This window comes from Cajanus cajan, chromosome 3 (assembly GCF_000230855.2).
Source record: "Cajanus cajan strain Asha chromosome 3, NIPB_CcT2T_4, whole genome shotgun sequence".
Taxonomy (NCBI): domain Eukaryota; kingdom Viridiplantae; phylum Streptophyta; class Magnoliopsida; order Fabales; family Fabaceae; genus Cajanus; species Cajanus cajan.
In genome coordinates this window covers 27,578,301-27,650,389 of record NC_138519.1, presented here as the reverse complement: position 1 = coordinate 27,650,389, position 72,089 = coordinate 27,578,301, and the positions used below count along the sequence as shown (strand labels likewise).

The 72,089-nt window shown below is 31.4% G+C and overlaps 7 protein-coding genes across 13 annotated transcripts; 3 read left to right on the top strand and 4 right to left on the bottom strand.

Annotated features, from left to right (window-relative positions):
* Nucleotides 1-7,081: 7,081 nt before the first annotated feature.
* LOC109789307 (uncharacterized) lies at nt 7,082-8,519 on the top strand. Its single transcript, XM_083072128.1, has one exon. It carries the CDS (start codon nt 7,649-7,651, stop codon nt 8,408-8,410), a length of 762 nt encoding a protein of 253 aa, XP_082928254.1. The 5' UTR covers nt 7,082-7,648; the 3' UTR covers nt 8,411-8,519.
* Nucleotides 8,520-16,271: 7,752 nt separating this feature from the next.
* Nucleotides 16,272-17,522, top strand: LOC145956191 (aspartic proteinase CDR1-like). Its single transcript, XM_083071757.1, has 2 exons — nt 16,272-16,662; nt 16,744-17,522. Exons 1-2 carry the CDS (start codon nt 16,272-16,274, stop codon nt 17,520-17,522), a joined length of 1,170 nt encoding a protein of 389 aa, XP_082927883.1.
* A 4,549-nt stretch (nt 17,523-22,071) lies between these two features.
* Nucleotides 22,072-23,921, bottom strand: LOC109810071 (chlorophyll a-b binding protein CP29.2, chloroplastic). Its single transcript, XM_020373448.3, has 2 exons — nt 23,381-23,921; nt 22,072-22,586 (listed from the first exon to the last, which is right to left on the bottom strand). Exons 1-2 carry the CDS (start codon nt 23,870-23,872, stop codon nt 22,221-22,223), a joined length of 858 nt encoding a protein of 285 aa, XP_020229037.1. The 5' UTR covers nt 23,873-23,921; the 3' UTR covers nt 22,072-22,220.
* An 8,885-nt stretch (nt 23,922-32,806) lies between these two features.
* Nucleotides 32,807-36,641, top strand: LOC109810153 (high mobility group B protein 1). Of its 4 annotated transcripts, none has more exons than XM_029273723.2 (8): nt 32,807-32,939; nt 33,949-34,028; nt 34,318-34,443; nt 34,524-34,581; nt 34,674-34,718; nt 34,970-35,050; nt 35,143-35,220; nt 36,335-36,641. In XM_029273723.2, exons 2-8 carry the CDS (start codon nt 33,961-33,963, stop codon nt 36,395-36,397), a joined length of 519 nt encoding a protein of 172 aa, XP_029129556.1. In that variant the 5' UTR covers nt 32,807-32,939; nt 33,949-33,960; the 3' UTR covers nt 36,398-36,641. The 4 variants fall into 4 exon arrangements, with proteins under 4 accessions (XP_029129556.1, XP_029129557.1, XP_029129555.1 ...); XM_029273724.2 differs by having other exon boundaries at nt 32,843-32,939; nt 33,934-34,028; XM_029273722.2 differs by having other exon boundaries at nt 32,873-32,989.
* A 4,148-nt stretch (nt 36,642-40,789) lies between these two features.
* Nucleotides 40,790-46,497, bottom strand: PDX2 (pyridoxine biosynthesis 2). Its single transcript, XM_020373529.3, has 7 exons — nt 46,258-46,497; nt 46,046-46,173; nt 44,113-44,200; nt 43,911-43,984; nt 43,185-43,376; nt 41,241-41,338; nt 40,790-41,162 (listed from the first exon to the last, which is right to left on the bottom strand). Exons 1-7 carry the CDS (start codon nt 46,310-46,312, stop codon nt 41,036-41,038), a joined length of 762 nt encoding a protein of 253 aa, XP_020229118.1. The 5' UTR covers nt 46,313-46,497; the 3' UTR covers nt 40,790-41,035.
* Nucleotides 46,498-54,955: 8,458 nt separating this feature from the next.
* On the bottom strand, nt 54,956-56,878 carry LOC145956190 (uncharacterized). Its single transcript, XM_083071756.1, has one exon. The coding sequence runs from the start codon at nt 56,876-56,878 to the stop codon at nt 54,956-54,958; it is 1,923 nt and encodes a 640-aa protein (XP_082927882.1).
* A 7,823-nt stretch (nt 56,879-64,701) lies between these two features.
* Nucleotides 64,702-68,361, bottom strand: LOC109810079 (E3 ubiquitin-protein ligase AIRP2). Of its 4 annotated transcripts, none has more exons than XM_020373458.3 (5): nt 68,055-68,361; nt 66,649-66,799; nt 66,421-66,487; nt 65,876-66,110; nt 64,702-65,394 (listed from the first exon to the last, which is right to left on the bottom strand). In XM_020373458.3, the coding sequence occupies exons 1-5, from the start codon at nt 68,117-68,119 to the stop codon at nt 65,187-65,189; spliced, it is 726 nt and encodes a 241-aa protein (XP_020229047.1). In that variant the 5' UTR covers nt 68,120-68,361; the 3' UTR covers nt 64,702-65,186. The 4 variants fall into 4 exon arrangements, with proteins under 4 accessions (XP_020229047.1, XP_029129565.1, XP_029129564.1 ...); XM_029273732.2 differs by lacking the exon at nt 68,055-68,361 and adding an exon at nt 67,111-67,651; XM_029273731.2 differs by lacking the exon at nt 68,055-68,361 and adding an exon at nt 66,936-67,088.
* Nucleotides 68,362-72,089: the final 3,728 nt, after the last annotated feature.

Genomic DNA, 72,089 nt, shown 5'->3' with positions numbered 1-72,089 from the left:
ATTTGCAAACTTCATCTATACATTAAAAACTTTAATTTCAATAGTTAGATCGTTGAAAATTGATATAAAATATGAATTATTGAACAGAATAAGTCTAGTTAGACTTAATAGATTCTTCCTCATATATATATATATATATATATATATATATATATATATATATATATATATATATATATATACAATCATTAAATTGTATATTATTATATTGGCAGATATCTCATCCATGCAGAAGCACAGGTACTGTATTAGTTGGAGACTAAAGTGATATTGAGTTATAATTTTAGGGACTAAAATGACATTGTATTACAATTTCAAGAATTAAAATGATATTATATTACGGTCATATGCCACATGATACACTCACCTTACATGTTTCACTCTACATATATATCATGTATATCACAAGAAAAATGCTAATTTTTGACAAATTTTTTTTATGAAAACAAGTAAATTTCGGACGAATTTTTTTTCTAACGGATTTAAATCCGTCATAAAAAGTGGTGTCGAAAAAAAAATCCATCGAAAATAATTTAATCTGTCAAAAAATTCCGTCGGAAATTTTTGAAGGAAAATATAATATTTTTTAAACTTTAATAAATTTATTAATGTAACAACCCTCATATTTGGTCTCTCAACGATTCTATTTCATGACATTTCACTTTTTAACGTGTTTTATCCTTACTTGTACAATTTCTGGGAAACTTTCCAGAAGGTTACCCATCCCTGTACTACTTCAGGTCAACCATGCTTAACTGTGAAGTTCTGATGAGTAAGCTACCGAAATGTATATGTGTGTTGTCAGTATAACTTGTACAAATTAATTCATTTAAGTCATCATCGAATATACAATCTCATACTTATACTATAATAATAATATATAATAATTTTATATTAATAATAATAATAATATATTTAATTATTCTTTATTTATATGTACTTACTTTTATAATTAACATCTACTTATTTCATTTTAAAACTATAATTTAAATTATTTAATTTTATAATTTATAATGATAATATAATTTATAAAATTATAAATATTTCATTATTACATATATACTTATAAATTAAATTTTAACATTTTAAATAAATTATTAATTAATTTAATATATTTATTTATCCTAAATCAAACATATAAAATTCAAAAAATATATTTATCCTTATTTTATTTTCTAATTATCAATCATTAATAAAGTACTAACTTAAAATTTTATCTAATTATATCATAATGTTTTCATATCAAATTTAAAACTAGATATTAATTATACAAAAATATTAAGATCATATAGTAAATTGTCAATAAGATTTTAGGTAAATAATTTAAAATAATTAATGCTTCAATTATATTATTAATTAGCAAATAATTTATTCCAAAGCTAATTAATTTTTTTATATTAATTATTAGCAAAATTTAATAACTTTTAATTTAACAATGAATTAGATTGATGAAATTCAACACACACCATGAGTTATTCAGTGAAATAACTTTACCAAGAGTTATTTTGTAAGTTATCTTAAATCAAACATATAAAATTTAAAAAATGTATTTATCCTTTTTTTATTTTCTAATTATCAACCATTAATAAAATACTAACTTAAAATCTTATCTAATTATATCATAATATTTTCATATCAAATTTAAAACCAGTTCTTACATTTTCAAAAAATATAAATTTGTCGGAAATATTCCATCAATAATATAGCTTTTCCTATGAAATTTTTTTTATCGAAAATATAAATTTTTCGACAGATTTAATTTTGTTTTATAAGAAATCATCTTCAATTAATAAAACATTTTGTATATATGATTTAAGAGTAAAGGATTTTCAATTTAACGGTTAGATTTGCAAAATTCACATTTAATATAAAGTTATTGAGCTGTGTAATACTTAGTAAAATTTACACCGGTGTAATTATAACCCCACTTACATATATATATATATATATATATATATATATATATATATATATATATATATATATATATATATATATAGAGAGAGAGAGAGAGAGAGAGAGAGAGAGAGAGGAAGGTTCAAACGACACCGATGTAACTTTTACTAAGTGTTACACCACTCAATAACTTTATATTAAATGTGAATTTTGAGAATTCAACCGTTAGATTGAAAGTTCATATATCTTAGATCATATATATCTAATTTTATATTAATCTAAGATGATTTGATACTTCATTCTCATAAAACAAAATTAAAGTAATATATACATTTCAAAATATACTAAAATATGAACACTTTGATTACCTTCAAGTTGTTGTTCAATTTTAACAAAATTTGACATATATGATCTAAGAGATATGAACTTTCAATCTAACGATTGGATTTTCAAAATTCACATGTAATATAAAGTTATTGAGCGGTGTAACACTTAGTAAAAGTTACACCAGTGTCGTTTGAACCCTCCTCATATATATATATATATATATATATATTAAATGTGACTTTTACTAAGTATTACATCGCTCAATAACTTTATATTAAATTTAAATTTTATAAATCCAACTATTAGATTGAAAGTTCATATCTCTTAGATTATATATACAAAATTTTATATTAATCCAAGGTGATTTGATACTTCATTTTTATAAAACAAAATTGATGTAATATATTTATTTCAAAATACACTAAAATATTAACACTTTGATTACCTTCTAGTTGTTGTTCAATTTTAACAAAATTTGATATACATGTATAAAGTGATATGAACTTTCAATTTAACGGTTGGATTTACAAAATTCACATTTAATATAAAGTTATTGAGCGGTGTAATACTTAGTAAAAGTTACACCGGTATAATTATAACCCCCTATATTTTATATATATATATATATATATATATATATATATATATATATATATGTAATTTTAAGCTTATTACTTCTAGAAAATAAAAAATTTGTTTTTTCTTCTAAAATATAAAACTACTATTTATGTTAAATAAACTAATATATGCACTAATTATTTAATAGAAAACTCATGAAACACACAAATATGAAAATACTCACACTTGAACTTGTTTACTATAATTTTAAAGACAATATACTAACATCTCTAAGTATTTTATAAATATTTAAAAATAAATATTATTTAGTTAAAATAATTGTTAAGATCGAAAATATTAATTTTAGAAGGTTTAAATATATTTTAGTCCCTATAAGATGGGTGATTTTGATTTTGATCTTTGTAAATTTTTTTCTTTATTTTTCATCTTTGTAAGATTTATAAAGATTGTTTGTACTTGTAAAATGAGTAAAATATTTTTCTTTGATTTTCATCCCTCTAAAATATAAATTCACTAGTTTGATTATTTTAATGTAGATAAATAATATTTATTTTAAAAAACTAAAAAAAAAATTAGAGGTGTTAAATATCAATATAATAATAGTACGTAATTATTGTAGGTGACACCTAAGATAATTATTTATCTTTTTTTTAAAAGAATAAAAAGTAGTTAAAAATGATTATATAAAAATAAGAATTAAAAATAAAAATTCCAATTTTAGATAATAAAAATAAGAATTAAAAATAAAATTTTCGACGGATAATCCGTTAGAAGATTCCGTCGAAAATTTTCGACAGATTTATATTCCCGTCAGAAATTTTCCGACATTTATATCCGTCGAAAATTTTTCATCAAAAATTTACATTTTTTTGTAGTGTATGTCACATAGGTACTTCTATTTAAAAAAAATGGAGATTATTTAACGGAGGGACTCAAATGAGTAAAAGATTACAATTTCGAACACATTTTCTGAATTTCAATAGAATCAAGAATTAAATTGAAAGCCAAATACAACTTGAGGAACTAATTTCACTGATCACCCTTTCAAAATTGGAGTATATGGCAAACCAGCAAAATAATATTAATCAACTCTTTCTTGACATAATTTAACCAAAATACAGTAATAGATATCATATTACTGAAATCATTTATGTTAGAACCGATTTAATAGATGATATAGTAACATTTTTTAAATTATCTCAATATTTTTAAAATTGATTGTATTATAACTAACTATAAAACTACATGTTAATACCAATTTTGTTCGTGAAACTTATTAAATCAGTGATGAATAACTGATTTAGTAAATCACATAAACAAAATCAGTTAATTCAGGAAGTGATTATGCATATAACTTACAAAATCGAATAATATTCAAGAGAGTTTAAAGGTCACCACCAAGGCATTTCAAAATCTAGTGTGGAACTTGTTGTTCAACAGCGATCTCCTCTTTTCTGAAGTGCGTTGTTTCACCTTTCACGTCCCACTCTCTAAGAGCATCTCCAGTGGGGGGTGCTTAGGGTGTATCTTAAAAATAAGCAACGTTGCTTATAAAGAATCCCCACTAGAGCTATCCTAGGTGGCAAAACAAGTCCATAAATTTTTAGCACCGTTGCTTGGAGAAGCAACAGTGCTTACACTCTGAAAAGTAAAATGAAAAGGTTTGATTGGCTGTTGTTCATCCTAGGTGGAACATGATAGTGACTGTTTTTGCAAACAAAAAACAGATAAAACTTCCACACCTAGTTCTCCCTCTCAATGGACTCCCTCCGATGGCCATGTTCTAAGCAGCGGCAGCACGTCTGGGGCGGCGTGGTTATGCAAGCCGGCCGTGCGCACGACGGTGGTGGTGTGGTAGTCGAAGTCGGCCATGCGAATGGCGGTGGTGGCGAAAATCGTTAGCAGCACGCGCGTCTCCGGGGTCCTTCGTCGCGCGAAAATTTTCTGACCAGATCTCCTCTGGCACCGGCCGCTCCGTCCAATCAAACCTCCTCTGGTGCGCGCCTCTCCGCCCGACCAGACAGCCTTAGCTCCGTCCACAGCTCCGCCCAACCAGACCTCCGCCCGGGACTCCTCAACCGCCCACACGTCTCACCAGGGTGCAAGGACGGAGCCAAGGGGGGACCTACGGGTGCCACGGCCCCCCCAACAATTTTAATTTTTTTTTATATACATATATATTACTATATGGCACCCCCTATTTTTAATATAAACTCATATGTATAATTAAATGAATAACCCAAATTTATTTTTTTATTCAACTTTTGGACTTCTGGTACGGCCTGCTATGTGGTATCACTTTGGAATTTTTTTTTTTTTAAAAAAATGTAGCGCCTCATTTGATCATTCCAATTCTCGGCCCCCCAGTATTGAAATCCTGGCTCCGTCCATGCCAGGGTGGGTCTTTCATGGTGAAACTTTGAGAGAGAGAGAGAGAGTGAAGGGTGAGAATAAGAGAGAAGAAAAAGAGACGTTAAAGGGAAGGTGAGAAAATGGTGTAGAGTTTCATTGAAGAGAGTAACGAGAATAAACGAAAAAAAAAAATAAAAAAAAAAAGACGTTGGAGAGACGTTGGAGAGACGTTGAAAGCCGTTGGAGAGACGTGAAAGAGCCGTTGGACATTTATGTATAAATTTTTCACATTCAGTAGTTCATTTGCACTCTATTTTTCACATTGTGTAGTTCATTTGCAGTCTATTGTTCGGTTAATTTGCATTTCATTATCCAAGTTTACAATTTATTTCAAAAAATTACTATTCACGTTTACTATTGGCATCCAAAAAAAATTTTTTTTTTTTTGTTCATTTGTAATTTTTTTTATATTCTACCACATGGATCCCAATCAATTTAATTTTCAAAGTTATTTTAATTTTTTACAAAACCAACCACGACCTCCAACCCCTTCCGATGAAAATTCTCAAAATCCTCAATTTTTTACATACCCACCACCACCACCACATTCAACCAATGATAATTCTCCAAATCCCCATTTTTTATGTATCCACCACCATCACCACATTCAACCAATAATAATTTTCCAAATCCCCATTTTTTTATGTATCCACCACCGATACCAACCAATCCCAATATAATTTTTAGGCCTTCAAATTTTTTCGAAACAGATTCACCAATTGGTTCCGTATCCGAGTCTCAAGTAGGGCTAGAGAACATCACACTTGATGTTGGAAGGCAACAAGGAGAAGAAATATCTACTCAAAAAAAATCACGTGTAAGTTTTTCTGTTGAAGAGGATAATTTACTTATTCAATCATGGCTCAACATTTCGAAGGATCCAATTGTTGGAGTTGATCAAACTGGAAATAGTTTCTGGATTAGAATCAAGGAGAATTACAACAACAATCGCAATCAATTTCCAGTAAGAAATCCAGGTTAGTTAAAAAGTCGTTGGTTTCGAATCAATAAAGTTGTTCAATTATTTGTTGGATGTTATAAACAAGCTCGTGATAAAAAAAAAAGTGGCAACTCAGAAAAAGACATCATGGCAAATGCATATAAAATTTACTCGCAAGATGTAGGTGAAAAATTCAATTTTGAGCATGCATGACTATTATTAAGAGATGAGCCAAAATGGAAATCGGAATCAATGGAGAGCTCTTCCAAATGATCAAAGATTTCAAAATCTGGGCAATACTCAACGTCTTCTAACACAGATGCAGCCAATGATTATGAAGAATATGACCCAACAACACCAATGTCTCGTCCAATAGGTCAAAAAGCAGCGAAGAGAAAAAGTAAAGGAAAGGTTGGCGAAACATCTTCCAACAAAGAGGAATTGGAGAACATGACAAAAGCAATGTTAGAAAGAAGTGCTGCAGTAAAGAAATTGGCTGAAGCGAAGGAAGCAGCTAACTTTAGTGCAATGTATGAAATTCTCATGAAGGACACATCTGGAATGACTAATAAGCAGCTCAAAGATCATGAATTGGCTTGTAATTTTATTAGGCGCAAATTAGGAGATTAAATATTATTGTAATTTTAATTTATGCAAATTAGACTAGTTTTTATTGTAATTGAATTTAATTTGTTATAAACTAGCCGTTATAAACTAGCCGTTATAAACTAGTCGTTGTAAACTAGCCGTTATAAACTAGCCGTTGTAAACTAGCCGTTATAAACTAGCCGTTGTAAACTAGCCGTTGTACACTAGCCGTTGTAAACTAGCCGTTATAAACTAGCCGTTGTAAACTAGCCGTTTTTTAACACACTATATAATTGATACACATTTCTTGCATCTCATTCTCAAAGTCTATTTGTTGCTTCCTATTTTCTCTAAAGTTGACACTTTAGTTTTCCACAAAATGGATTCTGAGAGAGAGTTTGATGCTTTGTTTGAGCAAGTTATAGATGAGGAACTTCAAGACAACACTGACGAACGTATAATGAGATTGGTACTTGAAGACAACACTACTCGTCGAAGGAAAAAAAGATTGATGATTGATCGATGTCGTGAAGAAGGGCACAATCGATTGTTCAATGATTACTTCTCTGAGAATTCAGTTTACACAGATGCTCATTTTCGACGACGATTTCGAATGCAAAGGCATGTCTTCCTTAGAATTGTAGAAGCCCTTGGTCATTATGATGATTATTTCAAGATGAGGGTTGATGCAACTCGAAAGAAGGGTCTTTCACCATTACAAAATGCACAGCATCAATTCGTATATTAGCATATGGATCAAGTGCTGATAGTACAGATGATTACGTTCGAATTGGTGAAAGCACCGCTGTGGAATGCTTAGACAGATTTGTATCCGGTGTGTGCAACATATTCGGAGCTGAATACCTTAGGAGGCCTAACAATGAAGATGTTGAACGACTACTTCAAATGGGGAATGCACGTGGCTTTCCAGGTATGTTAGGGTCTATTGATTGTATGCATTGGGAATGGAAAAATTGTCCAGTTGCTTGGAAAGGACAATTTTGTCGAGGTGATCATGGCAAACCCACAATTATGCTTGAAGTTGTAGCTTCACAAGACTTGTGGATTTGGCATGCTTTTTTTGGCACCGCAGGTTCAAATAATGACATTAATGTGTTAAATACTTCGAATGTGTTTAATGACGTTTTGTCGGGACAAGCTCCTACTGTACAATACATAGTAAATAGAACCCAATACAATATGGGTTATTATCTTGCTGATGGTATTTATCCTGAGTGGGCTACATTTGTGAAGACCATCCCTATACCACAAGGAGAAAAGAGAAAATTATTTGCTGAACGACAAGAATCGGCAAGAAAAGATGTAGAGCGAGCATTTGGAGTATTGCAATCTCGATTTGCAATTGTGCGTGGACCGGCACGTGCTTGGAGTGTTGATACATTGAAGAATATCATGTATGCATGCATCATACTACATAACATGATAGTTGAAGATGAAAGATACACATACAATATTAATTTTGATTATGATAATGGTGGTAACGAAGTCTCAACTACCGATATATCTATTGGTCCTCATCCTATTTTTACTGCAACATACTTACAAAGGAGGGCAAATCTTCGTGATAGACAGCAACACCGACAACTACAACACGACTTGGTGGAACATATTTGGGAACGATTTGGACATCATAATAACGAAAATTAGTGCGTATTTAACTTTTATATTTAATTTTGTTGTAATTTTTGGTATTTTTTATTATTATGTAATTTCTTTTTATTATGTAATTTTTTTTTATTATTATAATTTTTGGTATTTCTTTTTATTAATAAATTTATTTTTATTATTATAATTTTTGGTATTTTTTTATTATGTAATTTCTTTTTATTATTAAAATTTTTTATATTTTTTTATAATGTAATTTTTTTATTATTGAAGTTTTTTAATTATGAAATTTGTTTTAATTATTAGTTATTCATATTTATTTATTATTCATAATAATTAATTTTATAAAAATTTATCATAAAATATAATGTGAGGTGTCAAAAAGTGTAATATGAGTTGTAAAAAAGTTGAGGTGCTTATAAGCAATTCCCATTGGAGCAAAAGTTATAAAAATATAGTATGAGTTGCTTATGAGTGATGTGACACAGTGGGACCCATTTAAAGTGGTTGGGAGTTGCTTATAAGCAACTCTTATTATAGATGCTCTAAGAAGTTAAAGGTGGCAGCACCTGATTGGATTTGTTATGGTGGCGCGTGTTCTTGAGACAAGCCACCATATTTGACTTTATTCAACTAAGTAAATTTGTTGTTATTATGAAGGAGTATCCTCGTACAATACGATAACTATAATCTCCTTTTAAGGAACCCAATAGGTGCCCATTTGCTTTGGCCCATTCCATTAAAACATATTCGTTGGTAAAAGTTGGATTTTCAATCTTATGTGTCTCATTTTTTTTTTCATGAATTTTTCTCAAACTAATGAGACTTATATTATATAAATTTTAATAAGCAGAATTCTATTGTGAAGGTAGAGTTTTGCCACAGGATTTAAACAAGCGACCACGTATAGTTTCGCTATTCTTAAATTCAATAATCAATGCCTGGATTCATGTAATTAAATAGTTTAAATGCATTTCTTTTCTTTTTCTTTTTCACAGTGGGAATAGAATGCTTTTAAGTGAACATATCATCAAATTTTTGCCTTTCATTTGATAATCGGAGGACATGACATCTTAGAAGTCATCTGTCAAAAGAAAAATTAAAAGAGATTATAAAGTCACTTAAATTTATTTATTTTTATTCATTATTAAAAAAATATTGTTGCTAAATACGGAAACTAACATCAAATAAATATATATTTTCTTCCTATTTGAATTTTTAAGATGAACTCAGGGAAAGTGGATAAAGTAATTTATAAGAAATCATTGTATATAGTTTAAATTTTGAAACTGCATTGACCCATTCCATTAAAACATATCTATCGGTAAATGGTGGACTTTCAATCTTATATATATGTGTCTCATTTTTTTATTATTTCATGAACTTTTCTCAAACTAACACGACTTAATTATATAAATTTTAATAAATAGAAAAGTGTGATAAAAAATAATGTTAGCAAATTTATTAATAACACTCATCTAGATAAAGATTGACTTGGTATAAAATCCAACGGAATAATATGATAATTGTAAACAACCAGTTGAATGTGTCGAGAGAAAAAAAAAAAATAGAGATGCAATTAGGTAAAACACAAGTTAACATTTGACCCAATCTCTTAACTTAGTTTCGTGGTTAACAATTTAATATGAGTCTATCATTATAGTATTTCTTTTCTTATAAATTACAATGACAATGGATGACGAGTTACAAGATCATAGAAAACTTTGACAATGATGATGTGGAAATGACACTTCCCCATGACCAGATTGTTGCCACCATTTGAAGAAACAATGCACTAGTTGAAGGAGTTTTCTAGTTCTTCATGATGTTAATTATTATTTATTTATTTATTTTTCTATCTCCTACTGGTTGTTGAAATTGTTTTTTCATGTAAAGCGTTGTTGCTTGAAATTCTATTGTTTCTCCATTAATATGAAAGAACAATTTAAAGAAACCGTAGGAAAGAAAAATAATTAACAACTTGAAGAATAATAGAAGAAATTACGTCAACTGATACATTGTTTCTTCACATGATGGTACAAGGTAACATCAACAGGCATATATTACTAATTTTAGATGTTATAAAAAACTATGACGATGACAATGTAGAGATATATGAAACTTCCTCGTAACGATATCTTTAAATAAAGATTATGTTATGCCACTTACCCTTCTTATTTTTGGTCTTTCACTTGCAATGACATACAAAAGACAATTTTGCACTGTGGTTGAATTTAGAAAAGTATCTTTACAGGCTCTCAAGCTTCTCCCATTTGGCCTTTTTTTTCAAATATGTTATTTCTATCGTGTGAACAATTTGATTTATGGAGTGAATATGACTCAGAAAAGAGGGATCAAAATATTTCAATATTGCACAACGTAAGATTGATTGACATCAATTATTTTCTATATTATTATTTTTTTAAAGAAATTATTTCGAAAGGGATTTTGTTCACGTAACATCAATGTGAAGGGCGCCACTGTTTTATAAGATGATGATTTATGTGCATCCACGTTCCTTTCACCTAGAGCTACATTGTTCATGCACATATTTTCTTTCGTATTATTTTAACTTCATATACATTGTTTATTTTCGTGTTTTTCATTTATTTTTTTATGAGCTTAATAGACATACATTATCAACTAATTAAAAATCATCTTTAATGCAATCTTTAGAGCAATTGTTATATATATATATATATATATATATATATATATATATATATATATATATATATATATATATATATATAAAGGTAGTATATGCCTTAAAAATATGTTTTTACACTGTGATCTAATAAAAAATTAGCATGTATGATTAATTTATTTTTAACAATGATCTAATGTGTATCATGATTTTTAAATGATTAACACCACAAACTATTTTACATTACATAGAAAGTGATCATAAAATTAATAAATTTATTATACATTATACTTTAAGTACATGTATTATTTATTTATTTATTAATATTTAAGGATGGCAAAGTTAAGTCTAAACAGCCAAAATAGGCCAGGCGAGATAGGAGGCTATATGTGCTACTGCTTCCTGATTTTGCCCTGTTTCATACTACTAGAAATTCATGAAACACCTGCGGATTTTTTTTTTCGAAAAAATTCCGCAAGAATTTCATGCAGATTTTGTTGACAATTTATGTATTATACATCTTTTTTCTTGCAATTTTTTAATTCACAGAAAAATTTGCAAGAAACATTTGTATTTCTTACGAATTCTCTTACAATTTTATATCTTCAATAAATTTTAAATATTTTTTTAAAATGCAAGAATTTATGCAGATATCTGTTTATAATTCGTTTTCTACAAATTTTCTTACGAAGTATTTATTAATTCTTATTTTTAAAATTTTGCAAAAAATAATCCATAAATATAATTCCCGCCGATTTTTCTACAAATTCCTTTACTTACTTAATATAAAAAGAATTATTTTAACTAGCAAAATTGAGACATTTTATATTTCTATATAAACAAGCAGCAAAATACTTATTGTGACATGATACTTTAGAAGAAATTTATCAGCAGTTGTTAGTAAAGTGAAAAAAAAATATGGACAAGAATGTGTTATTTTAGAGTAGGTAGTTACGAATTGGAGTAAAAAGTTACTTTATATGAGTTGAAGAGTAAGCTCTTGTGCCCTTCTTTAAACCTCTCGCTCCTTCTCAACGGTTTTGCCATTTAGTACCTCGATGCACTTGTTCTTTCTCTTTTTTTTTTTTTCTTCTTTAATTTTCACTGATGTTTTTCTTTTAATTTGAACCAATAGTTACGATGCTAGGCAAAATAGACACTGTGATATGGTCTTCAACTTTTAGGATTTAAGTTTCATTTTTATTTTGCTTTCAAACTTTTGAATTTTGGCTATTTGCATTTGGCAATTCGTGTTTATCGAATTTGTTGTTATGAAATCGGGTTTGAAGTGCATGTTTGGATTTGAATAAGGAATGTGTTTGAATTTAGATGAAATCGTTTAAATTCTATGGAAATTATTGTAATCTTACTCTTTTTATTTTGGTTTCATCCTTTATTTTGTTCTTGCTAGTGTTTTGCTCCATAGATTCTACTCTGATTCCACAGGATCTGGTTCTAGAGATAACGCAACAAGCCAACAAGAGTTTCAAAGAAAAAGCTCTATTTCGATATCCTATCAGTATACAATAATTATCTATCTTGTCCTAAAGTTGATAAGTATCTTGATGCATAGAGGTTTCAGGGTCCATTTTCCATGCTTGTCCTGCGGGGGCGTGGTCACCATTGTATTTGAATTAGTTATTAGGAATGAGTAATGGATTCATAAACCACTACACAATATCATGCGAGAGAAAATGGTACGATTAGATAGTATATGTTAAACATAATTTACTTTTAAAGATTGTATCTCTTCATCTCCTACCTTTTTCAACCACTAATTAAGGATCTAAAGGAAATTTAATATACCTCAAAACTCATTCCAAGAGAAACATTTATTCAAAGAGAATTTTTTAATAGTGACCTACTCGAACACCACTCCAAAATTCCATGTGGGATCTTTAGTTTTCAAAACAATTTCCTCTCCTTAAGTCATAAGTTAGTCAATATGCTTTAATGTCATACCGCATTAACAGAAGCCACACCTCATGCATACATCAACTATATACATCACATCCAGTCAATGCATATAGAGATCAACAACATAATCCATACATAACATATCAATGTTTTCCAACTCATACATCATACAATTATATAGCATACATATGCTCATCATCATCTAACACCATACAATCATCCACATATGTCATATCCAATCAACATATATAAAACAGTCATCATACACCATTCAACATGTAATAGAATAAGATAATTTACTCATGTTCATCATACAAGTTCACCCAAACACCCTTTATTATTCAAACATCATGCACCTGACACAACATACCTCGCACCCAATGCCAATGAGGTAGGGAGCTCTCTATGTCACTCTTGCACAGTGCCATCTAGGTCGCGCTTAACAAGATCGAGGTGGAGATCCCCTAGAACCTCATGCCTAACATGGCAAAATCCACACCCGACCTTATATTAGGTAGAGAGTCTTTGTTTGACCCACACCTGGTGTCACCTCAGCAACGTCTAGCATCACCAAGTTAAAGACTTTCCCCTACTCTCACACCTAGCGTCATTCAAACCGCGCCCCACGCTATCCTAACCTTAGACGAATCTCTCACCTTATGCCCGACGCCACCAATCATACGCCCAACGTGATCAGGATAAAGGCCTTTGGCTGAAACTGTGTCTAACACCATGAAGGCGCGTCCGACATGACTGTGATTTCAACATAATGCAAATCACGAAAATCATCCTAAGCTCCTAGAAATTAGAAAAACCACCAACATGCATTGCAACAAACCATGTATATACATCATATACAACACATTTGCAACAAAAAGCAAAACATGCAACAACAAATTAAGCAAATCACCAAATTTCACCTAACACCCAAGAACACCAAAACCCTTCACCTTTCAATCTAATTCCAACTACAATTTGCCCACATTTGATGAAAACAATAACACAATTCATCAAATCAAACAATTAAATTCGTTCTAACTTCCCTTACCTTAATCTCCAAGCAATCCGAGAATGAGGAGAAAAGAAAAGATTTGAATTTTCAAGCTTCCAAGCTCTACATTGCCTTAACCTTTTGATTTTTAGCTTAAGCTTCAAATCCGACACTCCTAGTTATGAATCTCGCTCTCCAAAGGAACCTATAAAGAAGAAGGGAAGAAGAATTAGATCTTCTCTCTAGATTTCTCCTTCTAAGGTCTCCAAGGAGTTAAGTTTATGAGACTTAACTCTTAGAAGAAACCTTATATACCTTTCCACTCAAGGTCAACTAGACCTTGGCTAGAAGCCTTCACACTTACCCAACTTACTTGAGTATAGTATTACAAAAAAAATCCTATTTAGTTTAGTCTAGGTTCTTGTTATTCAATATCTTTGTGTTTAGACTTATTAAGGAATTGATTTCTATTTTAAAAACTATTATTTATTTTATTCTAATGATATTAAAATTTTGGGATGTTACAATTCTTCACCTAAAATATTTGAATTTTTGTTTGCAACCCTTCATTTATTTATTTTTTTGTGGTTACCATGTTATTGGTACAAGTAATTCACCGACTTTAATTGTTGATGAATTATTTTTGCCAAAAAATATAATGTGTCACCATTAGTAGAGTCTCTTCATCTAACTTTTTTTTTTCATTCACAAGACTTAAATCAAGACCTTTTTTTCTTTAAAAAAATTCAATTCTACTTAGATGAAAAATATATTTGTATCCTTCATTAATATAAATAAAATCATTATTGACATAAATTCAATAATATAAATAAAATTATTATTGACATAAATTCAATCAATATTAATGAGAGATTTATTTTCTTCATTATGGAATTAATTTGTTTTGTCTTTGTCTAACTTAGATTTGTTTGAAGAGTTGACTTCTTTTAAGGAGTATTTTCATTCATATAAATTTGAAAATTTATTTTGTTCTTGTTAAACTTCAATTTATTTAAAGAGTTGACTTTTTTGAATGAGCGTTTTTCATTCACATAAATTTAGAAATTAAACACGAATTTTAAGTTTGGAAAAATGAAAAGGGAGGAAGGGATATTAATGAAAACAAAACTCCTTCATATTTAATTTTTGTTCTCCTCTAATATTGAGATATTAGCTGAAGAAGGGAAAAAAAAGGAGATTTAAGATATTTCAAGTGTAGAGCTGTCAAAACGGGTCAATCTGGCCTATGTGGGCCGGCCCACTTTGACCCACTTTAAAAATGAGCTAACCTAATCCGGCCCACTTTTAATTTTCTAAAAAAAAAATTTGGCCCGGCCCGGCCCACCACGAGTTGGTGGGTTATACGGGCAAGCCCACCAGCCCACCAAAAATTAAAAAAAAAAATTATCAACAAAATTCAAAATTTTAAATTAATTATAAATTAACATAATAGTCATAAAATTAGCATCATTAATAGTCATAAGTCATAATTTGTCATACAAAATTAAATACAAATCATGATAAAAGTCTAAAATAAAAATTTTCAATATGTCATCATACAAAATTAACTACAAATCATATTTAAATTTTTATTGCAAAAAAAAATGGTGGGTTGGTGGGCTACCCGGCCCACCACGGATTTAGCCCGGGTGGGCCGGGTCAAAGTGGGCCAGGTTGATATATACTCACCTACTATAAAATTTTAATTTTTTTTAGCCCAGCCTGACCCGTTTTCAAGGTGGGCCGGGATGACCCATGGGTCCGGCCCACTTTGACGGCTCTATTCAAGTGTAATAACCTAAATACCTTTATTTATATTTTAAAATAAAAAAAATTATAAGAGTATAAAAAAATAATTTTTATAATATTTCTCTTCTCCTTATAAATAAAAAATTATTATTATTTACCTCTCCTTCCCGCCTCTCTTCTCCTCCTCAATTGTATAACTTGTTTAATCAAAATCTTTTTCCTTTATTTACCTTCTATTAAAAAAAAAAAATCATCACATCATGAAACTAGACATTCCCAAGAAACATAAAAATTGTCTGTTTAACCATTACAAAAGTGATTTGTGATTTTTCACATCAAAACTAAAGCTACCTGTTGTAGTTTCTACATCGTGGATGTAAATTGATAGATTGTGTCTTGGTCGTGTGAACACGCACATAATTATCGACCCATTGTAACGTCATATTATATCATCTTGGTATTTGGTCCACTAAAAAACATTAAATGAGTTATTAATGCAATGGTAATTCCCCATCCCAATGTAAAATCATCATCATGCTCAACCTTTTTTCACTTCTCACTAGATACCTTGTCACCTTGTCTCTTCGGCGATAAACATCATGGACCACTACCTCTGCTTTCACTTATGCTTCTTTGTTACGTTGGTGTTGTTATGTCAAACACAAAAATTTGAAGCCACCAACACCACTGTTGGGTTCAGTGTCCAATTAACTCGCCGCAACAACTCACATCACGATACCCTTTTCCGTAAACTTCCTAAACAATTGAGCCAACTCAACCAATTAACGTATGACTCTTACATAAACCAATATCTCATGAAACTCACATTGGGAACCCCACCGGTGGAAGTATATGGTGTATACGACACAGGCAGTGAGCTAGTGTGGACACAATGTGCACCTTGCCCTAGCTGCACTGTGCTAAAATTCCCAATGTTTGATCCCTTCAAGTCACGAACATACAACAAGATTTATTGCAATTCAGTGCAATGTAATGAATATTTTGTCTCATGCTCACCTCAAAGTCTTTGTGCTTATTATTATTTTTATTATGATTCTTCAATTACTTCAGGGGTGATTGCAAGTGACATAGCTAGTTTTATTTCAACCGATGGAGAGATTCGTATTAAGGACTTTTTATTTGGGTGTGGGCACAACGATCACTTGCGATTTTCTGATGGAAATATAATGGGGATTATTGGATTTGATCAAGGACCTCTATCACTTGTGTCACAAATTGGTAACCGTTTTGGGGGCAGAAGGTTCACCCAATGCTTGGTTTCTCCTTATGTCGATAATCATATTGCTGGCACAATTAATTTTGGTGCAAATATTGAAGCTTTTGGTGGAAGAGTAGTGACAACACCTTTAATCACTAGACAAAGTACTCCCCATTACTTTGTCATACTAAAAGGCGTAAGTGTTGGAAATAATTTTTTGCCTTTTAATCCTACACAACAACAATCTGAGGGGTATATGATGCTTGATTCAGGAACACCATCAACCCTTTTACCTCTTGAACTTTATAACATGTTGGTACAAGAATTGAGGCTACAAGTTGGCGAGGAATCAATTGAATATCATCTAGAGTATACTAGGTCAATTTGTTTTAGAAGTACTCAATTTCCTCAAGGACCAATTTTGACTTTTCATTTTGAGGGGGCAGATGTGGAGTTAATGCCTTCACAAACCTATTTCACTATTCAAGAGGGGGTATTTTGCTTTGGGATGCATGGAGTAACTCAAGAGCCATATGTATTTGGCAATTTGGCACAATCAAGCCTTTTGATTAGGTTTGATCTTGACAGAAGGACGATTTCCTTTCAGCCAACCGATTGCACCAAATTGTAGTAGGCATTGTTTTAATGTAATTTCTAATCTACAAAATACTCAAAATCTAGGCTTTTGAAATGTTATCCTAGTTAAAAAAATATAATAAAATGTTTTAATTATCATATGAGTGTGTGTATAAATGGCATATTGAGAGACAGTGTAAGAAAAGTTATTCTTAACTATATTTTATGAATGGTTAAAATTGTTTTAATTAATTAGTTTTAATTATTCATTTGAATTAAGTTGCTGATATTCGTTTCTCTTACATATATACATACAAGGCATATCAAATGAATAGAGAAGATCTTAATTGTAATTTAATGGATAATTATGTTTAGAATTAATTAAAATAATATTACAAAGAGAATACTAATATGTATAACTAGTTTTGACCTCCACTTTTTACTAAACATTATAGAATTTTTAACAGCAATAATATTTTTTTAAAAAAATTACTTAAATAGAACCATGCACACATTATTTATAGAAGTAGCACCAAATACTATTTATGGTCAGAATTCGGTTTCCCAAAAATCAAATTCTAACCTTCACCTTTGCATTCTGTTCATGTCCTGGGCTGCCAGAATTCGATTTCTGGGGAATTGAGTTTCGAGCAGTTATTCCCTCGTTTTTTTTTTCATAGTCGTTTTGTCAGAATTTGTTATTTTTTTTTCATTGTCATTTTACTATAATCAATGATTTATTAATTTTTTTTCTCCATTTTTATCCTTGATAATTAATACATGTTTACTGAACAATGTGTATTTATTTTTAATGTCTAATATTTTTTCTCCAACTACCCATATAAAATTAATGTGCATTTATAAGAGTAATATGTTCCAAACAAAATACTATAAAAAAACAAAAAAAAGGGACAGGTATAATTAAATACAGTAGGTTACAGTTCACGTGTAATCAATACATTAATAATTAATGGAGTAGATTGCAGTTCACCAGTCTCAAAAATGCAAAATAAAATAAAGGGTAAAATAGGAAAGTAAGTAACAAATATTTTTGAAAACTAAAATATCAATGATTTCCTTAAGTCTCGTGCAAAACCTTAAACGACTATGAAAAAAAACGGAGGGAGTATATTTTTTTTTCGTTGTTTGTATTTATTAAATAATAAATTATATTTATAATAAAAATCAAATTTTATTATAAGTTATAATAAAATATAATAAAATTTTATTATAAGTTATAAATTATATTTATAATAAATTAAATAATAAATAATATTTATAATAAAATTCAAAAAAGTTAATAAGTTATAATGTTAATAAATAATAAATTTAATAATTTATATTTATAATAAATTTTAAATTTAATAAATAATATTTATAATAAATTATTTTGAAAATAAAATTGAAATTTAATAAATAATAATTATAATAAGTTATATTTATTATTTGAAAACTAATTAAATATTATTATTATTTATTATAATAATTATTATAATAAATAATAATATTATAATAATATTAACAAATAATAATTATTATTTATTATAATTAAGAAATAATAATATTTAATTAGTTTTTTTTTAAATAATATTGATTAATGCTGGACATTTTTACTCGGAAATTGCATGCAAAACTATTCAAGATGCACAGTCGGCTAACACTCATAAAGTTATCACCTTTGACAACTCAAGCACTAGATTTCTAGTAGAAGAAACACAACATCCATTAGTATTCATTTGAGACATTTTAAAACTTATAAATAATCCATTGATATTAAAAAATATAAGGATTTTAAAAGATTGTTGTATTAGACAGACTTTGAAAGATTTTTTAGTAGTATCTATAAATACCAAATTCATAAAACAATTACATCCAAACCCATTAGATTTTGGAGGATTTTTTGAAGTGACTTTTCAAGTGTTTCAAGAATTTTCAAGTGAGTTTTTTCTCTATTTTTTTCTATGCTCTTATCTTCCCTATTTTTTTTCTCTACTAATAATAATATTGCATTAGTGTTCATATATAATATTGTACTATTGTTCCCATTTCATTCCCCTATTTGGTGAAATTCCAGTAAGTAAATGATAGTATTATTGACTTGATCTATTTTTCTCTCTGTTCTCTTTATTAACTTGCTTTTATTTTGTTCTATTTATAGTTGAGTTTATTCCTCAAATATATAACAAAAAAAATGCTTGAGTAGTAATCTTTTTTATAACACATGTCAAGAAAATTGAAAGGTTAAAGCTGAAATTGATATTATGATCTTTACAATCAATTATAGATCTTCAAGACCTTGTAGTCAATTTAGATTTATTAGAAAAAAAATTATATATATATATATATATATATATATATATATATATATAAAAGATGAATTTGAGTTAGAATTTTTGTGAGTAGAATGACATAAGAATGAATCTTAGTTAGGGGAAGAACCCTTTCAACACAAAAACAACGATTTCTCTTCCTCTCTTGAGTTTGTTACTATTATCCTTCCTCCTTGTATAAATCAACAATTATTTTATTTATTTTTTTACTATGATTTTTTATATATTGTGAAATTAGGATTTTTTTATATTTTTAAAAGAAAATTAACATAAGACATTGTGGTATCTTAGAATTTAATACTAAAAATATTTCTTCGCGGGTGAATAATTGAAAATAATTAAAAATTTCAAAAAATTGTCTTTGTCTCTTTAAATTTGAATGTATGAAAAAAAAATTTTAACTTTTATTGTATGTCAAAAATCCACGAAATCCTGCAAAGTCTACAAAGTCTAACAAAATTCATTAAAATCCTGACTTAAAAGTCTTGCAGAATCCATTAAAATTCTGATTTAAAGTCTTGCAGAATCCTACAAAGTCTTAAAAGTCATGGAAATTCTGCAAAGTCTTTTAAAATCTACAGGACTTTTTTCAACTAAAAAAGTCCTTTAAAATCCTAATCCAATTCACCTTAGATATGTTATAAAAAGGATCAGATAGAATATTTAATATGAATTATAAAGAATGTATTTTTAAATATTAATAATTAAATTAAAATATTATATATATATATATATATATATATATATGAGTATATCAAATTTGTAACGATTTGGACTCTTTTAGATATGTTATCTAACAATAAATATTTTTACATGTATTTTAAATATCATTTTATACGTTAAAATAAAGTAATAAGATGAGTTATTAAAAGAATTTAAAATTGTATGCAATTTTGTTTATTTGATCTAATTGGTAATATTATATACATCGGTTGAAACACTTGAATTTGTATTATATAAAAATTATTGAAGGTGTCATTTCATTAACTTGACATAATGGTGTCAACGAATTTTGATTATACATGTGGGGGAGGGGGTGACCTACAAATGACAAACATATTCGTACACATGGATAATTCTCAAACTCGTCCTGTCTTTGACGGAAAAACTCAATATGACCATGTATAGATATAAGTAAAGATAATACTCGATTTATTAAAGTGAGTAAGGGGACGGGAATGAATATATACTTACCCATCTCATATTTGTACCTATTCTCATTAAAGTTTACATTCAATTTCAATTATTTAAAAATTAAATTATAGTTTTTTTTAATGAATAGATCTTAAGTTTATAAATTTTTACAATATTTAAAAATTATTAATATTTCATTATATTAATTCAAAAAATTAATATGTTCATAAAAACGGTCTAAGGGACAATTAGAAGTCGAAAAGGAATTCCAGAGGTATCAAAACCCTTCTCTTTTTGTTTATCACTCTAGATTTTGAGACCTTAAACTTATGAGGTTCCTTTGCAAAATTACTTATTTATTCTTCAATATTTTCCAGGCCAACTTTGCTCACAATTAAATTATTATGACTTTATAATTTAAACATAAGGTTATTTCTTCAGTAATCCTTATCCCACAACTGGTAAAAACAACAATAAAACTTAATAATTCACTTTATGATATGAAAAACATGGGGTTGCAGATTAAATTTACTTGTAAAGTTATTTTATTCATTTTAATAATTTGATCTCAAGATTTGAATTTTAATATAGAAGTTTAAATAATGATGAAAACTAAATTAAATGAAATCAATTGTGACAAATTAAGAGATTAATGGGATCAATTACAAAAGTTAATATCATAAAAAAAATTTTAAAAAAAGACAAAAAATAATCTAAGCTTAAGCAGCTAAAACAGGTTTTAAAATAATTGAATTTGAAAGGCAAAGTAAGAGCTCATTATATTATAATAAAATATGAGTAACTTATTGTAAATCAACATCCCTAGCTCCAATACACTCTCAAGCCTTATGTGTCACCGGTATAATTTTATATACTAAGCTGTTGATAACGTTAAGCTAATCAAAATGCAGCATTAGATGCAAGAAACTTTTTGAATTTGGTTATTAAAACCATTGGTCACATACTATAGTTAATCAGCGTTTATGTAGTAGTAGAACCAAACTTAATGAATAAATTAAATTCTTGAAAGACCTCAACCCAATTTGCTGCCATTACCTTTCACAGTGGACTCAATATTTTACGAGTATTAATTTTTTATCCTCTCGATTTCGTGCTTAATTAACAATCATGGGAGCACACTTGAACATCAAGCAGGAGCATTCTGCTTACTCAGCCTCTCCAATTCACGTTACTAGTTTAGTTTCACAAGCACTAATTATCCAGCTAAGTGAAAATGTTTACAAGCCAAAGCCACAAGGCACAATATATTAATTACGTGGTACACAAGTCTAAGAGGAGGATGAGAAGGTGTCAATGATGGTTGTGTGGAGTGGGTCACTCAAATGGGTGGCCCAGTTGTTGAGTGGGCCCTTGCCGGTGGCAGCAGCTTGGACTGCGAAGCCCAGGAAGCCCACCATGGCAAGACGTGCGTGCTTGATCTCTGCCAATTGCAGGGTGGCTTTCTTCTCTGGGTCTGAGGCCAAGCCCAATGGGTCAAAGTAGCTTCCACCTGGGTAGAGCCTCTTTTCTGGGTCAAGCTCTGCGTTCCTCTGGAACTCAATGTAGCCAATTACCAGAACCTCGATCCAAATCAATGTGGTGATTGAGAATGGAAGTGGTTGCCCAAGGTATGATGACCCTTCCACTAGCTCCACCTTCAAATCAAAACGCAACTTCATAATTAATTAACAACCCCATCATCATATTATAATATATCAAAATAATTAAACAAAACGCTATTTCTTCATACCCAACTCTCAAAAATCTTATAGTCCTCTCGTGTTAGCCTTTCACGATTATTCCAAGTAATGAAAAAAGCACAAAATAACTATAACAAAAGTCAATTACTTGATCATAATATTACTTGATCACTAAAAGTTACCATCCACGAACTTTCTAACATTTTACGTTGGAGAAACTGTTTCTTATTAATTGAAACCAAGTAATCTCATTCATGTTACTAGTTAGGCAGATCACATTCCTGGAGAAACTGTTTCTTATTAATTGAACCCAAGTAATCTCATTCATGTTACTAGTTAGGCAGATCACATTCCTAGGGTAGTAAAAAGAATGACAAAAATTAAAATATAATTAATAATAAAGTAATTTTTTTGTTACATGTGAAATAATTTATATTTTATATTAAATTTTAACAATTTAATAGATAAATTTAAAGTTTATCGTGTATAGTTCAAGTATACAAAATTTAAAAAAAAATTAAATTATTTTATTCTTTATTTTATTTTAAAATAATTAGAAATTTTGAAATATTTTTTTTAATTTTAAAGACTTGTTAAGAATTATAAATTTAATTATCACTTAAAATTTAATATAAAACATGAATTATTAAATAAAATAAATTTAAATTGACTTGTTGAATTATTAAATTTATTTTTTATATATAAAAAAAAAAAAAGTGAAATAGATCTTAGAAATAGAGAAAGTGTACCTTGCCGGCGTCCTGCCATGTGACACCGGTGAGCCACTCAACAGTGAGAGCCCCAAGAGTAGCAAGCATGGCCCAGCGTCCATGAATGAGCTCGCACTCCCTAAACCTCTGCAAGCCGAAGACCTCGCTGTAGGGCTGAAACGGCGTCGACTTCACGTCGGCCACCTCCGTCCTCGTTCCGATGATAACCCCCGCCTCGTTCTTCGCCAGGTTCTGGTCCAGCGAGTCCAGCTCGAACTGCAAGTACTCCGCCGGCTTCCCCAGCCCGAACGGATCGAACCCGTAGTCTCCCACAAGGCTCCCGTCCAGCCACTCCGGCGCCTTCGCCCCCGGGTACCACAGCGGCCGATCCGACCCCTTCGACACCTTCTTCGCCGCCGCCTTCTTCTTCGACCCGAACCCGAACCTCGCCTGCACCCGACCCGACCCCGATTGCGCCTCCACCAGGCGCGCCCCCATGAAGGACGACGTGGCTGCTGTCGCGGTTGCCATTGGTGAGAAGTGTGTCACAGAGACAGAGAGAGAGAGAGTATGCGTTTGAGTTTGTTGAGTTGGTGATCCAACGTATTTGACGAGGAAACTGGTGAATGGTGATAGTGGATAATCCGTGAGGGAGGGTTTGGAACCGTTGGATTCGGGAGAGTATCCATCTGACGGTGGACAAGAGGCTGGGACTTATCGCTATGTTTATCTGCTGCTGCTGACGTGGACTCTGTTTGTGGACCCCCTCTGGTTCCTCTCGCTGATTGATACGTGCGAGAATTTGTGGCGCTGCTTCGCTTCCGTTGCGGGTCTCCAAAAAAATCTAATTATGTTTACTACTACTGGTTGAGTAAACGGTGAAGTGAAGGGAGATAGAAGGTGATGTTACATTACATGCATTCATGTTTTCTTTCTCAGAAACATCATCACTGCACAAAAATAATGGCAGTTAGGTCCAATAAAGACAGAAAAAAAAAAATTACATTGCATTTTTTTTCTCTTTAAATCAGAATTCAAAATTTTATTTCCACAACATATTTAAATTTTAAAAAATTAAACACTCCATTAAATATAAATGAATTTTTTCGAAGTGGGTCTGTAATTTTCATGAAAGACAGCATCAGCCTTTATAATACTTTAGTTAAGTTTTGTCCTAAATATTATTCGTTTAATTTTTTTTTATTTTACTAGTATTTGGTATGTGTAATGTGCATAACTTAAATGTCTATTACATAAAATTAAATTTTATAATAAATTATAAATATGAATAAATATTATATTTAAATATATAAATTTAAATTTATATAAATAAATATTTTTAAATATATAAATTATATTTTATATTCACGATAAATAATTTATATTGTGATATAGGATTATTTATAATTATTGAAAATTTATCTTAAATAAATTAAAATTTAATTTATAAATAAATATGATAAAAAAATTTAAAATTGATAAAAAATTAAATTAATTTCTAAAAATCATTCGTTTAAGAAAAGTCTTTAAAATATCGTTAATGAGAATTTTTTAAGAATATTCTTGTGTAGTATAATTGTCTTTGTTTGATATATGAAAGTGGATAACTTTATTTTTTAGTTTTATATATATATATATATATATAATTAAAAATTATAAGAATCAACGTAAAAATAGTATGTAAAAAAATTTAAATAAAATATTTTTAATTATAAGGATTAAAAGGTTAGGTTTATGAAATTATAAAGATCAAATAATTATTATTTAAATATTAAATTTTTATTCCTATAAATAAAAGAATTGGAGTCTAGATTAGCAATCAAAGTGAATTTGTCAAAGTTTTGAGGTGCAAGTTTCCAACAATAATGCTATAAACTTATTATCTCTTTAATAAATATATCAATTCATATAAGTAGTTTAATAATAAATATGAGTATCGTCTTCTAAAGGACTTACACAATAATTGACATAAATTATATTAAACAAAACTATCGGGAATAAATATTTAATTGATTACAAAAATAAAGAAAATGCTTAAACAAAGATAAATGTTAGAATAAATCTTTTTGGTATTTTTACGAACATTTAGAATGTAAAAATTGATTTTAACACAATAATAAAACATGTTTTGGTTTAACTTTACCAAATCATCTTCTCATTCTCACAAACAAACTTTAATCCAGTTATGAATTCACAAATTATCATCTAACTCACAAATACACTCAAACCTTAATTCCTTACAAATTAGAGTCTAAGTTTTTTAACTAAGTTATCAATTTATTGCATAACTTAACCAAGAAACCAACTTTAACAAGAAGAGCTTATAAATGACTAATAGCATTTACTTCATTCTTAGAGGTAAACACCATTAACTTGTCTACTTTAGTTTAAAGGTTCAAAAGCATTTTCCAATTAATTACTTTAAACCCACAAAATCAAGTTAAAGGTTCAAAAGCATTTTCCAATTAATTACTTTAAACCCACAAAATCAAGTTAAGAGAGATCAAACCTTAATAAACATATTAAATAATTTGATCTATTTATTAAAAACTCTCAATTCAACAATTAGATCATTCAAAATTTAATGTATATTATGATTTATTGAGTTAAGTAGTAGACTTACTCCATTGAATAACTCATTTTTTATATCAAATTTTAATGATCTAATTGTTAAATTAAAATTTTTTAATACATAGATCAAGAATAATTTTTTTTATAAATTTTGAAAACCATTTAATACTTCATTTCATTAATTCAAATCAACGTATAAAATATTTTTTATAATTATTTATCAATTTAAATTAATAAAACAAAGTATCAAATGATTTTTAAATTTTGTAAAAATTTGCACACTTAATCTAGGGATTAATAATTTTAAATTTGATGGTTGGATCATTAAAATTTGATGTAAAACATGAATTATTTAATGGAATAAATCTATAAATATTTACTCTTATATATATATATATATATATATATATATATATATATATATATATATATAACAATGCTCTCCACCACCTCCTAGTGTAATTTTACATAATATAGGTTTAATAATATTAATAAATTAATATCAATATATTATATAAAAGATAGTTGTTGACAAAGATTATTTGTATGTGTCTTTGTAATTTTTCTCTTCATTTTTCTTTCCTTTCATCTTAACCAATACAATTTATTCGTATTATCTCAATTATTCTATTTTCTATACTTTTAATTGTTATATTTGTTGAAAATCGTAGGCTAGATAAATAAGCACAGTGGAAACATTCTCTCCATTAGATCCAAACGAAAAGGCATAACATCGTGATATAAAAATTACCTTTTGTAGAATGAGCGATCTTTATAGAGCTTGTGTACATGATATAAATAAATTTTTATACTTTTTTAACACACTCATATTAATCCAAACGAGCAGCTTCCTCGTCAATCCACGATCAAGAAAGAAGACGACACTGCTAGTTGTACACTATAAAAAATAATTGTTAGGATTTTTCATGCACAATAAGTATATTGGTTTCAGAATTGTAAACATTCATAATTCCTTGAGCATTTCATATTTATAAGAAAATGATATCACTGTAACCTATAACTTTTGGGATTTTTAAGTTATTAAGAGCTTGGCTGGTGAGACATTTTATCCCCATTCTTATAATTTTGACCTATCTTTTAATTAGGTATTATATAGTATGAGTCTAATCTATAAAAAAAACATTTTAATCATACTTAAATATACTATATGTGTTCTTATATTTTATAGTATATTTCAATAAACAAAAAGTCTTATATCGCCTAATTTTGCTTTTGATTATCAATTTATATATTAACTTTTGATATAAACATATAAAATGATTACATGCATGTAGGCTTATTACATGCAAATGTGTCAAACAATTTCCCTTGTGCATGTGATAATGGAATTCTTGCATATTTTTACTTTATATTTTAATTAATTATTTTGAATTCAAAATCTATCTTAAAATCATTGATTTATTAATTATCAGAGGTTAGTTTCATATTTTATTATCTAGTTACCATAGTTTAAATTACACTATTTTTTTCAACATTTTAAATTAAATGATTTTAATTTCCAAGTTTGACAAGTTGCCACAATCGTTAGTCCTTTTCTTTTATAAATATGAATACTTAGAGGAGTTTGATACACTAAGCATTACTCTCTCTTCTACTTTCTCTCATCGCCATCTCTATTTATTCTATTGTGGTTTTTGTGTGACTTGCTAATTTTGCATCATTTAGTCTAAGCCGTTTGACATCCCTATTATATCGTGGAGGAGGGCTAGCTAGCGAGTTTGTGGATAAGTCTTTTAAGACGATACTACATCATTGCATGTACTTATGTGAAGACTCAATATTTCATATTTATGATAGTCATTAGTCTTAGTGTATTATTGTTGTCTATATTAACAATAATGCTTTATTAAGGATATTTAAAAATAGTATAAATTATTTTATGAACATTATCATGTTTCAATATACACATAATAAATTAAATGCATCATGTTATTAATAAAACCAATGTTAGGCACGCAATTGGATTGGGTATGCTTTCGAACCAACACGAAGTAGGTTGAACCGTCTAATTCCCCAATTAAACCAATCAATAATAACTATAAAGTATACTCCTTTTGTTCAGTATTATATAAAAAAAAATTAGAAGGAAATTACAATTCTTTTTATGAGGCACTTTAAAGCATTAGTTTTATTTTTTTTACCTTTTGTCCCTATTAAAGATTGTGAAAATATGTATTTCTTGTTGTTAGATAATGAAAAGAGAATTTGAGAAATAAATGTTATTTCTCTCACTTCTTAAACTCTTCAATTGTCATAATAATACTAATAATAACTCTATAATTATCATTTATCAATTTTATTAGTATTGGTGCATAAATTTTGCTAGGGTTTAAGGCATGTTCATTAGGATAGCTAAGGTTAATATTACAACCGCACCACAACAATACATTGGTTATAATTGTGTGAAGTTTAATATATATATATATATATATATATATATATATATATATATATAATATTGGTTCATACAATTCAACTAATGATTTACGGGTTCAACCAATAGCTTACTAATTTAATATCTCATCTATGTCGATAATTGGTTTGATTAGATGTGTACGATTGAAAGGTCTCTACATGTTACAAACTCAACAACTAAGTAGCAAAAAAACATAAATCTAATTACTATAAACATCATAAAAACAAAGTAAAAGGAAGAGTTAGAATTAAAATAATAATAAAAAAGTTTCAACATACCTTGAGATGGACTAAGCTAAAAAATTTTAAAATAACTTGAAGGCCATACTTATATGTTGGAGAAACAATCATGAACCACTCACATGCCAAATAAAACTCTCAAATGTGTGTAAGGTCAAGAAGAAAACACAAAAACCAATAAGAATGAATTGTTTATTTAAAATAATAAGAAAATAACTAACTTCCTTAAAAAAGATGGAACAAAATATCAGTTTAGGATCTATGATACGATATGATAGAATATAATAATTATCTTAATTTATTAAAATTCATTATTTGTTATACTAACAAGATATATTCTTATTTATCACATATCATATCTTGTTGGTTTCCTGTTTTATTTATCCCGAGAGGAAAAAGATAGGAAGCAACATAAATTTTATTATTTGAACATAATTAATATCATAATTTTAAAATTTGAATTGATAGTTGACATGGTAGGGATATTGGGCCAATGAATCATTGATCAAACTAATAAGACACTAATTGAATTGCATAAATTAGAATAAATAAAATTTAATTTAATTTTAGTGTATATATATACATTTAGAATTGTATGGTTTAGTGGTTAAATCAATTGTCCAATTATATTTTAATAAAAAAATTTAACTTTTTATCTATGGCTGGAGGGTTCATTTTATAATGCAAGATACCAAATTTTTTACACATACTAATAATTTTATTAAAGTGAGGTGATGCATTTACCTATCCTCACTTACATGTGGGTCCGCCATAAAATCCTTCAGTGGGGTTTCGTAAAATTCTATATACACATACACATTTATCCAACCGTAAACATAAATATTAAGTTGTTGGTCAAACAACTACTATATACAAATTGTCTTAGAATAGCTCCAAACAAAACATCAACATCTCTAGCATGGCCTCCTACCTAATTTTGCTCTACTCCCATAAGAATATGATCATCCTAGTCTAATGTAAGGGCAAACTTGTAAGTAATAAATAATCATAATATAAAAGTAGATAATGCTAAATTTCATCACCACAACACAATTATGGTCTAATGCCTAATTCAACAATCCAAAATGACTTTTCAACACAACTTCTCAGCATAACATACATATCATCATCTCAATTTACAACACAACTATAAGCAACACAACAACTTACAACTCAGTAACTCAATTACACAACAACTTTATGCATCGTCGCCTATTTCAACTAAGATAACTTTTTACAACACATGTGAGTAGTCTAAGTGGATTGATCTTACAAAATCACAACACCTGATCCCTAAATAGGAAATCAAGTTAGCACAACAAATGACATACAAATGCCTAAAAACTGCTACATTGATTTCTAGAATTTTATCACTTAGATTAGGAAAATTTAGTACAACTGTCAAGAGTATAACAAGTTGGGTATGAACATATCACGACATTAGTATTCATCAACTAAATCAATATAAAATTAACACATCGACTACCCTTCAAATACTATGCATTTTTCCATCGATCAATTAAGAATTTTACCCGACTTCATTCCTTACTTAATTTGGTCATTCTAAGCTAGTATATCTCAATTTGTTAAAAATAGACACTACAAAAAGTCAAGAATCTAAAAAATGACAATTTTTTTACCAGAATTAAAACAAGATAAAATATTATTTGCATAAACTTAAAACATATAAACTTAAATGAAATATTGAGTTAAATAAGAAGTTAAAATAAATCATAAAAATGATCGATAACCAATAAAAAAGTTTATTTTAAAACAATTTATTTATTATTAATATTATTATCTTTATTATATTTTTTTTTTAAATTTAAATTTTTTAAAAATATAAAAAAAATGTTTTTATTGATAGGATCAAATTAGTGATTTTAAATTTAATAATTATATTTATTTAAAAATTATGAATTTTTTTTAACATAATTAACTAGTTTATAGGATGGAATTGATGGTAATTTGTTATAATTGATGGATATGATTCTTATTTATCTTTTATATGTAAAAATAGAGTACATACTTATTTAATAATTTATTTATATTATGTAATATATGAAAAGACATTAATTTTCAATAATTTATAATTTCAATTATAATCAAACTATTAAATTATTGATTTGAATAATTTTCTATTTTGAATCTGGTTTATCTTTCAAAATAATAAAAAAATGTTTCTCAAATACATATCTTATTTACACATCATATAAAAAAATACTTAAACTAAAATAAATGTGATATTGGTGTAAAAAGAAAAATAAATGTGACTTTTATATAGATTATAGTGATATATGTGTTATTCAATTTATATTGTTTCATTCATTTACTCACTTAATTTTGTTTCCAAAATTTTTGTAAGATGATAAATTAATTTTTATTTGAATAGTTTTAATAAAATAATATCAGATATTTTAATTAAAATAATTTTTATCTAATTTTTATAAGTTAATTCTTCTATAAAGAATTTTCTAATTCAATAATATAAGCATTGTAAATTAATTTTTATAACTATGTTGTAAAATAAATGTATTTAGTTACCTTCAAATTTTCTTATTAGTAAATAAATTTATATCTGATTAATATTTGTTGAATTCATATTTAATTAAGTTTATTATTGTAGAAATTAAAAAATTATTAATATTTTTTTAAACCTATGAATAACATATCTTTTTTATGATTTACCAGTGCATCGCATAGGTGATGCTCTAGCTCTCTGGTTATATTAATAAGAAAAAGACACTTCATAAAAATAAAAAAAAATTAGTTTTTAAAAAAAACTGAGTGATTGTTTTTATTTTATACTTAAATATAAATTAGTAAAAAGAATACAATATAAGCATATAATTATTTTTTAAAATAAAGACACTAAAATAAATTCTCTTTATATATTTTTATAAATATATTATTAGTATTAACATTAGTATATAGTTTACTATAAACTTACTTAACATTTATTTTGATGTAGATTTATCAGTTAGCTTTGTATTAAATAGAAATATAAATTTTAGGATAAAGTTCAACAGTCAAAAACAGTATACTCATTTAATCAAATGAATAACAAATCTTACATAATTGACATAATAAGAAAAGGTAAGATAAAGTTCAACAATAAAGAATTAAATATCTTTATCTAAAGAATCACATCGCACGCAGTTGCACAATGGACTCAGTAAAATAAAAAGTTAAAACCTTAACTATAACACAATCAAAAGAAGAACAATATAAAGACCAAAAAATATAAAACAACCTGTTTCACCAAATAAAACATCTTGGTTGATTATAGTAAGGGACGATAGACTATAGAAGATAATTCAGGAGTTATACACTAAAATTTTTTTACTTGATTGAGTTGGATAAATTAAATTAGTTAATGTATTATTTTGTCCGTAAAATTTTTGATTTCTTTTTTATTTAGAAGAATTATAATAAAATTAAAGGGACATTTGATATAAGGAAAATTTTTATTTTTTCAAGTTTTATATTAAAAATGTCAGTTTTTCACGTTTAATTTATTATTTAAAAATAAATATTATTTTTTATCAAAATATTTTGATTAAGAAATGAGAAACTAATGTTTTTAAAATAAAAACAAAATTATAATATAATAAAAATATCATATTATATTTATTTGTTTATATAATATAATAAAAATTATTTATTTTAAAATAATATTTAAAAATATTTTCATAAATATTTATAACCAATCATATTTTTATGAAAATCCTAAAAATAAAGATTGGAATCATAATTTCATGATAAGAAAATTTATTATAATCAAACTTTCCCTAAAATTTAAACTTGAGATTTGCACATATTATTTCAACCTTAATTTTGATTAAAAAAATATAAAATAGGTAAAGTATAATTTTTTCTCTTTAATAAAAAATAAAAATAATATAATTCAAATCGTTTTAGATCAGTGTTTTTTTTTTTTTTTTTTTTTTCTCTCAAAATCAATCTAGTGTAATCCACCTACTCTCTTATCAAATATTATGGTTTATCTGACCCAATTTTAACACACACCTTCGTGTCTTTTTTATATAGTAATTTTCTAGTCAATTATGATATAAAATAATGGCAGTCTTAGCTAACAAAATTATTTAAGTAGTAATTATTGAAAAGCATTAACAATCATTAAATATTTAAATTAAACATAATATCGTTGTCGAGTGACAACCGGCTGTGGCAGGTTAAGTCCAATTCTCGGGTTGGTTCGTGTGGCGGCAAGGTACCAAAGTCTACAAAAAGTTAACAGGTAGATTCGGTTGCATTGATCCAATTCACTATCTATTGGGTCGTACCCTCTTCTTTAGTTTCCAAGAGCCTCTCTCTGCTTTCGCTAGTGGTACTGTCTTTGCTTTGATTCTCTCTTCTCTGTTTTGTTCGGTTTCGCGTGTAAGCTCCTCTGTTTTTCTTTCTCCTTTCCAAGGTTTTTCTGTTCTTCAATAATTTCCTTTTTTTATGTCCCTTTTTGTTTTGGGGATGAAATTTTTTCCGGCTTCAATTTGTGTTTAGGAGATGAGAAATTCAAAGTTTTTGATTTTTTTTTTTTTGGATTTATTGTTTTGACGAGTTGAAAAATAAAGGGTCGGTTGGGAGAAGAAGATTGCATGTTATTTTATACTTTCAGACTTTTCAATTTTGTTCTCACTCTATTAATTTGTATTTGTTCACTGTGGCCACAACGCATGGCAAGGGAAAGGATGTATATTCTATATATTTTTTTTACTTAAAGATGTATATACTACTATGATATATGATTTGAGGATTTTGCATGCGCATGTTTTTGATAGTTGATTGCTGTATATATTTTTTATATATACATAGTTTACACAATTACATGCATGCGCAAATGAATTTAATGTTTATGCGTGTGTCTCTGAGTTATACTGTTGCTATAAAATCACTAACATGCATTTTATAAGGTTGACTGGAAGGCATACATGCAACATTTGGTCAGCATCAGTTAACCTAGTATTTTGTGTGTGCATGTGTGATTTATACTGTTGCTACAAAATTTCAAACATTTGAATTTTTATAAGGTGGATTTTTTGGTCACCATCAGTTAACCTAATATTTTGTGTGTGCATGTGTGATTTGTGTTGTTGCTACAAAGTTTCAAACTAATGATTTTTTATAAGGGGGATTTCTAGGTTTGCATGTAATATTTGGTGAGTCTCAGTTAACTTCATAGTTGGTTGCATCTATTTTATCCTGATTTTATTGGGGATCTTGATTTATGTATTAAGCTAATTTTATTATTTAACTGTTTGAAATTTTATCCATCTTTAGTCTCTTTTTATTTAAAATTTTTCATACCCTTGTTTTTATTGTTGTAGATTGTTTTGTCACAGGAACTTAAAAAAATGAAGAATGCAAAGGGTAAGGGAGCAGCGAAGACTTCAAAAGAAGCTCTGAAGCCTGTTGATGACCGGTTAGTTCTCAAGTTCCTGTACCATTACAGTTTGGTGAAATTTATTTAGACATTTTGATTTTTCATATAACTTTGCATCTCTTTGTACCATTACAGTTTGGTGAAGTTTATTGAGGCATTTTGATTTTTCATATAACTTTGCATCTCTTTGTTGATCAGGGTGTTGGCTTTCGGGTGCATTTTTTAATATCTAAACATTATATTATTATCTGATTATGCATATTTGATGGTGCATCCAGTTGTTACAGGAATAGTGTAGTGATGGAACATATATCTCTATTGTTTTCAGAAAGGTTGGAAAGCGGAAGGCTCCTGCTAAGCCTGAAAGGAGTAGAGCACCAAAGGCAAAGAAGGAGAAGGCCAAGAAAGACCCTAACAAGCCTAAGAGACCACCCAGTGCTTTCTTTGTGTTCCTGTTTGTATCTGTCTTTTCTCTTTACTTGATTATATATCTCCTTTGGAAAATTACATGACTTGTTTCATGCTCTGTGGTAGTGAGGAGTTCAGGAAGACCTTTAAGGATGAGAATCCTCATCTGAGGGGTGTAGCAGTTGTAAGTTACATGTCAAATTGCTTCATCTTCAATGATGATGTACCCTTTTTTGAATAAGCATCTAAATTGTTTGCTTCACTTTTTGATTGAAGGTTGGGAAAGCTGGAGGAGAGAAATGGAAGTCCTTGTCCACTGCTGTAAGTTCTGCAATTGTGATAAATAATGACACGTTTTTGTTGTCTTTTAAATTAATTTACTCTTTGTTGTGCTTTTAGATGCTTTTGGATATAATTTTATTTTTAAGTATGTAAGCAAATGTTTCTTCAATTGAATTCCAGTATATCAAAATATATATATATATATATATGTACCCAATGAAATCATTCTATTAAAGAAAGATTTATTTTTGAATTAATGTTGACTCCTCTCCTCTCGTTGGAATGAAAAGGAGAAAGCTCCATATGAAGCCAAGGCTGCAAAAAGGAAAGTTGAGTATGAAAAACTTATGAAAGCTTATGATAAGAAGCAGGTGAGTAACATGTTCCGGTTGTTCTGTTGTGTGTGCCTGTGTGGTGCTTTGATTGTCTTGTTTATATACTTTATTTTCTATAATGTTTCCAGGCAAGCTCTGCTGATGATGATGAATCGGACAAGTCCAAATCTGAAGTGAATGATGAAGATGATGATGCTAGTGGAGAGGTAGCCTTCTTTCCGCTTTTTATGTTAGCTATATTATTTATTTTAGAATGTATTCTCTGTACCTTCTTGAATTTTGAGTGTTATAATAAGTAGCTTGAACTAAATGAACATTAACTTGTTTTGGTTTCTGTTGTTTCAAGATTTTTGTTCTAAAGGGTGAAAATGAGAAATAAAAACAGTTTTTGTTAAAAATTTAATTATTATCATACTTATTAACCCTTTAGATTCATCAAGAGAAGTTTATAAAATAAGAATTTTTAAACCTGGATTGTACCTTTTGATTTATATATACTAAGGTCTTTGGACACTACTTAGCTTCAACTAAACATTAAGTAGACAAAGATGTTTGGTTTGATGATTTCCAGTATGTCATTGGCTCCTTGTCAGGTAATTATGGGAGTATCATTTCCTATTTACTATTTTAAGCATCAAAATATACTAATATCTCTAATTGTTTAGCTTCTCAATAAATTGACATGTTGGATTTCTTAAGAGGCATTTGATATAAAAATTATTTTTGGCTTCCTAGAAATCTAAAGTTGGGAATGATAATTTCTCACATTTGATTTATTGATTAAAAAATAACATTCCTAGAAAACATTGTTTTTTGAGAATGTTTTTTATTTATATTTCTCATGAATTGTTCTCATGGGAAGCTAACCTTTATCTAACATTTCCAAGTTAATTGAAAAGTTTTATTCCGGTAAAAATGTCATTTTTTTTTATATGATCAACCAAACGGATTTTAATCATACCTAAGAATCATTAATCTGAAGATTTAGGATTTTCAGGAATTATAATTTTTGAACATGAACAAATTTTCCATGTATCAAACATTATCATTCCATTAGTTTAAAGGGGCATCTATCCTCGGTTTTTTGTTGAAGTTCTTTGTAGAAATTAATCACTACTTCAAATGGTTGGATGCTCTATACCAATACCATGTGTACCCAAAATAAATAAATAAAATGGGAGCATAAACCCTAGTACTTCTGGTTTTTGAATTTTTCAAGGAAGGAAAAGCAAAACTTATTATTTTCATGATAAAAGCTTTAAGTCAGTGCCCCTTTTTCTTTTTAATACTTCTTGAGCTCATTATTTTCCTTTTGTGTAGGAGGACCACCAAGAGGATGATGAGGAGGACGACGAGGAAGAGGATGATGAAGATGATGATTGAAATTGATGTTCAAAACCTTGGTCTTATGATGTTTTGTTGAGGGAAGCTATTATATATTGTGACTGTGCATACTAGGCTACTTTTTAATATTTGTGCTGGTAGAGAAGAATGTCTTCTTTTGTTGGCATATGATATATTTGCCAGCTATTTGAGCTTCCCTCGGTTAGTTATCGTACTTGAATTTCCCTTTGTGCATTGTAGCCTTAATTGGTTGCTTTAAGTAATTTAAATTTCTTTCTTATAAGTGCATTGCCATATCTAAGCGTAGCAAGTTCATCAATCTTTCATCGTATGAACTTATTTTAGTGTCAGTGGAATCACCATTCTCTTCTCATTGCGGTCAATATTTAAAAAAATATATATAAATACGAAGTAACTGTAGTTAAAAACAGTTATTAATTTGAAGTAAAAAGTAATTAATCTGCAGTCGATTATTATTATTTTTAGTACTCATGAAATAACTCTTTCAGAAAGTTAACAAAAAAAAATTATTTTAGCAAAAATTGTACAGCGGTTGCGTCCAGATGTAGGAATAGAAGAGTCAGGAAGAGAAAGGACTCGAGTGATAATTTTACTTTATAAACAAAAGAATTATAATGTTAATAAATATAAGAGGTGATTGAAATGTTACTTGGTATCTGGTTGGGGGAAATTTAACGTCAGTTTTTCAAGAATAATTTTAAACATTTAGTTTTCATGACAAATATTCAACATATCGCAGTAGCAAGTTTTATTTTTAAAAAGGATATATTACATGTTCTGGTACAAAAAACATTTCATTATTTTGAAAATATAAATGAATAGTAAATGTTTTTATTTCAATAAAAATTTATTGCTTTTAAATGTTTAAAATTAATCCTAACATTTTGTTTATATGATCATAGAGGAAAAAAAATATTCTGTACTTATTTGAACGAATAAAAGGAAAAAATAAAAATAAGAATCCTCATAAAAAAAATTGTTTTGTATATTAAATTGAGGATAAAATGGTAACTAAATTTCTTCCACTAATTATTTTTTATCCGAATTCTTGACTATTATTTTTAATGGGAGGACAACACAATATTCATTAGTATTCATTCAAATAAATGAAGTTTTATTCTTAAAAAAAGGATTTTTTTTTTATTTCTATGCCATTTGTTTCTATTCCATTTCATGCTTGTTTATTACGATTAAAACAAAAAAAATGTTTTAATAATTTTTAAGTGATGTTAACAAAATAATATTATAGTTAACGTATATTTTAGGTACTTAATAATTTTTTAAGCAAATTTAATCTCAAGTTTTTAATTGTTATATTTAATCTCTTAAATTTTAACTTTTATTACTTTTCTTTATCTCTTTTTCTTTTCGTTCAAAAAAATATTTTTTATTTTCTATTTCTATTGTTATTTTATATTCATGTTTTATGAATTTTAAACAAAAACAGTAAAAATTAATTATTTTTTGTGTCTTTTTTCTGTATAAATGTCAAAAATCAGGAAGCATAGTGAAAACATAAAACCTTCTCTCAAACTAAATGACTCCGTAAAAATCTCAAATTTTCACTGTATTTACAGTGTTTACAAATTAAGTCGATTAAATCAATTTAAATATTCTCTGTTTCAAAATTTGTCAATCAAAATATCAAGTTTTATGCCAAAAATAAGTAAATTCAAATTTTCCTCTAAAAAATAAGTAAATCCTTTCAAAGTTATCAGATTTGCCCCGTTTTTTATTCTTGAGTTTTCAAAATTATTTCATATTCTACACCCATTTTAAGTTCCCAACTATTTGAATAGAAAAGATTATGGGAATTGTTGGCTAACATGAGGACCAGATTTGTTTAATTTTAAATTTAGACGACCAAATTTATTTAAATAAAACTTGGGAAATTAGAGGAACCAAAAATATTAGTTAAGTATTTATTTTAAGTTTTTCTAAAATTAGTGTATACTTAGAATGGAAACCATCTATTTATAATACTGTTCTTCCAAACTCCTGCCCATTCTCTACCGACCCTACTAATGTCCAAATAGTAGGGAATGACATTTTGAAAAGAAAGAAAAATGATATTTGTTATTATTTTTTAATTAGGATAATTATAAAATGTTTATAAAAATAAATTAAATATTAACATATTAAATTAAATTTTACAACAATATATCATTCATTTCATTTCATTTATTTAAAATATTAAACTAAAATTAATTTTTTAATAATAAAAAAATACTCACTACCCTTGAAAAATCCAACTGCCAAACACAGCCTTGCCCTTGGATGTTTCACAAATAGGCAAAGGGCATTTAAACTAGAAACAAAATGTACATATAAAAAGTGACTGTGCTAACCTAAAAAGTGTAAGGTATATAAGGATATAAAAATCTTTATGTGAATAAATAATTATACGGTATTTTATTTTTATAATTGGTGTCAAAAGTTGTCAAAGTACAAGGACTATGTAATTATATTATGAGATATTGAATCTATTTATTTAAATTTAAAAATAAATATTTTTAAATAAGTGTTTTTTTAAAATAATTATTTAATAAACATATAGGAGTTATTTCTTAAAAAAATTTAAAAATTACTTATCTTAGAAAAAAATTAAACAAATACATAAAAAAAAATATTAAAAAGTACTTATTTTATTAAAAAAATGCTTTTAGATCATTTTTTTAAAAAACAAACGGACTCATTTATCACCAAAAATTTTCAATATTAATAATGAAATTGGCATGTTTATTAAGAGAAATGTTACTTACAAATTTGCCAAAAAGAATTTCCTATTTACCGATATCAATATTTTTTATTTTAGAAAACCTCATAGCATAATATATATAATCATTAAACTTTGATGACTTTGGACACCAATTATGAAAGTAATATAACATATACTTATTTATTCATATAGATGTATTTACAACCTTATATACCTTAAACATTTTGTATATATTTTGGTAATTTTTTATATGTGCATTCCAGGTATTCATATCAGTGGCAGATCGAAGTATAATCAAATTTTCATGCTATCAATCATGTTACTTGCCTATTAGTATCATCCTAAAAGCTTTATTTTATTTTATATTTATTAAATTACTCTTTTAGTTTCTCAATAATATAGAATATGCAATTTTCATAATCTTTTTAATTTTACAATTTCAAATTCCAATTTTATAAAGTTCACAATTTTAATTTTTTCGTTAAATATTTTTTATTGAATGTTGAAATTTTAATATTAATCATAATCTCATATTAAGTAAATGATATAACAATTAATATTTATTAATATTTAGGTTAGATTTGACTTTTAGTTCATATTTTTATTTTATAAATGATAAAAATGATAAAATGAGAAAAATAAAGATTAAATTATATTTTTAGTCCTTTTAATTTTGTTAATGTTGGCTTCTCATTTTAAAACAAAGATATTTAATCCCTCTATTTTTAAATATATAAAAATTTTGATCGTAATGTCAATTTGAAGTTCGTTTATCACTACTTATCATCACTTAAATAATGATATAAAAATTAAAATAACATACAAATTTTTTATTATTTATATTTATTTAACAAATGATAAGTATTTATTCTATTAATAAACCTTATTTACATGATATTTTTTAATCTTTAATTGTCATGTTACTAATATCAATTAAGTATGAATAAAAGTTTCAATGATTAATAAAAATCAATTTGATTAGAGAACAAAAATTCTGTATTTCTAAATTTAGAAACTAAATATCTCTATTTTAAAATAAATGAACCAAAATTATAAATTAACAAAAATGGAAAGAATAAATGTATAATTTAACCAAAAATAAACTAAAAAAATAATTTAACATAAATATTAATTATCATGTGTTATGTCATGACCATAGTTACAACTTAAATAATCAATGAATGAACATTTAAAAAAAAATCAAAATTATATGTTATAAATTAAACAGTACTAAAATTACATAATCAAAATTTAGAATTCAAAATTACAAATTTGATATTCGATCCCTTTGTTTTAATTTTTTTTAATCTTCCTAGTGAAGTATTATTTTTTTTTTAAATGATAACATTCCTTTAGGAAGTAAATAAGTATTACTCTTTGTTCTCCATTATAAGAAAAAAAATACATTCTAATTCTTAAATATAGAAAAAAAATTAACTATTTTTGCTCATAATATAGAACAGAAGAAACCCTTTAGAAAAACAGAAAAATATTTTTTTAAAAAATAGATAAACATGTAAAAAAGGTAAAAAAAAAAAAAACTGTTTATTTTATTAAAAATAGTATTTTTTAGGATTTTTTTAAAAAACAAATATTCTCTAAAAGTGTAATTTTACCTATTTATTTCTAATTTAAGTTACATGGCCTAGTTGATATTCAAATTTCATAAGCTAAGCACATTAGAATTTGGATTCTGGAGAAACTGCCAGAATAACAATTAGGTAGCAAATAGCTACTTATGATCACCAACAGAAAATGCTAGAATGAATATTGACATCCAGGTGACTACATACACACTAGAAAACACCAAAGTTTATATATAATACTATTGTCAAAAATATGAAAAAGAATACTTTTTAGCTATTTTCTAAGATCCATCAATGAAAAAAAAAAATCATCCACAATTGTTCAAGAAAGGCTTGGCGAGTATTGCGGTCCTATTGATAGATAGGAAGGTCACTGAGAGATGGTTGATTGTGACTTGTACCGACTTGTGCAGGAACAAGGCTACTTGAGGAGGCCTCTTCTATAATCTCATTTGACATTTTTATAAAATAACTATGCCTGAAAAATTAAATCATTAGAACAAGATATCATATAAAAAATTGTAGAATTCAAAAGCCAAAAACAACTTATATCTACCATCGAGTATCAGATGTCAATTCAGGATGAAAAGCAGTTCCTAGTATGTTCCCTTGTCTCACAGCAACTATAACTTTACTTTCTTCCTCAGCATTTTCCTGTCATATCCAAAACTAGTATGAAATAAGGTAATTAATGGGGGAAAAGACCAAGAGATTATGGTAAAGTTGATTATATTTCAATGCCAATTGCAAGCATTGATGGTATCAAAAACTATATAGACCTGTTGGATTATAGCAGGAAACATTATTTGCGAGATTAGTAGCATTGTCAAGCTAAGAACTAGAGATTGCGTAAATGTCCAATAAAATTATATTATTAAACTCAAACAATTTGTTTTTCAACTGCTGAGTGGTTTTAAAATCATTTACATTACAAGATTGCTTCCTAAATCACCTGCAACATAGAGGCCTCTTAAACAAGTAGGTCAAACAGGAAATGGTCACCATGAAGTCAAACAGAGGCATCTACAGTAAAATTCAGGTGCATCCCCAATTCCATTGTACTAAGAGTCTTGAATATGATTTTAATCTATTAAATTTGAAATGTATATTTTTTTGGCCATTCAAATTTAGAACTTCTGTTATTAGTCCTAATAATTTTCAAAAAAACATTGTTTTGTCCTCTCAAATTCAAAATGTGTTTTAGTTCCCAAAATATCAAAAATTATTATTTTAGCTCCTCTCAGTTTGTCACTATCAAATATGATATTAGTGACAAACAATATTTTTTGAAATTACAAAGATTAAAAAATAAATTTTAAATTTGGAGGACCAAAATAATAATTTTTGATATTTTGGAGATTAAAAACACAAGTTTTAAATTTAGGGGACCAAAAAAAATATATCCCAAATTTAGAAAACTAAAAACATAATTAAAGAACCGTAAGATTAAGTAAAACTACAAGCAGCATGTGTATACTACATCAGCTGGCAAAGACAGGTTTATTTCCAAGGACTTTTATACACTTCGACCCCAAAATTCAAACATATACTCACCTTGTGTTTCTTGTATGAGCATGTGTTTTCCCATTATTCTATATCCTAAGCAGGTGACTCAGCTACCAGTTTATGATGGCATTAATCTTTTTTAATGGCAAAAACATACACAATTAAACCTAACGATACAGTATATTAGTGCTTTATTGTGTACATAAGGATGAAGTCAACAACATATTGGGTTGGACAATAAATATCCAATAAGGTAATATTAGTAGTTTTCACAAAAGTGGGAAACTGTTCCAAGGAGAATAAGCATATAAACAAGGAAAATTCCAAAGAGTTGAGGATCACTGAATAATAAGGCCCCAAACTGATAAGAATTTAATAGTCATATCCTAATCATTTATTTCTAAAAACAATTTCCTTTTATTTATCAATTCCTTTCTTCTGTTAGTTTTTCCTTCAGAAAAGATTTGCTCACCAGACCAGACTCTTCAAAAGCCAAACTATGCTACTGAACCAAAAGAAACATGGAAACAGAAAGGGCTTAAACATATGCCAGAGTCAACTCTTCCCCCAGCTCAAAATTTAAATTCAATCGCCAAAATATTAGTTTCATAAACAATTATACATGTGAAGCTTCCCATTCCTAGTTGGATCTTTATCCTGCTAATAACGTAGCCAAACAAAAGTTCAAATATACAACTATCAGTAATGTTTATTGGATCTTGTCCATTGTTGCATGTCTTCATTACTCTATTCATCATACAAGAACCTTTTAAATTCTAATAGCTCTGGAATAAAGGGCCACTCAAAACCTATAACTACAATTAACAAATGATGAAACTTTAACTAAAATTTAAGTCAGTGACATGACATATTTACAAATTAGTCAAAACATGAGTTAGAAAATTACACACATAACACTCTTGGTCTTATTATACTCATCAATGCAAACTAAAAACTTTCTATAGACAGGTATGTCAATAAGACAATAACTAACCGTTTTGTCTTCAACAGAGGAATCAGAATTCAACAATCTGTTAGAAGATACAGGATAATCAGCCAGCACTTGAACTTCAGGCCCTGCTTCAAGAATTGCAGGTGCACGAATAAAAATCCCACGAAATGTTTCAGGACCACCTTCCTTGGAGGTGAGCTCTGGCACTGAAAGCTCTGCCTCAAAGCTTTGAATCTAAATAAGCATGTATTTTAGTTAAATGTGACCAAATTAATAAAGTGCACAAAAAAATTTGTTACTCAAACCAAATATATCATTATTTCTACTAATCTCATGTAGTTTTCTGCATCACTGCATAACATATTATTACATTCATAGAAATCCATGAATCTTATCATATATAATGGCACAGACGCTAAATGTTATAAAACCAGAGAAGTTTGTTTTGGCAAAATCTAAATTCTGCAAAAATCTTGAACACTTGCAACTATTTTAGATTTTGATGCTTACTGATAATAAGAAACCTGACTCAAGAAGGGAGCAGGTAGAACAGGGAAGGAAGAGAGATTAAAAGGCTCATCAAGAACATGATTAGTATCCCTTATGGCTGAGTCAATGACAATGACTGTAAAACCCCCGATAGTTTGTGACCCATACACACACAGAGGATGCTAAGCTGATTCCAAATTCAACAATTAACACAGGCTTCTATGTATGTTTGTTTTCTAGACTGTACTATAGCTTAAAATGAATAGCCCATGCATTTACCTGGCTGCCAAAGAAATTTCTATGCACTGTACAATCAAGTCCACCAACCAGATGTTGTCCACCAGTCTTCTGTCCTGAAGTGATGTTAATCATTTAATTTTTTTAGACTATTATCAAGTTTTCAAGTGAGCAAAAAAATTAAGACTAAGATACCTGATATTGTCTAAATCCAACACAAGGGCAGAAGACAGAAACAACTTACCTACAGCTTTATTTGCCAAGAATATAAGCCCTGCACAGGTTCCCCAAACAGGCTTTCCCATTTGTACAAACTCTCGCAAGGAAGGAAACTGAAAAATAAAAACATCCAACATAAATCACAAACACCAAAATCATCACCTGATTCCATGAGAATAAAATTACAGCATTAGAGTGTGTAAGGTTCAAAGCATTACTCCAACCTCATTCATTCAAAGCCACAACCAAACACAAAAACCCAAAACCCAGTTCCCTTTTCAAAATTCTTCCCTCTCTCTCACCTTCACTCAGACCACAGTAACAGAATTCTCTCAATTACCCTGCATACTATACCAAATTCACCGTACCACCACATATCAGATACTAAATTCTCTTTAAAGCAAGTCTTATAATAATAATGCAAAATGTCACAAAGTACATACCTACTTGAACCTTATACATGTAACCATACCACATACTTGGTAACTATGACTCATACCAACTATAGAAAACAATACTAAAAAAACATAAGTGCCAAGACAATTTGCAACTCCTTGTTTCCATCTTATTCTTCTTTTGTAAGTTAAAGACACAACCAAACAAACTCAAATCCACGCAAGCAAACAAAAATAATACTAAAATTATTCACTTGCTATATCTTATGGTATCTTATTCTTCAGTCTACACAGTACCAATAGAAACATAAAGGTTGTCAATACAATATATTATTAAACATAAGAACACATATAGAGAGATGCATAAAAATAAGGTTAAACTACTCACTTGCTCTCTATAATTGTCTCTGCTTTAAGTTTTTGTCTCTACAAGAGAAAACTATGAGTTTTAGCCAGTGTTTGGAACAGGGTCATGTCCGAAAATGTACCACGAGTGGGTTATATACTCCCAATTGTCATCCAAAAAGAAAAATGCACAAGACCTTGGGAGGACGAGGCAGCGTGGTCCCATGTGAGTGAAAAAGAGCAAAGAAGAACTAGTTGGAGGAATAGGTTCCCTTGCATTGCATATCTAGTACATGTCATGAGGCATCACTCATTGTGCAGAACCAAAAGGTTTGTTTGATTGTAACCTATATATGAGAGTGATAGAAGCTCACCCCGACTTTATTTTTCAGAGACAATTTTCACGCTGAAGGCAAAAGCTACTCTTACTTGCTTTTGTTTCCACATTTTTAACGTGAGTCAAGAGCCTTAGATGTGGAACCAAACATCCACTAATAGTGTGCTTGAGAATCTGTTGCCATCACTTTAAACGTGAATTCACTCATTCCAAAACACTAAGACTGTGTTTGCGAAAAAGTTACATTCAATGTAATTTGCTTTTGATCCGATAGAACGAAAGAGTTATTTCTACATTTTGTGCATTGAAATGTGCAAAAGTTCGAGGAATATTTTCCAAATGATAAACCAAATACACTAAAATACAAAGCAAGTTTTTGTATCTCGTCCACTAAACATGGGTAAACCAAACACACACTAAGTATGTGTTTGGATTCTCGTTAATGATCTAAGTTTTAATAATTTTTCACGTCAAAACGCACCAAAAGCAACAAATAATTACTTCTTTGATCCACGTTTGAGGTTTGTGGATGAGAATCCAAACACGCACTAAGTCTATTTGTTTTGGAGTTGAAAGATAGAAATCTGCATCCAACAAAAAAGACAAAAAAAAAAAAAAACCTGCTTCTCAATCTTATCTTGGCACATTGAAAAGTGTGAACTTCGTTTGCAGTAACGCAACATGTTTCCAAACACAGCATTAGTCCTTACACAGTTTTTGCATCAGTTTACTATATATCACTGTCAAAAAGTTTCCTTTAAGTCTTTAACAGTTCTACTATTCTCTAATACAAACTAAACACAAAATGGGGACAATTTGGAAGACAAAAAGTGAATAGTTTATCCTACAAATAAAAATAAAAAAAGAGGCAGAAAAGAGACCAAGTTGTGATACTCGGCGAGTTTAGCCATGGTGGTGCTTTCTCCACCGGGGATGATGAGGGAAGTAACGGTGTGAAGCTGCTCCGGTTTCCGAATCTCCACGCCTTTCACCCCTAACCTTCTAAGAGCTGCGTCACACGCAACACAAAAAAAAGGTGTTAACTTTTCGTGAAATTAAATTAAATGAATAAAAGGAAGGAAGATGAAGGTACCAGCTATGTGCTCGTTGAAAGAGCCTTGCAACGCGAGAACACCAACGACGGTCATGCTGTTGAGAAACAGAGAAAGATAGAAGCGCTTGCTTGTTGAAGAGGTTTAATGTTTTGTGTATAACAACCAACGAGTTTGGTCCTCACGTTTGAGGGTGTCGGGGTAGTGGTGTTCACTTCCCTCCCAACTCCACTTGTTCAGGTTGGCCCAAACTTAGGTTTAGTTAGCATCGCCAAATTAAGTACGGTAGGGGCATATTTATGCTTTGTTTGGAGAGATAAAATTGAGGGTGTGTTTAAAAACAAATTAATTTGAAAGGAAGGTAAGATTTATTTTTTGGTACTGTTGATTCTTTAATATATATATTTTTATATTTTTTATAAGATTTAATGATTTTAATTTTTTTTTACAAATATAGAGGGATTTTGGTTTAGTTCCTCAAAAGATTTTCTTGGCTTTAAATATAGTACAATTTTAAAATGATAATATAGTACGATTTAATAATGACATGATACGCATTTAAATATATCCTTTTGGTATCTGTTCTGGCCAAGGGGTGGACTAGGGTTTTTTCCTAGGTCGTGCCTCAAAGCCAGAGCATTCAAAAGTGTGTTCTGCCGTCTCAACTCTAGGGTTTCAGGCTTTATGGTGCGTTGTTCGTGGGCCTCTTAGACCCCGAGGATCAAGGGATTTCCCTAACCGTTCTTATCACGATGATGCGAGATCAACGGGAACGAGTTCAGTCGGGGTCCGACCGACAGGGTCTATACCGAAAATCCGACGAGATAAGTGCCGAGTGGTTCCCTGGTAGGCAAGAGGAATCGAGCTCGCTAAGCCTAGTCGGGCTATGACCGAATAGGCTTTTACTGAACCCTACATCGGGTTAATACCGAGTAGGAAATCATGGTCACCTTATCTCCGAGTGCCCATAAGGCGAGAGGTTTTAGGGCCTGGTTTCCAAGTCGGGTAATTTCCGAGTATAGGGCTGTTGACGTCCTATCACCGTTAAGGAGATCAGATCGGCCCACGACCGAGACGGTACACTTACCTTCCAGCCTTGAGCCTGTGAGGCGTGGAGGCTAAACCGAGTGTACATCTTAACGGCATCGGACCTAGGCCGAGAATATGTATCGGTCTATGACCGAGACGGTACACTTGCCTTCCAGCCTTGAGCCTGTAAAGCGATAAGGCTAAACCGAGTATACATCTTAACGACATCGGTCATGGTCCGAGAATATCAGATCGGCCCACGACCGAGACGGTACACTTGCCTTCCAGCCCTGAGCCTATAAGGCGAAAGGGCTTAAGGCCTGGCAACCTGGTTGTGTATTTGCCGAGTGGAAAACCAGGTCGGATGGCGACCTGGGCGGTACACTGCGATACTCCAACTCGTCCCGTGAGACCGCAATTTCCCAAAACCTGAAAGGGGGTGTCTATTCACCTTACTCGAAAAAGGACATGTATTTATTGCAAAATCGGCGTTGCAGGGGTGCGAATAATGATTGTGCCACGTGGCCAAACGTGTTGCTAAAGTTAATGGTATGCACCCCCCCCTTTTTTTTTTGTCCCTTGGGTTAAGGGTTGTAACGTTCCACACGCGCTGCGACCCTTGGGTTTCCCAACTCCACGCGCGACCTTTGGACTCTTATAAATAGGGTAGCCTTCCTTTTTTGTACTTCCTTTGCCTTTCTTTCTACCTGCGGCCTTTCTTTCTTCCTGCGTTCTCTTCTCCGGTGAGGACCTCTGCTCCATTTGAGAACTACGGTGGTGCGCGGTGGTGTACGGCGTGTTGGTGACATTTGTTGAGTGAGAAAGGGTCGTTTTTGTGTCTTTAGGTACGCCTATCTAATCCCCCTTTGGCCTTTCTTGATTATGGAGGACCTTTTAGTTCCCCCTTGTAGTTCAAGTTTGTTTATACCATGGAGGCTATAAGTTATGGAGACGCGTATAAGTGGGTTAAGGATGATGTGCTTCGTTGCTCATCTCTAATGAATTCGTGGGCTGAAATGGACAGTTTTTGTAGGGAGCATGTGGTGTGTATTGAGAGTGATAATGTGCTTGTTTGTGAGCCTTGTGTGGATGGGGAGCCTGTGTGTATTAGGGGTGACGGCATTGAGCATTTTACGTTTTGCTATGCGACTCTAATTTCTAAGCTTAGGGTTAGGTGGCCACTTTCCGATTTCCAAAAAGGGGTCCTGAGCGCCTTGAATGTGGCACCTACTCAATTACACCCTAATAGTTGGGCGTTCCTCCGAGCTTTTGAGGTTTTGTGTGGGGGTCTCGAGCTAATCCCGACTGTAGAAAAGTTTTTTTATTTTTTTGAAAGTCGTATCAATAAACGCAGTGGTTGGGTGTCTGTCCATGGGGTATCGAGTCGGGGAATTTTAACACTTTTTCAGTCGTCCTATAAGGACTTCAAGAAATCCTATTTCCGAGTTCGTTGTACGCCTGGCAACGAGGGCTTACTTAAAGGGTATCCCTTGTATTGGAACGAGAAAACTAAGCCCTGTGGTGGGTTAAGTCCTGACAAGGTTCCTGAGAAGGACCAAGAGGATGTTAGGAAACTGGAGGAATTGAAAACGATTTTCAACACCGCCAAACTCTTAGATTTAGAAAGTAGGCCCCATGAATTGAGAATATATATAGGTAATCGGTTTCTCGCCGATCGCCCCTTTTGTACCTTATTGTTTCTTTGTGATGCTTTATTTTTCGTTATAACATAATGTTTACTTGGTCATCGTGCAGATAGGATGGCGAGTATGAGCAATCGGGAATTGGCCAAGCTCTGGAAACAGCAACAAGCTTCCCAAGTTGCTAGGGTCGTGGAATCGGCGACTGAGAAGGTTGTGGAGACTGAAAAACCTGTGACTGCGGCGAGGGGTGTTGGCGAATCCTCACACAAGCGTCGGCGCGAGGGCGAGAAGTCCGTGTCGGTGGTGAACTTGGAGACAGTGGTAGCCACCGAGATTGATAAGGGCGATACCGAGGTCCAATCCGTTGAAAGGACTATTAGTGCTTGCCTCGGCGAAAATTGGGATCCAGTGGATCATGGTCACGAGCGTAGTGGCGTGGCCTCTTTCTGGGATGAAAAGTTTAATCACAGCGCCCATATTCGCGGAACGGATCTGCTTGAGGGAGACCGCGGCGACTTAGAAAAGATGAGTGCTTTCTCAATTGCAAAGGGAATTGAGTCCCTAACCAACCGTCTTTCGGTTCTCTCACTCGTCAATGAAGACAAAATTCGGGGGCTAGTGAGGGACTCCAAGGTGCAGGGGAAAAAACTCTCTTCTTTGGAGGACAGCTTGAGTAAAAGCAAGGCCGACTTCAAGTGGATATCCAACGAACGAGACAAACTGCTGGAAGGTCGTCGTGCTTTTGAGGAAGAGAAGAAAGCTTGGGCTGCCGAGAAAGTGGTGTTGGAGAAAGAGTTGGACGAGGCGCGCCTGTCTCGGGATAAGTCGACTGATGCTGCTAGCGTCTTCGAGAGTGATTTGTCCATGATGAAAGTTGAAGTGGAGAAGCTTCAGAACGACCTTCAAGCGGCCAAGATGGACTCTCTGAAGAAGTTCGTTGAAGGTTTTGATGCCGCCACAAGTCAAGTGAAGTTTCTCCATGCCGACATAGACCTTAGTGGGCTCGGCTACTTCAAGGAAATTGTGGATGGGGAACTAATGGATCCCCCAGAAGATGATTGAACCTGCTTTACGTTAGCCCTTTTTCGTGGAAACTTATGCGTGCCTCTAATATTCTAGGTTTTCTTTGTATTGAATTTTGATGTTTTGGATGTGTGATACTTTTCTTGTGTCTTAACGACTATAAAATGTTCTAAGTTGGGCCAATATGTCTTCGTTCAAATTCCGAGTGCTTTAGTGGTATGTAAAATGTTCTAAGTTAAAAGAATATTTTCCAAGCGTATTCAGCAAAATTCTGAGTTTAAAATTGAACTAGAAAATTTCCAAGTTAAATGAACATTTTTCAAGCGTATTCGTCAAAACTCCGAGCTTTCTAAGTTTAAAATCAAAAGTGATCGTTCCTAATCCGATTGGAATTAACTTGAAAATTTTCTAAAACCCAAACTTCAGTTAAATAATAGACATTGTTCCAAAGGCAATGAAAATTAGATTTTCCATGTGGTCGCCCATGTCCCGCACAAAATAATATAGGGAAACTTTTACGTTAAAAACGTAGCCACATGGGCGTCCAATTTCTGATTTGAATAGTGGCCAAAATGCCGACTCCAAATGAAGTGGAAAATTTCTAAGGGAGCTTAGCTTAATGGTCAGCCAAATGCCGACTTGAAATAATGTGGAAATTTTTGTTTAAATGAAACTTGGCCACATGGTCGGCCAAAGGCCGATTCATAATAATTGAAAAACTTGTCCAAGTCAAAATGAATCTTAACAAAATGGTCGGCCAAATACCCACTTAAGCGACACCTAGTACAATCGGTTAACTCCGACTCTAGCAACACTTAGAAAAAATTTCTAAGTTAATAACGAAGTTTTGAGTCGTTTAAATTCCGACCCACATAACGCTTAGAAAAATTTCTAGGTTAAACGTGAGACTTTATGAGTACAAATCGGTTAAATTCCGACTCAAGCAACTATTAAAAAAAATTTCTAAGTTAATAATGAAGCTTCGTGGATCCAGTCGGTAAATTCCTGACTACAATAAGTAATGCAATTTTTCCATGTAAATGAAACCTCGTGGAGTCAGTCGGTCAATTCCCGATGTCTATAAGTAAGGCAATTTTTCTAAGTTAAAAATGAAACCTCGTGGAGTCAGTCGTGGGCCGATTCATAATAATTGAAAAACTTGTCCAAGTCAAAATGAATCTTAACAAAATGGTCGGCCAAATACCCACTTAAGCAACACCTAGTACAATCGGTTAAACTCCGACTCTAGCAACACTTAGAAAAAATTTCTAAGTTAATAACGAAGTTTTGAGTCGTTTAAATTCCGACCCACATAACGCTTAGAGAAATTTCTAAGTTAAACATGAGACTTTATGAGTACCAATCGGTTAAATTCCGACTCAAGCAACTATTAGAAAAAAATTTCTAAGTTAATAATGAAGCTTCGTGGATCCAGTCGGTAAATTCCTGACTACAATAAGTAATGCAATTTTTCCATGTAAATGAAACCTCGTGGAGTCAGTCGGTCAAATTCCAACTTGTTGAGAACATCACCTTGTTAGAGTCGTCGTTTAATATGGGAATCGTTCATTTTCCGACTTATTAAGAACATCACTTTGTTTGGTCTTCGAGTTGTTTATACTCGCCCAGCCGGACTTTCGCCGACAATCACGAGTTTTTAGAGTTGTTTATACTTGCCCAGCCGGACTTTCGCCGACAATCATGAGTTTTGAGAGTTGTTTATACTCGCCCAGCCGGACTTTCGCCGACAATCACGAGTTTTAAGAGTTGTTTATACTCGCCCAGCCGGACTTTCGCCGATAATCACGAGTTTTAAGAGTTGTTTATACTCGTCCAGCCGGACTTTCGCCGACAATCACGAGTTTTAAGAGTTGTTTATACTCGCCCAGCCGGACTTTCGCCGACAATCACGAGTTTCTTCGAGTTATTTATACTCGCCCAGCCGGACTTTTGCCGACAATCACGAGTTTTATCTTCAAAATAGCAAATGTTAAAAGTCATGAAAATTATGCGTGAGAAGACATATTTATTAAGGATTGAGATGTGGTGCCTCGTTAAAAACCTTCTCAGCAAAAACCCCTCACATTTTTACGGGGACAAAATACTGAGTTAGGAAAAGAGTGCACCCAATACAAAGAGATCAGCTATAATAAAAACGTAAATTCGCCGCGTTCCACGTCCTCGGTATTATTCCTCCGTCCAAGGTCCTCAGTCGGTACGCTCCTTTGCCGACAACATCATCAACTTTGTAAGGACCGACCCACTTAGCTGACAGCTTGTTCCTCATTTGCGCCGCCTGAGCGCGCTTCAAAACGAGATCTCCCACCACAAACTCTCTCGGAACAACCTTCGTGTTGTACTTAAAAGCTGCTCTTCTATGGGCTGCCACTTGATTTATCCTTGCTTTTTCTCTTGTCTCAGCAATCAGGTCCAAATCAACTCGCCTTCCCTGGTCGGATTCTTCTTCCGAAAAGGCCGTAGTACGTATCGAAGGTTCCGCAACTTCGATCGGTATCATGGCGTCCGTCCCGTACACTAAGTTGAAAGGGGTATCCTGGGTCGAGGAATGCACTGTTGTGTGGTACGACCATAGTACCCGGGGAAGCTCGTCCGCCCAAGAAGCGCCTGAGTCTTGGACACGCTTTTTTAGCCCTGCTAGAATTATCTTGTTAGCCGACTCCGCCTGACCATTAGATTGGGGATGCTCAACAGAGGTGAACGTCATTCGGATTCCAATCCCTCGGCAGAACTCGCGGACTTTCGAACTTGCAAATTGCGTTCCGTTATCCGATACCAGCACCTGAGGAACACCGTATCTGCATACAACATTTTTCCACAAGAATGTCTTTACCTTCTCTGCTGAAATGGTCGCTACCGGCTCCGCTTCGATCCACTTGCTGAAATAGTCCACGGCCACTATCAAGAATTTTAACTGTCTCACGGCTATCGGGAACGGACCGAGGATGTCGATGCCCCATTTGTTGAATGGCCAGGGAGACAAAATTGAGTGAAGTCGTTCAGCCGAGGAGTGACGCAAGGTTGCGTGCCTTTGACATCCATCACATTTCTGAACCCAGTTGACGCATTCATTTCTCAGACTCGGCCAGAAGTAGCCTGCCCTCGCCACTTTGTAAACCAATGCTCGTCCTCCAATGTGACTCCCACACATTCCACCATGTATCTCGTCCATCACCCGTTGTGCTTGCGACATAGTCAAACACTTTAACAGGGGAGAGCTGAATCCTCTTCGGTACAATCTTTCGTTAATGACCACGAACCTGGCCGACTCCCTCTGTATTAGCGAAGCCTCTTTCTTGTCCTCTGGCAATTCTCCCCGAGTTAGGTATGCAATGTACGGTCCCATCCACGAATCGAGCTCTTCTTGGACGAAAAGAACACTCCCCTGAGGCTCATTAATACTGGGTTGTGCTAAGGTTTCCTGGATGACCGATCGAGTGGCTCCCGGCTTCTTCGTGCTAGCCAGCTTGGAAAGGAGATCGGCTCTCGAGTTCTGCTCTCGCGGAACGTGGTTAAGCGTGAACTCTCGGAAATTCTCCGATAGAAACTTAACTTTTTCCAGGTACTTAGCCAGTTGAGGGTCCTTCGCTTGGAAAGTGCCTGCTACTTGCCCCGTGATCAATTGAGAGTCGCTTCGTGCTGACAAAGTTGTCGCCCCCATTTCCTTTGCCAATGCCATACCAGCCAACAATGCCTCATACTCGACCTGATTGTTACTTGCTCGGAATTCAAAACGCAGCGAATGCTCCAACAAAACTCCTCCCGGTCCTTCCAAGACGATTCCTGCTCCACTTCCCCCGAGATTTGATGCCCCATCTACTGACAAGATCCACTGCATTTCTCCGACCTCTCCCTCATCGGCGGGCGCGGTCAGCTCCATCACAAAATCGGCTAGCGCTTGAGCTTTGATTGCTCCTCTCGGCTCATACTTAATTGAATGCTCCGATAGTTCTATAGACCACTTCATCATTCTTCCCGCTAGGTCTGGCTTTTGTAGCACTTGTCTAATCGGATGGTCCGTACGCACAATCACTTCATAGCTCTGGAAGTAGTGCCTTAACTTCCGCGCAGTCACCAATATCGCAAGTGCCAATTTCTCAATCTTTTGATACCTCGTTTCTGCTCCTTGTAGGACTCGACTCACGAAGTATACCGGTACCTGGGTGCCTTCCTGCTCTTGGACCAACACTGCACTGACTGCTCGGTCGAATGCCGATATGTAAACCAACAAGGGAAGATTCAGTTTCGGCTTCGTCAGTATCGGCGGCGATGCTAGCGACCTTTTGAGTTCTAAGAAGGCTTCCTCACATTCGTTTGCCCAGACAAATCGGTCATTCTTCTTTAAGCATTGGAAAAGCGGCAACGCCTTATCGGCTGACTTGGAAAGGAAACGTGATAAGGAAGCCATCCTTCCCGTGAGCTGCTGCACCTCCTTTATCGTGGAAGGACTCCTCATGTGAATGATCGCCGAGCATTTGTCAGGATTTGCCTCGATGCCGCGATGAGTTAGCAAAAAACTCAGGAACTTTCCCGCTTGGACTCCAAAGGAACATTTCTCGGGGTTCAACTTAAGCTGGTATTTTCCTATGGTATCGAACAATTCCCTCAGGTCGTCTATATGCCGGTCCAAACTCATTGACTTTACCACCATGTCGTCCACGTAGGCCTCCACGTTCTTACCCAACTGATCCACCAACACTTTGTCCATCAGACGTTGATACGTTGCCCCTGCATTTTTCAATCCAAAAGGCATTACCTTATAGCAATAGTTGGCCTGGTCAGCAATGAACGCAGTTTTATCCTCGTCGGCTGTGTGCATTCGGATCTGATTGTAACCAGAATACGCATCCATAAAACTTAGCAACTCGTATCCCGACGCACCATCGACAAGGCAGTCTATATTCGGTAGGGGGTATGAATCCTTCGGGCACGCCTTGTTTAGATCGGTGAAATCTGTGCACATTCTCCATTTTCCGCTGCTTTTTCGTACCATCACAACATTTGCAAGCCAAGTCGGGTATTGTATTTATCGGACGAATCCTGCTGTTAGCAACTTGTCGGTTTCTTCAGCAATGGCTTTGCGCTTGTCCTCACCAAACTTCCTCCTCTTTTGGATGACGGGTTTTGCGCGTGGATCGATGGCTAGCTTGTGGCACATGAAATCGGGGTCCACTCCTGGCATATCTCTGACGTGCCACGCGAATGCTGACACGTTCGCCCTTAACACTTCAACCAATTTCTCGGCATCCTCCTGACTGAGGGATGTACCAACCTTCACCTTCTTTCCCTCCATCAACGTCACCTCCTTGATGTCTTCCGCAGGGGCTGGTCGGCGATCAAAATGGCTCACTCTGGGGTCTAGGTCGATGGAGTGGACCTCCTGCTCCACCTGTGCCGTATACAGTCGTCTTCGTGCTTTCAAACTGTCGCCATAGCATTTCCGAGCCACCTCCTGGTCCACTCGGAGAGTGCCCACAGTACCATTCGGCAACGGATACTTCACCTTCAGGTGGGAAGTAGACACCACCGCTCCTAGCTTGTTCAGGGTCGGCCTGCCGATCAATATACTATAGGATGACTGCGCGTTGACCACCAGATACCGAACAACCACCGTCTTCATCTGAGCGCCCTGGCCAAAGGTTGTTTCCAGGTCGACATATCCCCTTGCAATGACCTGGTCTCTTGCAAAACCCACTAAAGTTCCTGCATAAGGGATTAGTCGTTCGTTAGGTATCTTCATCCCCTCGAAAGTTTCCCAAAATAAAATGTCAGCGGAGCTTCCCTGGTCAATCAATACACGCTTCACGTTGTACCCCATGACGATCGCCGATATGACGACGGGGTCGTCCTCATGAGGGGCCACTCCCTCATAATCTGAGTCCGAGAACGAAATCACTGGCTGAGTAGGTCGCCGGAACTCCGATAAGGTGAGCACTGACCGAGTGTACCTTTTTCGTGCAGAAGAGGTAATTCCCCCGCCCGCGAAGCCCCCCACTACGGTGTTGAAATCCCCATGGATTGGTTGCTGATGGACTTCCGACGGTTTTGCTGGCACGCCTCCGGGAGGAGTTCTCTCTTTACGCCTATCCCTCCCGGCGTCGTCTTGCGTACGCCTGGGTCGCCTATCCGACGAGCTTCCCTCCTGCTTTTTCGCTACGAACTCCTTCAGTCGTCCCTCCTTGATCAACCGTTCTATCTGCCTTCCCAGAACGAAACAATTTTCAGTTGTGTGCCCGTGAGTCCTGTGAAACTCACACCACGCGTTTTTGAAAGGGCCCAACTGACTCTCCGTCACCGCTGGGAACTCAAACAGCGAGGCACTATTAACATTGTGGAGTATCTGTCTCCTGGGAACAGTGAGTGGAGTGAACTTCTCTTCTTCATCGCCCCGCATCCACTCGCCTCTTAACCGACCACCATGATCGGCCTGTCGGTAATTGCCTTCCTTCGCACTGTACCGGTCGCCCCGCTTATTCCAGTCTGACCGAGGTCGGAGATGTTTGTTTCCCTCTTTATTTCTGCCTCCTGCTTCTCGGTTCTCAGCCGCCCATTTAACAATCTGGTTTTCCTCCGTCTTGATGTGGCTCAAAGCAAAAGCCCTTACCTCCGACATCGTTTGACAGTTCGCTCTTTCGAGTGCAATGTCGAAAGCCCCAGACCTCAGACCTTTCTGGAATGCGATAACCGCCATCTTCTCGTCCAATGATGCTATCCTCAAAGCGACCTCATTAAATCTTTGCAGGAAATCTTTCAGAGATTCCTCGCGTTGCTGTTTGAGATCGAACAAATCCGATGTGATCGGCGGCTTCTTTTTGTTAGCAGCGAATTGCGCCATGAAGAGCCGGCTGAAAACATCAAAATCGGTGATCGACCTATCCGGGAGACCGCTAAACCAGTCGAGTGCCGCCTTCTTGAGAGTGCCCATGAACAACTTGCAACGGACTTCCATGCTCCCTCCACAGATTAACATTTGAGCCCGGAAGTCTGTCAAGTGCTGACTGGGATCTTACGTTCCATCGAAAGGCTCGATCTACGGTATCCGATGATCCCTAGGGATCACCTCGGCCTCTATGGCCTCCGAAAATGGTCGAAAGTCCCTAGGGACCTCCAACATGACGTCCTCCTCAACAGTCCTAGTACTGGCCGCTACTCTGGCCTGCAGCTCGTCGGCTCTTCTCCTTATCTCCTCATTTTCGCGTTGAATGGCCTCCTCTCTCTCCCTGGATCGTGCATTGTCCTCCCTTAAACCATTGATCATGGCCATCATCTCCTCCATGGTAGGGGGTTGAGAGTTGTTGTTGTTGCCGCCTCTCGCCATGGTAAAGTGTAGGTCTTTCTATATGACTTGGGGCGTAGGAAGAGTTTCACCGTAGCCCCACGGTGGGCTCCAAAATGTTCCGGCCAAGGGGTGGACTAGGGTTTTTTCCTAGGTCGTGCCTCAAAGCCAGAGCATTCAAAAGTGTGTTCTGCCGTCTCAACTCTAGGGTTTCAGGCTTTATGGTGCGTTGTTCGTGGGCCTCTTAGACCCCGAGGATCAAGGGATTTCCCTAACTGTTCTTATCACGATGATGCGAGATCAACGGGAACGAGTTCAGTCGGGGTCCGACCGACAGGGTCTATACCGAAAATCCGACGAGATAAGTGCCGAGTGGTTCCCTGGTAGGCAAGAGGAATCGAGCTCGCTAAGCCTAGTCGGGCTATGACCGAATAGGCTTTTACTGAACCCTACATCGGGTTAATACCGAGTAGGAAATCATGGTCACCTTATCTCCGAGTGCCCATAAGGCGAGAGGTTTTAGGGCCTGGTTTCCAAGTCGGGTAATTTCCGAGTATAGGGCTGTTGACGTCCTATCACCGTTAAGGAGATCAGATCGGCCCACGACCGAGACGGTACACTTGCCTTCCAGCCTTGAGCCTGTGAGGCGTGGAGGCTAAACCGAGTGTACATCTTAACGACATCGGACCTAGGCCGAGAATATGTATCGGTCTATGTTCGAGACGGTACAGTATCATTTTAGGAGTTGTTGATGTAATGGATGTTTCGTGATGCATTAAAAACTTGACAATGGGAGACTCATCACATTAATTTGTTTGATATATAAATTCTTTTTATTGAGGGATATGATTAAATGGAGTGAACCAATTGTATATGTATTATTTGTACATATTTTAAGAAAAAAAATCATATGGATAAGCAGCACAAGGTAGATCAACATATCCTGTCTACTTACGAGTATTAGCATCTCAAAGTTGAACATAAGGTTTTGTTCCCATCCGATATCATAAACTACCTTTTCACTGGAAGCCCCTAATACGACCTTGCTAAGAATCACTTCATGAAAATCATAAACCTCTTTCAGTGTAGCCATTTAGTACGACCTCCGTAAGGTCATTGTAGAAGGTGGTCGTTCCATTTGCATCTATTTTCGAAATAAACCTTTCTTCACGAGGGCCCTCTAATACCACCTCACTATGAATTAGTTCACGAAAAGTGGTCTTTCTAGTTGTTTCAATTACATCCATTTTTTTTGAAACAAACCTTCTCATCCGCTACATCCTCTGTCATACACAATTTGGGTAGGTTAAAATTCTTGTAATCATATTTGATATAAAAAGTTCTTGTGAAACATTTCCATCGACATAGATAAGAGGTGTCGAATCACATTAATTATTTATGTATTCTTTCTAAGATCTTTTGCTTGTGTAGGTAATTATGTTCGTGTCATTTTTCCCGATAGTAATATCAAAGTTATGATCCTTAATACAAAAGTTTGATATCTCATTGTTTGATGGGAAAACCAATTTTATGATTTGGTAATGTACCGTGTAAGATCTTTTGGTGCAACAAGATCTTGATGAGGTTTTAGAAGGTGAAAAGCCAACTTCCATGAATGATGGGGAATGAACCAAGATCTAAAAGAAGGTTGTGAGCATGATTTGATTAACTTTTGCTCTTGAGATCAAGTACAATGTGATGAAGGAGACAACACCAAAGGCTTCATGGGAGAAGCTCAAAAGCATTTATGTATTCAAGTCATTGACAAATCATCTATGTTTAAAGATGGAGTTGTATGAAATCAAAATGGAGATGGGAGGGGATCTCCATGATCACATTAATAAATTCAACTAGCTTATGTGCCAATTGTTAAATGTGGATGACAAAATCTTTGATGAGGAACAAGCATTATTGTTGTTGGTCTCACTATCGAGGTCCTTCAAACCTTTGGTTCAAACATTGCTTGTAGGGAGGATGACATTGAAGATGAACAAGTTGATTGTCGCTCTAAGAGAAAATGAGAGAATGATGAGAAACGAGAATATTAATAATGAAGGTCAAGCACTAGATGTGGAAGAGTTTGAGCAAGGGAGGAGTCATTCAAGGAGATAAGATGGGTCGAGAGGAAGATCAAAATCCCAATCACGTCAACAAGATATAAGTAATGTGCAATGTTACTATTATAGGAAGAAAGGTCATATGCAAGCAAGATGCACTCAAATAAAGGAAAACCTAAAAATAAATAAGAGCTATGAATAAAGATGGCAACAACTCTCAAACTAATGTGGTTAAGGGCCTTGAAGATGAAAATGTAGATGTATTTTTGGCAACATATGAGGAGGTTGCTAAATCAAAATGGATATGGATTTTGTTTGTTTCAAAACACATTTGTAGAGATCGAGCAATGTTTGACACCTTGAACATGAATGGGGAGTTTGGTCATTTCAAGATGGAAAATGGTGAGATAATAAAGATTGAATACATTGGGAGTGTGAGAATGAAGTTCTAATTGTCCAAACATTCCAAAATGTGAGATATGTACCTTCAGTTGTCGCTAATATCATATCACTGGGAGATATGACATTGCAAGGATACAAGTATGTTGGTTCAAAGTGGAGATGCAAGGTGTATAAAGGGAAATGTTTGGTGTTGCGAGAGAAGAAAAATATGAGAAGAATCTTTGTTACTTGAAAGGATAAGCTTTGAGAAGTAAAGTTAAGAATAAGGTAAAATTTTATGATAAAGTCATTATTTGAAAATTTTAATTGAGGGGTAAATTGTTGAAAAATAATTGAATTTTCAAATAAATGATAAATCATGAGTGAAGAGTCATGAATGATAAGTCATGAACAAAATTTATTAATAAAAGTTTGTGAATGAATGGTTATTTCACCTCCTATAAATAAAGAGTCTTGTGAAGTTGGTAAGATAATAAAAAATATCAAGGGCGAAAAACGTGTGTATATGCGTGTGTGCTCATTTATGTGAGAGAATCTCTTATAGCAAGTGTGTTATCATTTCTTGTAACTTTAGAGTGAGAATATTCAAATTTATAGAGTAATATACACAATTTGGCGTGAGTTACAATTTTTGTAATTATGTTTGATACAATGAAATTTTTTTTAAACAATTCCGTGGACCTAGATAAAAAGTACTAAACCACGGCAATTATTTGTATATTCCTTCTGAGTTCTTTTAAATGTGTGATTAATTCTGTTTGGGTGTCATATTTTCCAACAATTTGAAATGTAAAATTTGATCATATTGAAAAGCAAGTGACATTATGCAGTTAAGGAAGGTATTTTCCTTGAGTTCCTTAATAACACATTGTCTGAAATATTTGTTTCTAAAATATATGTGCCAGTGGACAATGTTATGAAGCTCAACAAAAACACCACCAAAGATTGCACAATGTCGTCCTTCAACACAATCAACTTTACTTTTTGGGAAGACAAAGGAACGCGGTGGATGAGAAGGTTTATTTTGAAAATAGATGCAAATGGAAAGACCACCTTCCACGATGACCGTATAGAGGTTGTATTAGGGCATCTCTAATGAAAGTAACTTATTTGAGTTGTTTCATGCATTAGAAAATGAAAAAAATAATCTCTAATGTACCATGTCAGTATTAAGCAACTCAAACAGAAATTTACTCTAATGGTAAGAAACTTTAAAAAATTCAACTTTTAGAATATTTTTTCAAATAATTTATGAACCAAATTAATTTTTTTATTAAAAATGACAAATGCACTACAATAAGAGAAAATAAATTATGAGAAAAAATATACAATAAGTAGATATTAAAAATAAAATAAAATAATAATAAATATATAAATATTAAATTTTTATTAATTTAGTTTTTATTTTTTTTTTATTTTTTATTTTTTTTATTTCTTATTTCTTTAACCCAACGTCTCTTTTTCTTCTTCTTCCTGAGAGGTTCTTATTAGAAAAAATCTAAGTCCCACATCGACTAGAGATTAGGCAATTACTTAGTATATAAGTAGAAAGCAACCCTCACCTTATAAGCCGGTTTTGTAGGGTTGAGTTAGGCTTAATCCACTATTCTAACATGGTATCAGAGCCATTTAGATCCACTTTAAAAATAGGTTACCCACCATTGATTGATACATGCACCATAGGCATGAGGGGGTGTATTTCAAGTCCCGTCAATCTAATATCATTGAAAAAGGGCCACCTACCATTTATCCACGTACCAAGCCCAATAGTGCTGGACGTGAGGGGGGTGTATTAGAAAAAATCCAAGTCCCACATCGACTAGAGATTAGGCAATTACTTAGTATATAAGTAGAAAGCAACCCTCACCTTATAAGCCAGTTTTGTAGAGTTGAGTTAGGCTTAATCCACTATTCTAACAGTTCTTTTCGTTTTTCTTTACCCTTCCTTTTCTTCAACTCCTGCTTCTGTCGTCGCCGCCACGCGCGCCAGGTCCAGGCAGAACGTCCACCCGTGCAAAGCTCAGGAACACCCACCCGCCTCTGCCGTCTACCCACCGCGCCTCCTTCCGTTCATAAAGGTAAGGAACGGTTACTTCACTAAGCAACCCTCTCTCTTCTGCTTGGTGTTTGCAATGAAAGGAGTGTATAGTTTTGAGGTCGAAAACCACAACCTTCCATGAAGTGATTTCTAACGAGGTCGTATTAGGATATATTGACTAACATGGTGCTCTTTTCCACGTGAAATTTCTTTCTTGCAAAAGAATGTTTACTAATAGTACTTTTACAATGGATTTACTCAATGTAATCATGTTCTTTCAATAAAAAAAAATTCACGTATTGGACAAACGTGGTGAGTCTCACACCGTGGGAGACATGCATGGGGCCTCCGCCCTAGCCACCATATGAAAATTACATATTTTAAGCAAGTTACGTCAAAATGGAACATAGACGTAGATCTTTACATCTCCTGATTTTAAGAAAAATACATCTACATTGTTTTGCTTAAGCGGTTTTTACCTCCTCTAATTTCTCAATTATTATATTTTCACTCTCCTTAATTTCTTAATTATTATTCATTTTATCTTAACTAAATTATATTTTTGTCCCTTTATTTTTATTAATTTGTAATTTTAGTCTATATATTTTTAAAATAGAGATATTTAATCTTTTCATTTAAAAAATAAAATTTTGATCTTACCATCAATTTAATGCTCATTAATCACTAGCTTTTGACATTATTTAATGAACTATCACCACTTATGATATATTGATGTGACAATTTACTTGATATATAGAATTTTAACAAGTAATTAATATTTATTTTATTAATAAATTTTATTTTCATGATTTATTTTTAAAAAAATTTATCTCAATATATCATATTATTAAATATCACATCATTGAAATACGAATAAATATTAAAATTTAATAATTAATAAATATCAATTTCTAAAAAAAATCAAAATTTTATATTTTTAAAATTAAAGAGATTAAATATTCTTTATTTTAAAATAGCAGGAGTAGAATTGCGAATTGACAAAATTAAAAAAATAAAAAAATACAATTTAGTCAAGTTAAAATTAATAATTAAGAAATTAGAGACTATGGATTTAAAATATAAATTTAGAGGAGGTAAAAGATCCATAATCAAGAATTATTGGCTAGTTTGTTGTATTTTTTTTCCCATTGTTATGATAAGACTTTAAATTCTCATTGAAAATGTTTGTTGTTTACAAATATATTTATATTCATTTTTTTAAATATTGTTTTTTCTTTCTCGCGATTGAATAACAAAAGGAAAAAAATTCTTAGAATTTTAAAGATTTTTTTATATTTTTATATAATTTTCATTGAAATTGCGAACTAATATGTAGATAAATAGATCAAATGCGAGCCAAAGTCCTTTAGACTATTTATTTTATAAATTAAACTTATGTAATTCATTTTATATGGGTTAAATTGGCCCTGATACCCACTCCTAGTCACACCACTAGTTAAATGTGAGATCCACAATATACTATCATATTGAAGGGGATGAAATATCTCAAAAGTAAAATTTTTAGAATAGGTGATATAATAACACTTCGATAGCGAATGACTTAGTATGTCTAACAAAAATCGTTAAATTATACTTTTATATAATATTAAAAAGTGAATTTTAATCTAAATCAATCCTACAAACTAACTTATAAGTATTCATTGGTTAAAGTTGAACATTTTGAATAATATATAAGTGAGAAAAATCCACCAACCTAATACCTTAATATTTTGAATTATGATGTGATATCAAAATCACTTATATGATTTACTCAATACCCAAGAATGAAGTGTTCCCTAGCATTCAACTTCCCAAGAATTGTATCAAAACCAATGATTCAACCAAGTCATTGGTGATCGACTCAAATAAGTATTGGACTATGAAATTGATTGTAGACGCCAAAAGTGAATTGACATAGGATCCAAGAATGAGATCATCCTTATATCGAAAAGTCTTCCTAGAAGTGTAAAAAACATGTCTCGTTAATGTGCAGCGATAATGCAAGTAGGCTACCATTAAATGCTTGTGAATGAAAAAAAGACTTCAACTTGAGGAGGGAGCGTGACCATGTGAAAGAGACTCACACTTAAAGAACAATGTTAAATTTCAAGTGTAAAGAGAGTTCCAAATCAGTTAGAGTTGAACATATTAAGTAATATATAAGTGAAAAAGGTTAAATAACTTGATACCTTAAAATTTTAAGTTATGATATAGTGTCAAACTCACTTATGTGATTTACTCACTACTCATTAATAAAGTACTCTCAATTGTTCAACTCCCCAATAATCTCTACTTATATACTTTATTTTGATCATATTATTAGTCCACATGGTATCTCTATTATCACCTTGTCTTTATCATACTTAACATGTTTCCCTTATTAAAAAGTTTCACTAATTCTGTTCAAAAAAAAAAAAAAAGAAAGAAAACTCCACTAATCACAACACCCTGTATCTTTTTTTTAGGATGTAGTATGTGAAGTGAGGTAACGAAAAATTGTACCAAAATGAAGTGTGTACGTATGAGGCAATGGTGTAGGGACAACAACCAATGCTCTGACGTACTTCAGATAGCAGTGTAATTGGGTGCAGGCTGCAGAGTCACGATCAGAAGATGTGCTTCTGTCTAAAGAGTATGTGCTTTTTTGGTATGGAAGGAGAAAATGAGTGACATTGTAAGTATGCATAGCTTAAGTGGTATATGGACCAAAAAGAATTAACAAGGATGAGCAACAACAATGTGGCACCACATGAGCGTTGTATAAAATTGCTCGGGAGGGAATGTTAATAAAGATGAGGATGCGGATACATATCTTAGCCCTGGTGTCTAAAGCTCAAAATTGCAAGAAAACAAAAAAAGGGAATGGGTAGCAAGGTGAGGCCACTTCAACTATAAATTTCATTTTCTTTTTGACTAAGAGCAAAAACTAATATTTTCATGAGAAACATTTAGAACAACAAAAGTCTGCACACAAATGTTTCAGATATTGAGATCAAGCATTATCAAGAACACAAAATATTTGAATTCGATCAATCAACACGATGATGAATATGGACAAAAACGGATACAAACATACAATTAGTATTTACAACTAAATTGTTCAATTATCTGCTGTACGTGAGTAACATCACTTACTCGTATAGTTATAGAGACCAGAAAGACTTTTGGACTAGAGAACTCCATAACTCAATTTGAATGGAGTCAAAATATTATTTGACTATGAAAGCAACCTGTATTTACATTTCGAATCATTCCAGCATAAACTGACGATCAAAAACAAAATGTAATCTGAAAAAGATTAGCTATCACTAAACGGGAATCACAAGAGCTGAGAATAAGACATGAAGACAGGATCTGGAACCAGAGGCATTTTGTCGATGTACATAGCTAGCCTAATTAAAGTCCCCTTTTTGATTGAAGCCAAGTATATATCTCATAGCTGCTCATGCAAATCCAAAGGACACCAAAATTCACTAGATAAAATTCAAAAGCGCTGAGAATAAGACAAGAATATAGGATCTGGCACAATCAGAGGCAACTTGTCAATGTACATAAATAGTCTTTTTAAATTTTCCTTGTTGATTGAAGCCAAGTCAATTATCTCATTGTTGTTCATGTAAATCCATAGGTCACCAGAGTTTACTCTTTGAAGACCATCCCGACAGAAAGGACAAGATTGAGATCGTGCATGCCTAAACAAACGACAAAAGCTTAATCCTTAGAAGTGAAGACAATGTCAGCAGAATAGCATTGACAAAGTTAATCACATTTTGAAAACATCTTAGAAATAACTCAAGCCTGATATTTCTGCTTAGTTAAATTATCTCAATAGGAGGAATCTAGTCACATGCCAAAAGAATAGACGGGAAACTTTTTCCTACTTTTCGACTAATGGTAGCTCATTTCTTTCATATTGCTATATACTAAGCATAAAATAAATACAATCAGTCCGCTTCTGTTGTACCCTACAATTGCATGTTTTTGGGCATCGATCAATATCCATTAAATAACAGTTCTATATGCTTAAGATTTTAACTTGTCTTAATTTTATTACTATTTATTCATTAGAATTTAGAATTATTTTCTCCGTTATTGACTCAAGTTCGCAAAAGGTTTGGGGCGACAATATGGTATCCATATCATAATGTAACATACAAATCAAAATTTGCTCACCAGTTTCTGTAGCATTTCATACACAACGAGTGGTTGCAATTGGGCAACACAACCTTGTTGTTCATCTCCATGCAGATACCACATTCTTCTTCTCTCTCTATTTCAATTTCTGATAGTTTTCCTTTTCTTATTATGTCTTTTGGCTTGTACTTTGTAACGCATAAATCCTTTTGTTTTCTTTCTTCTACATCATTGATTCCTCTGTGGAGTTGTAGTAAAGAGGGAAAGATCACACCTGTTGTTAAAAGAGTGTAAAGGCAATCACATCAGCAATTTGAGCCACTTTTCTAACGGAAAGCAAAAAATCATCCAAGTGTTTCATATAAAGACATGAAATGGTTTTGAAATTGACTTCTCTTTTCAGGTTAAAAGGGAGTTTTAGTTCCTGATGTGGGGAAGGGTATGGTGGCCAAAGCAGACGCAAAGTAGCAAATTTTTGTATTCAACCCCTAGAACACACAGTCCTTAAGGGGACTTGGTACCACTTAAGCTAAAGCTCTTGGACCAAAATTGACTATTTTAATTCATTATGACTATTCACTTACCATAGAACTCTTTCAAACTGGCTTTTCTTTCATAAAGGGACATGGTTGTCTTCCCATCCTCATATACCTGTGGCAGCCCCAACCAACACTTCATTACAAGCTTAACACTAAAACCGAAGCATTGGTCTACACTATCATATTTAATTGTGGACAACAAGTTTTATAGAGATCCATTCAGAATTCAGTAAGATAGCAAGTGTATATAGAGCAGAAGGGAAGCAAAATCACCTTGTATATGAGAATCCTAAGCAATCCCAAGGCTCCAGCAAGGTAACAATCTGTCCACTGAACCAGAAAAAGGAAAAATTGAGCAGCTGGGCTATAAGACAATCTCATTTGTATGCAGGCGCCATCAATTTCTCTTGGATAATCAGAAGCCCTGTACAGAAACAAGGTTTGAAAAATGAATGTTAAAAAATATTCGATATAAAAAAATTCATATTTTGGTTGAGAAAATTTTCAATATTGAAACAGTGAACATTAACATCTAAAACATTCACTTCAGGCCAGAACACCATAAAGCTTCTTTATAGCCTTCATTCATAAGGATGCATCCTGAATTCCCATGTAAATTTAACTCATTTTGATGAGCCAAATATAAATCTTACGCATATCAGTTAAAAAAAATTGATTTATACAACAGTAAAATAAAACTATGATTAAAAGCTAAGATTGACAATAGCAACTTACAGAGCCAATACAAAAGCATGTGGGCGTTTATTTGTAAAGAAAAAGTGAAAGGCAATGCAGCTTTGAATTTTGCTAAAAAGCACCTACCATTAACAACAGGAAAAAAATAATAATTATAAAGATACATTCCCAACTATCTTAATCGGGGTCTTGTATCCTTGAATTTTTCCAAAAAAGCACCTACCAATAACACCGTGAAAAAAACATGAAATGACACACCACAGTTATAAGCGCGTGCGCAACCAGTGTTAAATCTCGAAAATGACAAAAGCAAAAACACAATTGAAAAAGGAGTTGAAATAAATACATATAAAGCCAACCAAAGGTGCTTGATTAGTGCTTTTTAAAATACATATAAGCTCTCTTTTGCTTCACTCGTGATATGAATACTCTGTATCTATTCTTCAGGTGCCATTCACTGTACTTTCAACATCCATTTCACAGTCGGTGAAAAAGTATATAAAATAATAAATCAATACAACCGAATTTTTTCTAAAATTACAAGCATGCCTGCTATTTAGAATTTAGTCAAACAGAACAAAACAGAGTTCAGAACTACACAACACAGACTACAAGGTTTCAAAGTATTATAACCCACCAATAAACAAAAAAAAAAAAAAAATTACTTCACCCAACCCCAATCAGAAAAAAAACTGAAAAATACATTTTTATTTACTCAAAACATATAAAAATTCGATTTTAATTCGTGTAAACTTTAATAGGTTTTCAGTGCTTACATTTACTAAAAGTGATATGATTTTATCCAAAGACTAAAATTTTGAGAGATAAAACATATTTTACCAAAAAAAAAAAAGTAGAATCGCAGAATTTCTGAAACAGCATAGTGATCAAAATCACAGAATCCAACACCCAAAGTCGTTATAATAATAATAATAATAAAATAGTGATAAATATTGCAGAATGTAAAGGGTGAAGAGAATTACAGAGTATTGGCGAACTGTATGTCAGCTTCAAGAGCTTTGAGGGAATCCTTGAAAGACTTTGGCATCTCTTCTTTCTATGAGTATTGCTTCTTCTTCTTCTTCTTCTTACGATCAATTAACGCATTCAATAATAAATAGTGTGTTAACGTAACTCCCTGATAAGGTTGAACCGGTTGCTGGTTTCCTTGCGAAAAAGAAGGTTCGAAGAAGAGAATCAAAGAGAAAGAGAGTGAGAAGCAGAGCGAGGCAGAGACAAAAAGGCTTGTGGGAAGGGGTGGAAGGGTTGTGTTGTGGGTTTTGGCTTAAACAACACGTAACCCTTTTATGCATATCTCTTCTTCTCCATTATTTTATTATTCTTACGTTATTACTTATATGAGATCTACCCTAGATATGTTAAAACTTTATTATTATTATTATTATTATTATTATTATTATTATATATAATTTATTATAAATTTTATATTAGTTTTAAAAATAAATTATAAAAATAAGTTGAAGGAAATAAGAAGTTAATTTTTTTTTTTTGAAAATTCTTCGATTAAAAGAAATATTTAAAAGAGAAATTTTAACAAATGTTGAGATCCTAACCATAATTTTTTAAAGATTGAATTTATCATCAAATTACTTAGAATATTAGGTTGTAAAATCAAATTCATAATCACTAATTGAATCATATAATTCGATTTCTATAAATTTTTTAAAAATATTTATTATATATATTTTATATTTATAAATTTTAATAATTTTTATCACAGTCTCCAAAATTATAAATATAAATAATCACATTTACTTTGTTTTAATTTTTATTCAAAATTATTTTTTTAATTTTATTTTATATGAAGAAATACATAAAAAGTTATATGTTGAATTATATAAATTAATACAAATTTAAAATATAAATATTATATATATATATATATATATATATTATATGTGTAATTAATATGTATTGTATTATTAAATATATAATTTAAATTAATTATATTATAAACTTATTTAAGTTACTTATATAACAATAAGATTTATTGGTGTAGTGGTTTGTTCAAAAGATGATAAATCCCTTTTCATGTCCAAGAATGTGGGTTCAATTCTTTTGCGGTGCATTCTTTTCATTATCTTTTTAGAGTATGTTAATAATAATAATAATAATAATAATAATTTAAGGCTGTCATAATTTTAACACATGTATAATGTTATTCTAATTTAACCATTAAGCTTAAATTTTAATATTAAATATGTAATTATCTAATATATTAGGAAGAAAATGTTGTCGCTAGTAATATCTCTATCAATTATCATATGACACTAACTTTTGTAAAAATATGCATGATCATTAGAAGAAGAAAAGAATTAGTAATAATTACAACTTAATTAAATTTTTTATTGTATAGAATTTTTATATTCACATCTACTGATATATTTGTCATATATAGTAAGTTTGTTATGTATTTATAATAATTAATATATATATATATATATATATAGATTATTTTGTAATTAATAATTACAGTAAGTTCTTTACACACATTATGTGGGAATCAAACTTAATTGATTAAATAAAAATTAAAGAATTTTTTATATTATCATTCAATAAAATCTAGTTATAATTAAAAATATGTTTAATTTTAATATATTGTTTAAAAGATTTTTACACTTTCAATTAATTAAAAACTACTTTAATTATGACTTTTAAATAAGAATAAATAGTTTATATTCAATTATTCTTTTAATAGAGATTAATAATAAAGAAAAAAAAATAACTTTAGAAACAACATCTAACTTGTATTAGCTACAAGTTGATTGAGCAAATTAACTATCCGAACTTCCAACTCAAGTAGTGCACTACCAAAGTTCAAATATAGCTTTGTCAAGAAGTTAACACACACATTATCTTTTATAAGAGTATGTCTAAAAATAATCTTTTAATGTTTTTTCTTTAATTCTTTAATTGAACAAGATTGATTTATCAGAAATATTTCAATGTTTACTTATCAACTCCTTAATACTATTAAAAAGAATTACATACCTATAATAAACTGATCACGACCAATGACGGAGACATGCTTATGAGAGTGGGGCCAAAAATTTAAATTTTATTTATTTATATATATATATATATATATATATTATTTATTATAATTATATATATATATAAATTATATTTTAATTCATTATAAAAAATTATTAAGTAATGACATATTTTATAAAGACATGATATTTGTCATTAAAAACTATTTTTATATATATTATAGATATATAATATATGTTGATCATATATTATTAAAAAAATGTAAATATAGATTATAATAATACTTTTTGTATATAACTATATGTAATATTTTTTGTAATGATTATTTTTTTATATCTAGTATGTTAAAATATATTAATATTTATTTATATTTTATTATATTATGTGATTTTTTTCACTTTATGATAAAATTATCTTAATTTTTATTATTATTATAATATACTTTATTTTTTACTGAAAGATTTATTACTTTTTTATTTATTAAAGATGTCATAATTTAGTTTATAAATATATGTTATTTTTCAATTTTTATTTTAGTTTTAACCCTTTTGATCTTGTATATGTACATTATGTATTGGAAAGAAAGGATCCACATTAAGAGGAATGATAGTAATTACCATACAAAGTTTTTATTTATTTTTTACTTGAACATATTTAATAAAAAAGATTGCTCTTATAAAAAAATAGGCATTGTTCTCATAAAATATTATTGTTTTGATTGAACATAAAAATTTAGAATAGATACAAGAGAAAACAAATAATAATTATATTATCTTTATCTTAATAACTAATGTCATTTTGTCTTCTAAAAAACTTATGTCATTTTGTTCCTCTAAAATTAAAAAGTCACTAAAAATTACAATATCACACTTAAATATAATATAAGACAGAAAAAAAAATTGTCACTTTATTTATGAGGATATTTTAATTTAAAAAATATATATATATTAATTTTTTTTATCACAAAAATATACTTTTTTAAAAAAATTATTATATTTTTAATAAAAAATATTATAAAATATTTTATTACCTCCACTTAACAAATTTTCTGGATTCGTCACTGATCACGACTGAATTATCAAATATAACATGTATGTTGAGTTAGAGCAACAAATCATTGATGAGAATCTCCATCTCTAAACTATTTTTAAATTCTAAAACATGACTAATAACTTCATTTGCATATTATAATAAATAATAGATTAAACTTAGAATTTAATTTTACATAATAAAATTGATTTGACTTTAAATTGATTTCTATTCAATTAATAATATAAAAAAATATATTTACTTTGTATCAAAATCAAATTCAGAATTAAAATTTATTATAACTAAAAACAAATATTATTTTGTAAACACAATATATTTGAATTAAAGACTAACATTTTAATATACTAATATTTATTTAAAGAACTTCTCCCTTTCGATAAATATTATTTTACACACAAAACTTGAAAAAAATAATCAAATTTCTATCCAAATAAACATAATTTATTTATCAACTACATAACATACGATTTAATGTCTATATGAATATATCTATTATGGAGGTTCATATTTAATTATTATTTAATACACATTTATGTAATTAATTTATATTAATAATTTTTGAAAAAAAGATGATATCAAATATTTTTTAAATTTTCAATTTAATATTTACAGATATAGTTCTGAATTACAGAGGTGCCACTAAGTTTAACGTGGAAGATATTCATGGAGGATTGGAATAAATAAATATTTAGGTGAAGTTGTGGCAATATGGCGTTTCAAATTGACCTTCCACGTGGCTTTCTCGCAGTTCGCGTTCTTTCTATTGTTTTCTAATATCCTCTTTCTATATTTAATTTATACAGAGTTTATTATGAGCAACTACAAAGTGGGCCTATGCTGTGCACAGTGAATTTAAATTACTAAACTACATAATCAATTACAAGAAAACAGAAGAAAAAAAATGGCACAGTTGACTCATCTGAACAGTTTTAATATATCTTTATTGTTTTTGG

Bases quoted from the DNA above. Each gene is read 5' to 3' on its own strand.
- LOC145956190 (XM_083071756.1), bottom strand. From the start codon at position 56,878: ATGGAAGTCCGTTGCAAGTTGTTCATGGGCACTCTCAAGAAGGCGGCA.
- LOC109810153 (XM_029273723.2), top strand. From the start codon at position 33,961: ATGAAGAATGCAAAGGGTAAGGGAGCAGCGAAGACTTCAAAAGAAGCT. The intron at 34,719-34,969 runs GTAAGTTCTGCA...TGGAATGAAAAG, and splicing joins GGAAGTCCTTGTCCACTGCT to GAGAAAGCTCCATATGAAGC. The intron at 35,051-35,142 runs GTGAGTAACATG...TAATGTTTCCAG, and splicing joins AAGCTTATGATAAGAAGCAG to GCAAGCTCTGCTGATGATGA.
- PDX2 (XM_020373529.3), bottom strand. From the start codon at position 46,312: ATGACCGTCGTTGGTGTTCTCGCGTTGCAAGGCTCTTTCAACGAGCAC. The intron at 46,174-46,257 runs GTACCTTCATCT...CGTGTGACGCAG, and splicing joins TTTCAACGAGCACATAGCTG to CTCTTAGAAGGTTAGGGGTG. The intron at 43,377-43,910 runs GTAAATGCATGG...ATGCTTATTTAG, and splicing joins GAAATTTCTTTGGCAGCCAG to ATTCAAAGCTTTGAGGCAGA.
- LOC109810079 (XM_020373458.3), bottom strand. From the start codon at position 68,119: ATGCCAAAGTCTTTCAAGGATTCCCTCAAAGCTCTTGAAGCTGACATA. The intron at 66,800-68,054 runs GTAATTCTCTTC...GTTTCTGTACAG, and splicing joins ATACAGTTCGCCAATACTCT to GGCTTCTGATTATCCAAGAG. The intron at 66,111-66,420 runs GTAAGTGAATAG...TTTTAACAACAG, and splicing joins CAGTTTGAAAGAGTTCTATG to GTGTGATCTTTCCCTCTTTA.
- LOC145956191 (XM_083071757.1), top strand. From the start codon at position 16,272: ATGGACCACTACCTCTGCTTTCACTTATGCTTCTTTGTTACGTTGGTG. The intron at 16,663-16,743 runs GTAATGAATATT...CAATTACTTCAG, and splicing joins TTATTGCAATTCAGTGCAAT to GGGTGATTGCAAGTGACATA.
- LOC109810071 (XM_020373448.3), bottom strand. From the start codon at position 23,872: ATGGCAACCGCGACAGCAGCCACGTCGTCCTTCATGGGGGCGCGCCTG. The intron at 22,587-23,380 runs GTACACTTTCTC...TTTGATTTGAAG, and splicing joins CATGGCAGGACGCCGGCAAG to GTGGAGCTAGTGGAAGGGTC.
- LOC109789307 (XM_083072128.1), top strand. From the start codon at position 7,649: ATGGGGAATGCACGTGGCTTTCCAGGTATGTTAGGGTCTATTGATTGT.